This window comes from Vigna angularis, chromosome 11, assembly GCF_016808095.1.
Source record: "Vigna angularis cultivar LongXiaoDou No.4 chromosome 11, ASM1680809v1, whole genome shotgun sequence".
NCBI classification, from domain to species: Eukaryota; Viridiplantae; Streptophyta; class Magnoliopsida; order Fabales; family Fabaceae; genus Vigna; species Vigna angularis.
In genome coordinates this window covers 19,237,149-19,298,096 of record NC_068980.1, presented here as the reverse complement: position 1 = coordinate 19,298,096, position 60,948 = coordinate 19,237,149, and the positions used below count along the sequence as shown (strand labels likewise).

The window sequence follows — 60,948 nt, the reverse complement described above, 5'->3', positions numbered from 1 at the left end:
TTGACGATTTAAATATTATTGTTGATAGACTTATTAAAAATAAAGATTTTAGACAACAATTATGATCATCATCACATGTTTTACTGAGGACAATAATTTTGTAAAGAATCATATGGTTGTATATTGTGAAGAGTAAAAATATTTTGGGAGCTTTGCTCGATCAGAAAATTCTATAACAAAATAAATATAACGATATAATGTATAAGTAATAATTAAACACCAGAATATGTCATCTTACAATTTATTTAGAGACTGGACGTGACTCTTTAGAAGTATATGTACCCGATAATATATGTAAAACTATTATCATACAACATTTACGATCATGATTCCAAACTAAGCAATAATGGTGGCAAAATGGGTAAGCCACCGCACCATTGACTCGTTGATAATCGTAACATGCTTAGCCAACTCTTTTTTATATATTTTTTTTTAGTTTTTCATTCTTTTAATTTTTTCTTAAATCTTTTTTACACATATGCACAAACATACGTACACACCCACACACAAGTATTAATAATTTTAGTTACACGCACAAGTGTTAATAATTTTAGTTATAATATTATCATACATTTGTATCTTTCAAGTAATATAATGCATAAAAAATAAAAATTAAATTATTATTTATTCAAAATAATAATTTCGAGAGATTATTGTTGAACTTGTTTGTGTTGGAGGCAACTGGAGGAGGTGGTGGTTGACATTTAAGAAGGGGAAGTGTGTTTTTAAGATTCTGGCGCCAAATAGATGTATGCATTAACTCTAAAATTCGTATTTCATAATCGGATATGAAAATCTAATGAATAAAAGATCGGATATCAAAATTCAATTACCTTTATTGGATAATAATCGAATTTCGAGATCCGATTTTTACCTCTCGCATTTCCATATTCAAGGCATACTTTTTTTCTCTTTCGCATTTCCTTATCCGACAGAGGATACTTTTTTTCTTAAAGTTTGTTTATTTTTAATGTTTAGATGTATTATATTATTTTAAAATCTAAAAGTTTATTAAATTATTTTAAAATGTTTAATTATATTCTTTATAAATGTTTAATTATATAATTTTAAAATGTTTAATTATATTATTTATAATGTAAAAGTTTGTTTTTTTAAAATGTTATATTATATTTTTTTAAAATTTAAAAGTTTGTTTATTTTGAATGTAAAGTTTATTAGATTATTTTAAAATGTTTTATTATATTATTTCTAAATGTTTAATTAGATAATTTTTCCGAATTTATTTAATTTATTTAAAAGATATTTTTTTAAAAATTGATATGAAAAATTTAAAATATTTTTTAGGTAGTGTTAAGTATTATTATTTTAGTGTTTTTTTTAAGTATATTAGATTATTTATATATTTTTAATTTATTGTATTAGTTTATGATTTTATAATTTAATTATAAATTATTAATTTATTCTATAATATAATATTTGTATATGTTTATTAGAATATTTTTAATTTTTTTTATTATATTATTTCTAAATGTTTAATTAGATAATTTGTATGAGTTTATTTAATTTATTAAAAAAATAAATTTATTTAAAATTATATGAAAATTTCAAAATATTTTTTCGGTAGTCTTAAGTATTATTATTTTGGATTTTTTTAAGTATATTTGATTATTTATAAATATTTAATTTATTGTATTAGTTTGTGATTTTATAATTTAATTATAAATGATTAATTTATTCTATTAGTTTTTATTTAATTTAATTTAATTTTTTTTATAAAATAAATTGTATGACATTTTTTAATTTATTAAAAATAAATTGGTATTTAAAATTGATATGATAAATTTAAATAATATTTTAAGTAGTTTTAAGTTTATTAAAAAACTATAAAAAGTTAAACTATACAACCAAAAGAAACTGGTATGTGGATTTATCTGGAGAAAGATGGAGAAAATGAAAGAGGGGAAAAAGCTAGAGAAAGCAAAGAGAGACTTCCAAGAGATGTTCTCCCTACACCTCTAAGAATTCTTCTTACACCTTTAAATTTACCATATCACCCTTCTGAATGTTGCACAATTTACAAAAAGAATGAAAGAATCTTTTACTGAGATTATTTTTCAAAAATTAAAAGCGAAACCTTACACCCCAAAACCCATTCTTAGTCGTGCCTCAAATTTTTCCCTCCACCTTCAACTCCTACACTCGCTCTCTTGCTTTGTTGCTGCTTTGTGTTTCTCTTCTTCTCTCGCCGCTTTGTGTCTCTCTTCTTGTGTCGTTGCACCTCTTTGTGTCTCAGTCGCGCTCTGCATTGAGGTTGGTGCTTTCGAACTACAACAAAATCATAACTGACATTCGAAATGTGATGGACCCTTAATCGACGTTTGAACTGCGAATAAGGGTCGTCAGCGTTTGAACACCGATTAAGGTTCAGTCGTACTTCGAACTACGATGACCCTTAACCAGCGTTTGAACGCCAATGACCCCTTAACTGCAGTTCGAACGTCGGTTAAGGGTGTTCCAATGTTTTAACCTCAAATATACTCTTGAGATCCGAAACAGAAATAAAAGTACAAGAAAAAATTTCTAAGAAGGAGAAAACTGGATCAAAGAATCTGGTCAAATATTATTTTCGTTTTATTAAAAATTAATGGCATTTTATAGGAGGGCATTATGGATATTTAAGAAAATTTTGGAGGTCAGGATGAAACCCTTAGAGGTGAGTAGGGATGGAAAAAAAATCTGCGGACACGAGTATCTGCGGGTAAAATCCGCGATGCGTAGTTACTATCCACGAATATTTACTATTTGGGGGTAACGTGTAGCGAGTATTTTAACACCCGCTTCTAAATGGGTCAGGTATGGGTAGTATACTACCCGACCCGCGGCTATCCGTTACCCGCAAAAAATAATAAAAAGTTAATTTATATATTTTTTAATTAAATTTAATTAAAAATAAAATAAAATAATCTTTTATTAGGTTAAATTTAATTAAAATTAAATTTTAATTTATATTATATTATATTATATATATTTTTTGTAATTTTATTAAAATTTTATTTTTAAAATGTAGAAAATATTTTTTTTTGCGGCTATCCACGGGTTTTAAAATACCCGCGGGTATTTTCAAAACGGTTACTCACGCGGGTAGCGGGTCGAGTAGCGGATACAATTTTATCTAGCGGGTCGGGTTGCGGGTAGGCACTATCTATGCCCGACCGGACCCGTTGTCATCCTTAGAGGTGAGGGTGAAACACCAAAATTTTGATGAGGTGGTTGACGGGTTTATGATTCTATTTAGTCATCCCTGCTATTTATCGTTGAATAATTGAAAAAAAAATTCAAAACAACTAGTAGTTATGACTTGATGTTGATTTTCCAAAAATCGTGTTTATATTAGTGTTGTTAAAACGGGCCACCTGACCCGACCACGGGTTGGCTCACAGTTGGTCACTTAGTGAGCCAACCCAACTCGGCTCATTTATTTGCGAGCCAGAAAAATTTGAACCTGCCCCACCCATCACAGGTTGGTGGGTAAACGGGTTGGCTCACTGGCTCATTTATTTACAATTCTTTTAAATAAAAAAAAATTACAAACTTTCTGTAATTCAAATCTAAACAAATTTCACTCCCAAAAAATGGTGTTAAACTGAAGAAAATTCAAAATAATAATAAAAAGTACAATACAATGCAAATGTCATTGTCGTAACCAGAATTGCGACGGGACGACGAACCAAAAAAAGACGGGTTTGGAAAAGATATTTTGGAGTCGCCACCACAGTTTATTGTGGAAAACTACGAAAAAACCATAAAGAAAGACACGGTCTATGAAAACGAGATTCTAGGTTCGGGAGTCGTTACGCGTAGGGAAGGTATTAACACCTTACAACGCCTGCCCGAAGGCAATACCCTTAATTAAATACGCGATTGTGATGTAGTTTTCAAAATGTTTAATTATCCCCAAAAAGAGACACTCTAAAGGAACAAAATATATTTTTTAGTTTTTTGGCCCGACAATGATTGACCTTGCTTCTAGGTATTCTCATTTAAAATGAGAAATCAGGGTTACATAGTTCTTTTTAACTCCAGATAATCTTTATTTACCAATCCGGACGAAATTTTGTATTGACAGTCATCCAAAAACAAACACAAAAAACATACAAATAAGTTTCTTATATTCATCATTTTTGTGTTCCTTATCCATTTACAATATTAGAATCTTGAATGGATAAATTCACAATATTTTGCTCTCTTGAATCTTCTTCTTTGTCCCCATCTACAATTCAATAAAAAAAAAGTGTAAATTCGTAGTACTAATAATAATGTTACCTGTTAATTCAAAACCATGTAACCAATTTTGAGTTGAAATGAGCGCCTCAACATTCTATGGAAGAATGGAGGAACAATATTTGGTTAACACACAAGAACCAAGACTAAAGGCATACTTACTAGCAACTATTGTGGTTGGAATGCTAAGAATGTCACAAGCCATCTTAGATAAGTTTGGATATCGATCATGACGATCCCTCCAATAACTTAATACATCCAACTTATCAAAATATTTTGGATTAAGATTCCCTTCATCTAAATAAAGGTTCAATTCAGACCTTCCAATGTCATTAACATGTTGGCTCAAATAATCCACATATTCCTAAAACATCATGAAACATATTTAATATGTCATTCATCATAAGTAAAAAATAAAATAAAATAAGTTGAGAATTAAAAACTTACATCAAAAGCATCCATCACCAGCTCATCATTAGTAAAAGAAGATTGTTGTGTTGGAAGGGAAACTTGAGAACTTGAAGTGTTTGACTCAATTGAATTTAATTTGACATATTCTTGAAACAACTTATACATGTTATCCTTTAAAAATTTAATTTTTTCTTCACAAGTAAAAGGATTAATCTTTCTATTGCTCACTCAAATTTTATGCAACACCTCGTTGGCACTGGCATTGTCTAATGTGATAGAAAAAAATCTTCCTATCTATTTCCCAATCAAGCAACAAAGCAAAATTTTTTTGTGCCAAATCATTACCAGTATGTTGAGATTCCATTTTACAAAAGGAAATAAACCTAGTATTCAAGTTCCAATCAGCGTCAATAAAATGAGCAATCAAACAGATAAACCCTTCTTGATTCATAGAAGTCCAACAATCAGATGTTAAACAAATTTTATGAGATTTACGCATTGCAAGTTTGACCCTCTCTTTGTGTTCATGAAATTTCTTTGAAATATTAGAAACAACTGTATTCCTACTTGGAACTTTTACATTTGGATTTAGATATACAAGTAATTCTTTAATCCACTTATATTCAACAAAATTATATGGAAACCCATGTTGAATAATAGCCATTGAAATAAGGTCATTTACAACTTTATGGTCAATTTCCCTATATCTTAATTTCCCAGCATGATCAATTATCATTTTCCCCACATCACTGTATTTTAATTTCTTTAGGATCAAACACTTTGACAAATGATGCAACATTGATGAGGTCCCTATTTTTTATCCACCAGCAACATACTCTACACCACATCCATTGCACTTTTCCTTTTCTTTACCATCTTTAATACCAATTTTCGTAAAATGATCCCAAACTTTTGAAGTACTTATCCTAGGTCTCTTACTTTCTCTATCCAAATCCTTATGATACGTTGTTGTTGAAGCTATCAAATTAATACTACTTTTCAAGGCAACTTCAATATTGCCAAGTTAGTAGTCAAGAAAGTAGATATGGTTAAAGCAACCGTGAGTCGTCTCCCAACAAATACGGGATTGCTTTTCAATATTTGAATCTTATGAATGCTATGCAATGCTCAAGAATGACAGTAAGAAACTATACTAATGGAATTAATGTTTGAAGAATAAAGAGGAAACTTAGAAACAATTATGATGAAATAGGATAATTCCACTGCTTTTCCAAGATAGATTCATCATTGGTTATCCACAAATAATTCTTCAATTGATTATCGTTCAAGTTTCAAATTAATTAAAGTACATTCTTAATTAATTTGAGGGCGATCAAAGAAAGATGGTACTTGGAGATTTTGTACTGACTACAAGGCATTGAATGCTGTCACAATCAAAGACAGATTTCCTATCCCAACTGTGGAGGAGCTACTCGATGAATTATTTGGTGCTAAATTCTTCTCTAAGTTGGATCTTTGATCAGGCTATCACCAAATCTTGGTCCATCCTGCTGAAAGATTCAAAACTACCTTTAGAACCCATCAAGGTCACTATGAATGGCTTGTCATGCCATTTGGATTAACAAATGCACCAGCAACTTTTCAAGCTCTCATGAATGACATATTCCAAGGCTTTCTAAGGAAATTTGTATTGATTTTTTTTATGACATTCTCGTATATAGCCCTTCTTGGTCTGCTCATCTTGGTCACTTGGAAATAGTTTTGCACATCTTGAAAGAAAACCAATTATATGCCAAATTATCCAAATGCTCTTTTGGTCTCTCTCAAGTGGATTGCTTAGGCCACATTGTCTCGGGGAATGGAGTAGCAATGGATGTTAGCAAGGTTCAAGCTGTTTTACAGTGGCCATGCCCTCAAAACACAAAACAATTAAGAGGATTCCTTGGTCTAACAGGCTATTACAAACGCTTTATAAAAGGATATGCTACAATAGCTCACCCTTTGATAAATCTCCTTAAAAAGGAATTTTTAATGGACATCACTTGCAACTCAAGATTTTGAGGCCTTGAAACAAGCAATCACCACAGCTCCTATACTACCACTACCAGATTTCACCAAACCCTTTGTTTTGGAGACTGATGCATCCGGTTTGGGGATTGGTGCAGTTTTGAGTCAAGGCAAGCATCCTATAGCCTTCTTTTCCAAAAAATTATCTTTCAGGATGCAACACAAAACTGCTTATACCAGGGAGTTTTATGAAGTCACAGAAGCCATTGTCAAATTCAGACATTATTTGCTTGGTCACAAGTTCATCATCTGAATTGATAAAAAAAGCCTCAAAAGTTTAACGGATCAATCCCTCCAAACCCCTGAGCAACAGGCACGCCTACACGAATTTTTGGGATATGATTTCACCATTGAATACAAACCAGGGAAAGATAATTAGGCCGCAGATGCCTTGCCTAGATCCTTCTTTATGGCATGGTCCAATAGAGAGGCTACTTTAATGTCCAAAATTCAGAACACAACACAACTTGATCCTCATCTTCAAGCTGTTATACAAGCTTGTGCAGTAAGGAAACCACCTAATATTAATTACTCATACTCTGATGGACTTTTACAGTGGAAGCACAGAGTGGTAATTCCTAGAGATGAAGAAATCATACAACTGTTGCTCAAGGAATACCATAGTCCAAAATTAGGGGGTCATGCTGGAATAACTAGAACTATGGCTCGACTGTCTTCCCAGTTTTATTGGCCTGACATGCTCAAGGATATTACTCAGTATGTCTAAGAATGCCTTATCTGCCAACAAGCTAAATCTATCATCACCCTTCCAGCAGGGTTACTACACCCACTACCAATTCCGAATCAAGTTTGGGAGGATATATCTATGGACTTCATTACGAGTCTTCCACCTTCCAATGGGTATATAGTAATCATGGTTGTCATTGATCGGTTATCTAAGTATGCTCACCTTGCTCCCTTGAAAGCGGATTATACTAGTAAGATAGTGGCAGAATTGTTCATCCACATGGTTATCAAACTGCATGGGTTCCCTAGAACTATCGTTTCTGACAAAGATAAAATCTTCATTAGTCAATTTTGGCAACATCTCTTCAAGTTGAGTGGCACAACATTGAACATGTCTACGGCTTACCACCCGCAATCTGATGGCCAATTAGAAGCACTAAATAAATGTATAGAGATGTATATAAGGTGCTTTACTTTTGATAATCCTAAGACCTGGACTAGACCTAAAAAAATAAAATTAGGTAGGTGGGTTGGTTGGCCAACTTGGCTCACCACGAGTTCAACCTAGATGAGCCGGATTTAAATGAGTCAGGTTGAAATCTGACCCGCATAAAAAAATTTAAATTTTTCAAACCTAACCCGACCCGAATTCATGGTGGACTAGGTTGGCCTGCGGTTGTGACCCATTTTGACAACTCTAGTTTATATATTTTAAATTTGCACTAACATTGTTATTTATATTAAAAATTTATAATTTATAATTAATTAATGTGGATGAAATATTATAATATTTGTAATTTTTACTTATATTAAATTTTATAATTTTTTAAGTTAATTAACGTACTATATTCATAATTTCTTTCTTATATAAGTTTATAGAAATTCCAATTCCACTATTGTTTTGGGTATAGGGTTGAAGTCCCTTACTCAAAGCACTCCAGGTTTTTGTTGAAGAACGGACGAGCTCCCTTACTCAAAGTACTTGTGAGGCTAGATGGTTGGATGGTTGACGCCAAATTTGGCTAAGTCCCTATGAGGTCGGATGGCCGAGCAGTTGAGGCCAAATTTGGCTAAGTCACTGTGAGGCCGCATGGTCGAGCAGTTGAGACCAGATGACCGGATAATTGATGCCAAATTTGGCTAAGTCCCTATGAGGCTGGATGGCCGGATAGTTGATGCCAAATTTGGCTAAGTCTGTGAGGCTAGATGACCGAGCAGTTGAGGCTGGATGGCCAGATAGTTGATGCCAAATTTGGCTAAGTCACTGTGAGGCCACATGGCTGAGCATTTTTATGGATGGATTGTTGATACCAAATTTGGCTAAGTACCTGAGGTCGGATGGTCGAACGGTTGAATGATCGACTTCCTGAGGCCGAAAGGTTGACGTTCTTTAGAGCACCACTCACTGGTTCCTTATGGCTACAATTGGGGATACTCGCTCGGTCCCATGGTGGTCGCCAAAATGTTTCGGGTATAGGGTTGAAATCCCTTACTCAAAGCACTCTAGGTTTTCTTGAAGACCGGACGGGCTCCCTAGTTGTCCTCTATCCTCCAAGTTACGTTGTTCGCTCTCCCTTTTCCTTGTCCAAGCCGGGTGGACGGGTACCTGTCAAATGCACTCCGACACTCAAGTTAGTAATATAACCAAACGGTTAGCTATGTAAGTGATGCATATAATGTGCATCGTATCGTAAAGTCATACCTGAGACCTTTATTTATACTAATTGTGACGTGTATTTACCTTTCGCTGGCTTAATGACGGTCCAATCAAACCTTAATCTGCATTAAGGGTTTAATGAGTTATTACCAGTAAGCACGGCCTAGATGGACGGCCATGAGAGGACGTTCTGGGAGGACGATGGACCACCTAGGAGGTCGACCTAGGAGGACGACTATGAGAGAACTGTACGGGAAGACTGATGGGTGAAAGACAAAAAAAAAGAACAATTTGGCAAAGAGTAATAACACAGCGGAAATTTAATCCCCCTTCTTGCGAGAATCTGCGAGGAGCACCGAACAAATAGAACAAAAATAGAATCCAAAGCACAAAGAGACACCAACAATTTTTAACGTGGAAAACCCCTCAATGCAAGGGTAAAAAATCACGAGTCGTCCAAACCAAAGAAAAATCCACTATGATCAATAATAGGGTACAAAAGAGTCTCCAATAATAACACCAAACGGTGTGTTCAATAAGCCAATTTAAATAAGCACAAATGCTTACAAATGAGAACCAAGAAGATGAAAAATCTCCAAAACAGGGCTGCAGGTGCGGGACCTATTTCTCCCAATCTAGACCTCCAATTGACGATCCGAACGGTCAGAATGAAGAACCATATGTCTGGAACCTACTGTCCAAAAATCAGCTCGATCCAACAATGAATGACTTCACAGCGACGAAAAAACCAATGCAAGTTTAGGGTTATGCGGGAATAACTTTCTCTCTTTCTTTTTCTCTCACTTGGCTTTTGCCTCTCTTCAAATGACTCTAATGTGCCCTACTAATCTGATCCATCTCTATTTGACCTAGTGAGACATAAAGGTCCACATTATTTGGGCCTATTCTCCACATAGGAAGGGAGCCCAATAACCCAACAAATCTCCCCCTCACGACTATGTGGAGATATCCTCCAAACCGGCAATCTCACAACAAACTTCAAACTTTCCTCTTGGCAATGCCTTTGTCATCATATCAGCACCATTATCATCTATATGAACTTTAGCTAATTCCAACAACATAGCATCCAAAACATCACGTATCCAATGATACCTCACATCAATATGTTTAGATTTATAATGAAAAGTTTGATTCTTACCAAGATGAATAGCACTTTGACTGTCACAAAACAACAAGTATTTCCCTTGCACAAAATCAAGCTCCTACAAGAATTTCTTCACCCATAACAACTTCTTACATGCTTCAGTAAGTGCAATGAATTCTGCCTCAGTAGTAGACAATGCTACACACTTTTGCAACTTTGATTGCCTTGCTAAGGCTCCCCTGCAAAATGAATCAAATAGCTTCAAGTAGACTTTCTGGAATCAATGTCTCCAGCCATATTTGAATCTGAGTAACCCACCAAAGTAGGCTTATCACCTCCAAAACAAGGCCTCAAACCACTAGTACAACGAAGATACCTCAAAATCCATTTCACAGCATTCCAATGCTCTCTACCTGGATTTGACAGAAATCTACTGACTGTACCAACAACATGTGCAATATCAGGCCTTGTACATACCATTGCATACATCAAACTACCCACCGCAGAAGCATAAGGAACTTTGCTCATATCCATCTTCTCACCTTCATTTGAAGGACTTTGTTTAACACTCAACTTAAAATGAGTAGAAAGAGGAGTACTTACAACTTTAGCATTTTCCATTTGGAATTTGCAACACCTTTTGAATGTAGTGCTTCTGTGATAGCCAAAGTTTCTTCTCTTTTCTATCACGAGTGATACTTTTACCAAGAATCTTCTTAGCAACTCATGTGTCTTTCATGGCAAATGACTCGCCCAGTTGCTTCTTCGACCTGTCAATTTTGGATACATCTTTCCCAACAATAAGCATGTCATCAACATATAACAACAGTATAATGAAATCATTCTCATAAAATTTCCTGACAAAAACACAATGGTCAAAAGTAGTCTTCTTGTAGCCTTGCTCACACATAACTGACTCAAATTTCTTATACCACTGTCTTAGAGCCTGCTTCAAACCATATATGCTTTTTCGTAGCCTACACACATAGTCTTCCTTGCCTTCAACAAGAAAACCATCTGGTTGCTTCATGTAAATCTCTTCCTCCAAATCACCATGAAGGAAAGTTGTCTTCACGTCCATCTGCTCAACCTCCAAATCTAGAGTAGCAACTAAACTTAGCACAGTTCTGATGGATGTCATCCTCACCGCAAGTGAGAAAATCTCATTGAAGTCAGCACCCTTTCTTTGTCTGAAGCCTTTCACCACTAATCTGGCTTTATATCTGGTAGATGTAGAATTGCTCTCTTGCTTCACCCTAAAAATCCACCTGTTCTCTAAGGCTTTCTTACCCTTAGGTAACTTCACCAAGTCATAAGTGTGATTATCATGCAGAGATTTCATCTCATCCTGTATTGCATCCAACCACTTTTGCTTTTCTTCACTTTCAATGGCCTCCTCATAACATTCAGGTTCTCCGTCATCAGTCAACATCACATACTCATTGGTAGAGTACTTCTTAGAAGGTTGTTTTGGCATGTCAGATCTTTTGGGTTGAGCTTCTGGTAACTCAAGTACATCACTACGATTCTCATCTAGTGACACATCATGTTCCTCTTCATCAACATTATTAATAGGAACATCCAAGCTATCTCCAACCTGCTGATTATTAATATCACCATGTTGTTCATCATCATGAACATCAATATCCAAATCATTAATAGACAACCGAATTGGATCAACATAGACACATTATCATCTTCCTTAGGTGTAGACTTCTCCACCTTATCAATATCTTCAATGGTTTGATCTTCCATGAATTGCACATCACGACTTCTAATAACTTTCTTTTCAACGGGGTCATACTTGTAGCCAAATTCATCCTGACCAAAACCAATGAAGATGCATTACCTTGTCTTCACATTCAACTTGGATCTTTCATCCTTTGGAACATGAACAAATGCTTTACAATCGAAGACACGCAAATGATCATAAGTAACATTCTTGCCAAACCAAATCTTGTCTGGCACCTCAGAGTTCAAAGCAACTGCAGGACTTAGATTAATAACATGCACTGCTGTAAACAATGCCTCACCCCAAAAATGTTTAGGCAATTTTGCTTCAGAAAGCATACACCTAACTCCTTCAATCAATGTCCTGTTCATCCTCTCTGCTAAACCATTCAACTGAGGAGTTTTGGGAGGAGTCTTCTCATGTGCAATACCATACTGTCTACAATAAGCATCAAATGGTCCACAATATTCACCACCATTGTCAGTACGAATGCGCTTCAGCTTCTTGCTTGACTGCCTCTCAACCAAAGCATGAAATTCTTTAAACTTGTCCAACACTTGGTCCTTTCTCTGTAAAGCATAAACCCAAAGCTTCCTGGAACAATCATCAATAAAATTAACAAAGTAAAGTGCACCAGTAAAATACTTTACCTTCAATGGGCCAAAAACATCATAATGCACCAATTCAAGCGACTTTGACTTCCTGGAAGGAGGATGCTTCTTGAAGGATACTCTGGTTTGTTTACCAGCCATGCAGTGAGAACATTTCTCCAACTCTACACTCTTCAATCCTGAGAGAACATCCTTTTTAACTAAGCAGTTAAGTCCTTTTTCATTGATATGCCCAAGCCTTCTGTGTCACAAAGATGACTCCATATACACGGCATTCACACTATCTTTAGCAACCAAAGCTTTTGTCCAGTAAAGCTTAGAGTTTTTCTCCCCTTTAGCCACAATAGTGTTACCTTTGGTGAGCTTCCACTTTCCAGAACCAAAGTGGTTATCAAATCCACCATCATCAAGTACCTGCACAGAAATCAAGTTAAAGCGAACATCTGGAGCATGTTTAACTCCTCTAAGCAACAACTGCATCCCCATGTTGGTTTGCAAGTGAACATCACCAACACCAATAACCTTAGACACTCCATCATTACCCATCTTCAATACTCCAAATCACCAGGTGTATAAGATGTGAAGAACTCCTTCCTAGATGTAACATGCAGTGTAGCACCACTATCAATTATCCACATGCTCTCATCAGATACAAGATTAATAGTGTCATAATCACGAAGACAAATAAGGTCACCACATGTAGTAGTAGTAACACGATCACCATCATCAATATCTTTTTTTCTTTGCTTACCCTTTTTGTCTTTGCTCTCTTTCTTCAACAAAAAATAGTTCTTCTTTATATGCCCTATTTTGTGACAATAGTGACACTCCACATTCTTGTACCGAGACTTGGACTTGCTCCTGCTTTTATCTCTACCACTATTTTGTTCTTTCTTCTGGCTTCTCCCCCTATTCTCTGTAATAAGCACTTCTGAATGAGATGAAGTACCCTGTGTCTTCCTTCTCATCTCCTCATTAAGAGCACCACTCTTTGCCATTTGTAAAGAAATATCACCATTAGGGGTAGCACTTATCAAGGAAACCCGAAATATCTCCCACGAATCCGGTAAAGAGTTTAATAGGAATAAGCCCAATAGATCATCATCAAATTTTATACACATTCCTGCTAATTGATCATAGCATCCTTTAAATTCACTCAAGTGATTTGAAACAGGATTTCCTTCCTTGTACTTCAACTCCATAAAATTTTTCAGCAAGTACAATTTATTAGTTCCTGACTTAGAGGCATACAAGGACTCAAGCTTATCCCATAGGCTTCTCGCATTATGTCTCATTAGCAACAAAATTATAAACATTATCATCAACAAACTGCCTGATAAATCCACATACCTGTTGATGTTCAAAATCCCATTCTTCATCTTACTTGGATTTCGGCTTATTGGAAGCAAAAACAAGAAGATGCAAATTTTTCACAAATAGCAAATTCTTCATCTTGCCTTTCCATAGGTGATAATTTCTCCATTCAAAGGAATCAATTTTGTATGTGCCTCCATCATTCACGCAAACTAAACAATCCTTTAACCAAAGAGCTCTGATGCCACTCTGATGGGGAAAGACCAAAAAAATATAACAATTTGGCAAAGAGTAATAACGTAGCGGAAATCCAATCCCCCTTCTTGTGAGAATCTGTGAGGAGCACCTAACAAATAGAACAAAAATAAAATCCAAAGCACAAAGAGACACCAACAATTTTTAACGTAGAAAACCCCTCAATGTAAGGGTAAAAAACCACGAGTCGTTCAGACCAAAGAAAAATCCACTATGATCAATAATAGGGTACAAAAGAGTCTCCAATAATAACACCAAATGATGTGTTCAATAAGCCAATTTAAATTAGCACAAATGCTTACAAATGAGAACCAAGAAGATGAAAAATCTCCAAAACAGGGCTGCAGGTGCGGGATCGATTTCTCCCAATCTAGACCTCCGATTGACGATCCGAACAGTCAGAATGAAGAACCATATGTCTGGAACCTACTGTCCAAAACTCAGCTCGATCCAACGGTGAGTGACTTCATAGCGACGAAAACACCAGTTTAGGTTTAGGGTTATGCGGGAATGCTTTTCTCTGTTTTTTTTTCTCTTACTTGGTTTTTGCCTCTCTTCAAATGACTCTAATGTTCCCTACTAATCTGACCCATCTCTATTTGACCTAGTAAGACATAAAGGTCCACATTATTTGAGCATATTCTCCATATAAGAAGAGAGTCTAATAACCCAACAAAAACGACCATATAAGAGGATCATTGGACCAAGTGTACCAAGAGTAAGGACCGTATGTACAACTACAAATAGATTAATTTATTGTATATAAATAAATATAAACATGATCTTATACATTGTTTTGATGAGATTGAATGGAATAAGATTTAAAGTTCACCCTCTAACACAAATCTAAAGGGCTCAAGAAATGTGTAACAGTCTACATTATCTAACTAAAGACAAGAAAAAGAAAATTTGAATTGGTCAACATTTTCATGTCAGTGAATCTGGTGCTGTGCCTCTGATGCTCAATATTTTTGCACGGTAAATGATAAAATTTTAGTTCTATACATTAAATTTTATACTTTATGGAAATGGTTTGAATTCTCTAACGAAATCTGGTAATGTTGCATTTTTTAGCTATCAAGCCTCAAAGTGTTCATCATCTGTCTTCTTTAATTTTTCCTTTCATTGTTTAATTACGTCTGTTCTTCCTCATAATTCTTAAATATAAAAAATATTCTTTAATACACCTATTTTTTATATTTATTTAATATTATCTATTTTTACTTTTTATTCTTTATTCTTTAAAAGATACAAAAAATTATATTTTTATAATTATTTTATCTTTATATTCTATATCAAATAAATGTAAAATGTTAAAGCATCAATACTCTTCTTAAATGATGAGAAATTTACGAAAAAATGAACAATATTTATGTCAAGAGGAAGAAAAAGAAAACAATATAATAGAATTCAGACAAAATTAAATGTGATCATAATAAAGTTTCAGACTTCAAAATAAACAAATACAATAATCCATTTTAGTGATACAATAATAGAGTTGTAAACTTCAAAATAAATAATATCTTATATGTATAATCAATGCTATCTCATCGAACTTGTTAGCTTCGAGATATCAATCCTAAGTCTCTTTACCATTTTAATTTTTGAACTTCTCTTAAAGGTCTTGATCTCAGCTCAAATAAATTTTCTTCTTCAATATTCACAAGGGTAGGGAATGTTGGGGGCCTATGATTTACATACATTGGATGCTGCCATCTTTCAACTTAAGCTTGAATTGGATATCACCTTTCAAATTGCAATACTTGAAAATGTCTTCTTGCAAAATAGGGACAAATTTCCCACAATGGCTTCAAACCCAAAAGAATCTTTCTACTCTTCACATGTCAAATGTTGGAATTTCAGAAGAAAAACCTGGCTGGTTTTGGAATCTTACAAAATTGTGTCTGAACTTGTACAACAATCTTATTTCTGGTGTGTTGCCAAACTTATCATCAAAAGCATATGATCTTCCTCAGTTTGATTTGAGTTCTAATCAATTGTATGGTCCATAATAATGTTGTTGGAGAAATTCCTACTATTTGTTCATCGTTTTTTAGGTATTATAGTTGTTGAAATGAAATTACTTAATAAAAACAACCTTGTTTCTCTCAAAACAAAACAGCACGCCGTTGCCGGGGATCGAACCCGGGTCACCCGCGTGACAGGCGGGAATACTCACCACTATACTACAACGACTTGGTTGATTGTAATTTGTGAACATACAATATTACTAGTAAGAATTAAATTTTGTAATTTTAGGTCAAATTTATTTAAAGTTTTAATCATTCATCAAAATTCTTGCTTAAAAGTAATCCTTTTAGTCCTTACACATACAATTTTTATCCTCTGACTAAAAGAGGCTTATAAAGTGAATATGTATATAATAAATTAATTACAGGGATAAAACAAGCAATTGATCCTTATTTTTTGTTAGTTAAATGAAGAAAATATGTATAAATTACATAATTATATAGCATAATTTTAGTTTCTTGTTTATTAGTTGGAAGGAAAATGATGAATGAAGAATATTGGATATTGGCAAGTTTCTTCCACAAGAGGGAATGACTTTTGTGTTCTCAACCAAGCAATTATTCTCTCAACACCAATAACTTGGTCAAACATATTCCTTAAATATGGTATTAGGGTTTTATCTTGACTATGTCTAGAAAATACTTTATTGGAAGATTGCAATAACCAAGAATGAAATTAAAATTATGACATAAAATATGTGAATATAGACACAAATGTCATTATTGTTATGTACCACATTCACTTTCCTCCTTCAAACATGCTTGACAAAAAGACCTAATTAATCAATAAACTCCAATTGCAAAAAATGAATACTCATGAAAATGGTTTTTAAATTCAGTCATAGAAGATTTGTAAAATGGGTAATTAAACTTTTCATGGTTGAATCTGGATTGAAAGAGAGAGGCTTTCACAATTCTTTGCAAATTTGGTAAATTTGGCAAAATTTTTTGTTTTTGGCAAAATTTGGATTAGAACTAGTAGACACAACAATATATTATATTATCATTATTTTACATTTTATTATCATATTTTTATTTTCATATATCCCACTAATCCATTAAATACATATCGATACTGTATAAAAAAAAGTATACCCAAAAAAGTGATGTGTTGAAAAAGAAGGAAACAATATAAAAAAACACAATTTTACAAGTGGTAACAAAAAAATTGTTTCAATTTTTTGTGCACTTTCTTTGATAAAGAGAGAAAAACAAAGACAAAATCTAGTAACAAACAAAAATTACATACGCACGAAGCTTATGTCTGAAGAATTCTTTTTCCATTTTTTTTATTTAAATACATCTTAACATATTCATAAAATATGTACAAATAAAAATAAAAATATTGTAATTCAAGATGCGAAATAATTTTGAATGATAAAATCTATGAAATAATAGTAGTTGAGTGATAAAATATATAATCATTTTTTTACGTTGACTCTCTTGTGTGGTTAACGCTGTAAGAGCAATTAAGTTATATTAAGACTATGTTTGAATTATTGTTAACTAACATAAGTATGTATGTACCACCTCTCAAACAAATTTCCAAATCTCGTAATAAAGTTTCATAATGAGAAAGATAAATCAACATTTCCAACATTTTTATTATAATAACAAAGAATAAACAAAAAATAAAATGTAAATTCTTAAAAAAAATCCTTAAAATGTTTAATAAAAGTTATAATCTAAAAGAATATTATTTTTCTTGTCTTTATTAATGGGTCAAAATTGATATCTTACTAACACTTAATTTTATTAAAAATCTTATATATATAAATGAATACAAATTTCCTTCTTTTAAGTTAACTTTATAAAATTAAGTTAAATTTAAAATCTCGTATTTAAAAATAATATATGAGTTTATTTTAATAAAATTTATCAAACTTTGGTATTTATTATCAAGTTATTCAAAAATATCTACTTTGTCAGCATGCAAATATACAGCATTAAAATAGACACATAGCTTCTGAATCAATTTTAGTATATTAAGTTAAACTTAAAATTGTTTTTTTTTTCTTTCTTTTTTAAAATTGTTTAAGTAATTAATACTTTAAAAAATATTAGGCATAGCTAAACTCTAAATGCTACGTTGAAATATAACTGAAAGTAATGAATGACTGGTCCCATTTCATTCTAGAACAGTACATGGTAAATGTATTTTCCTTCTACTTTTGTTCAACTCATTCATAGTCAAAGTCTTTTTTCTGTCAAATTATTAGTTATTCAATTCTTAGAAAATAAGAGTGAAGAACGCGTAGAAACAGAGGCAAACTTTAACTTTATATATCTATAAAATCTATGCCAATAAACAGCATTTCAAAATCTAATAATTATTACTTTGTTACATCACACACACGCACACTTGAGAATTGCAATCTTTGGTAGCAAACTGTTTCATCATGAGATATGACAGACACTGGTTTAGTTTCATGTTTGGTTTATTTCTGTCATGTGCTGTGAAGGTTCTGCTTGCTCAAAATTTGCCATACAAAGCTGTGAATCTAGGAAACTGGTTGGTTGCAGAGGGATGGATGCAAGAACCCTCTCTCTTTGATGGAATTATCAACAAAGATCTCTTGGTATAATTTTAATTTATGATCCCACAGAAGAACCCCATCATGTTCTTTCCTAGATCATTCTGCATAAAAAATCTTAAAGTTTGCAAATTAAGAGAAAAAGTTGAATGATATCAGATCATGGTACCCTTTTTCTTTTTCTTTAATCTTTGAGGTAATGGAAGAGTTTTTGATATTTCAGGATGGAACTCAGGTGCAACTGAAGTCCACAAAGTTTAACAAGTATCTGGCTTCTGAAGGTGGAGGTGGAGCTGATGTTGTAGCCAACCGTGATTCAGCTTCTGGTTGGGAAACGTTCAAGGTAGATTTTCGACTTCAACTTCATCAGGATTCATCACAATCTTTTGATGTGCATTAGGAATCACATTCACTTGTTCTATGCAGCTATGGAGGGTGAGTGACTCATCCTTCAACTTGAGAGTGTTCAACAAGAAATTTGTGGGGCTGGAAAATCATGAGGGTGGAAACAAAATTGTAGCAGTTTCAGACTCACCCAGCACACCAGAAACATTTGAGATTGCAAGGGATCTTAATGACCCTTTCAGAATCAGAATCAAAGCATCAAATGGCAAGTTTCTACAGGTACATGTTACTCATTGCAAATACACTGACAAGTAATTCTTAATATTTGGAAACCTTAAAAATTGTGCATTTTTGTATGTTAAGGTTCAATCCGAGACATCAGTGACTGCAGATTATGAAGGCACAAATTGGGATGAAAAAGATCCATCAGTGTTTCGTATGAATATTGTACCAGACACCACTTTACAAGGAGAGTACCAACTCACTAATGGTTATGGTCCTGACAGAGCTCCTCAAGTCATGAGGGTGAGAAATTTTGAATCTTTTGATAACAAATCATCATGAACATGCCTCAATTCATGAACTGTTAGCATTCCAAAAGACTATATTTTCATTCTTACGGAACTCAAGCTGTGTAATCTGGTGTTGTAGAACCACTGGAGCACATACATAACTGAAGATGATTTCAGATTCATGTCAGAAAATGGCTTAAATGCAGTGAGAATACCTGTTGGGTGGTGGATAGCTAAAGATCCAAACCCCCCTAAGCCTTTTGTCGGAGGATCATTAGCAGCATTGGACAATGCTTTCATTTGGGCACAGTAAGTCTGCCAGTTTAACGTTGTAACAGATAAAATATGAAGCATTTAATTCAGCTTCGATCCACACCAGTTTTTCATCACTTACCAATAATCCAGTCTTCATGACTTGCAGAAACCATGGAATGAAAGTGATCATAGACTTACATGCAGCTGAAGGTTCACAGAATGGCAATGACCACAGTGCCTCAAGAGATGGATATACAGAATGGGGAGAATCATACATACCAAACACAGTTCAAGTCATAGAATTCTTAGCAGAAAGGTTCTTTTTTTATACTTTTTAACATTGCCCCATCATAAATACATGATCAAGAAGTTGACTTTAATCTTAATTCAATCCACAAAAACTACAGATATAGTAACAGACCAAACTTAGGAGGGATAGAGTTGATGAACGAACCAGTTGGTGTGAATCTGGAGAGCCTGAAGAAGTATTACAAGGAAGCTTATGATGCTGTGAGGAAGCACAACCCAAGTGCTTATGTGATAATGTCAAACCCTTTGGATGCAGATTCCAAAGTGCTTCTCTCATTTGTGAAAGGATTTGACAGAGTAGTCATTGATGTGCATTACTACAATCTTTTCTCTGACATATTCAACAACATGAGTGTTCAACAAAATATTGATTACGTTAGGAAAGAACGAGCCTCAGATCTCAGTGGGGTCTCTTCCTCAAATGCTTTCAGTTTTGTAGGTAAGAAAATGAAAAACAATCCTATTAATTCTTTGGATATGTTAACTTTTTTTTTTTTTAACAATTTTTTTAAAACACATTACTTATCACTGTTTTATTGGTAAGTGGATTTGAAACGGATCAATTACAAATTATTTGTGTTGTAAAAAAATTGTTAAAAAAATATTTTTCTAATTTTTTTGTGTTAAAATATGCTCCATTTTAGTTTTCTTGAAAGTAAAATAAATAGAAGAAAAATAAATATAATTATTGTTTATTTATTTATTTATGTTGATTGACAGGGGAGTGGAGTGGTGCTTGGAGTGTACAAGGTGCAACTAAGGAAGATTACCAAAAGTATGTCCAAGCACAATTGGATGTGTATTCTAATGCAACTTTTGGATGGGCCTATTGGGCCTACAAGTGCAAGTTCAACCAATGGAGTTTCAAATGGATGATCCAAAACAATTACATAAAACTCTAGATTTTGGGGAAATAATAATAATAATATTATTATAATTATAATATAGATATGTTGTGGATCCAAAGAAGAGGTCTAAATTAAGAAATTTGAGCACACATCAATCACTTGCAATGCATTTTGTTTCATAAAGAATAGCCATATCATTACATAAACATGGAATGAAATAAAAATATTTGTAGCCCATATTATTTTACTTATTCAACTCAATCTTCTAGCCAGTAGATTTTGAAATCTTAGTTATATTTTGAATAATTCTAATATAATGCAACCTCTTATATTATGGAAAAAAATATTATATATTGTTAGTATTTTTTTTATTATAAAATATACTTGATTTAGTGTTTTGGATTCCATTCCACTATCGATTTATATTTTATTAACTTAATATATTTACTATAAAATGAATGTATTATGATTGAGCTAATACAATGTTATTACAGATATTACTTAATTTAATCAAATTAATAATTTAAATCTATCAGAACTTTGAATAAAAAGCTTTAATAATTTTTTCTTTAAAATATACTAATTTTAATATATGAAAAGTTTTTAAATATATTTAAAAATATTAAAATGAATATATTTTAAAAGTAGAATAAAAAAAAGAGCACCCAAAAACTCAACAGAAAATTAAAATTGATAATTAGAGTCGTTATCTGAGAGGAGAATATTGATAATCAAGTGTCATATTCATTGATAAGAATTCTTGTTTTATTTTGTAACGATTGCTATTAAATCATAATCTTTTTTCATTTTTATATGGGGCAGGTTGTAATCAACAGTTCAACATTAAATGTTTGATTTGTTGCCACATTACTTCTATTATTGAGAAATCGAATGTTTTTATTGGTTCTGGAATTTCTCCAAATCAAAATCTCCTTTCATGTCACACTTATTATTTTGCATTTGTAATTACCATATAACACGTGAACCACTAACAAGAGAATGCCACGTACAAATACTTTTAAAATAAATATTATATGGATTATAATTATATTATTCATTTTTAACTAAATTCCACACTTATCACATCACAAACATTGTTTTCGCATAAATTCTTTTCTTCATGCTTATCATCTATCAATGGAAGTATACTACTGTTATTATCACCTCAATAATTTTACGTTGATGTCAAACATAATATAAATATATTTTTTATAATTTAAAGTATTTTTTAAAAATAAAATTATGACAAAACTTCTCTGATAATATTTTAGATATATAATGATTGTCCTTAATAATATCATTCGGTATTAATATAATGACATCCATCAAGAGACCGATAATAAGACATTTTGTCTTTTAAACTTTTTAGTGAAGATGACTACTATTTCTTCTTCCTACTATTTATGAAATTCATTACTTGTCTATCTTATCTTTGGTTTATTCTTACCAATGACTAATTTTTAATTATTAATTTGAATTTACTTAATTTTCACATAGATAATTTTTTAAATCTTTGTTGGCGAAAATCACATATCAATAAATTATATTAGGAGGATGATATTTAGTAGCACTTCATCATGTTTTCCGTAGAAGTTTTAATTATTTTATTTTTACTTGATAAAAATAAATAATTATAAATACTAAGAATATAACAATAAATACATATTTTAAGTGAATCAATATACCAAACCTCAATAAATTTTATGTTATCTATTTTATAATATTTCTCTCTTTCTTGGTCAATTTTCATTTCTTCTCCAGCGTCTACTGCTTATCTTTGATACTGTTTTCGTGTCTATGATTAATCCTTGCATCTTCAATCATATCACTCAAAATTCAATTGTCTTATTTCATCAATTCTATTAATCAATAAATCATTATAATATTTTCTTTATATTAACACCTACTATATTATTTATTAGTTAAACTCGTTTAATTTATTAACATACATTTTTATATATAAAAGATGTGTTTTTAATGAGTTTATTTTAATGAACATATTTGAGGCTGACACAATGTGGTAAATAGCTTTGTCACCAAGGTATGGGTAAGATTGGAAATAAATAATTAGAGAAAAACAAAAATAGATTCTTCAATTTCAATTTGAAGATGAAAATGACATTCGTTGGCATGTTTGTCTTCGCATGCATGCAATGCAACTTGGCACAATGTGTCAACAATTTACAAATTGTATATTATAATAAAACAGTGTAGGAACTGTTATATTTTCCCAACTCTAAAACTTTCCAACCACAAAATTGTTAAAAAAACAAAAACATTAATTAATGATTTGATATTATAAATCAATAGGTTAAATATGTCATGTGAAAGAAGCAGTTAAAAATTCAAATATAAATTAAAAGTATCGTATTGAATGAGTGGAAATTAAAAAAATTGAAAAAATATAAGAAAAATAAAAATCGTAAAATAAATTCATTATATATAAACAGAGTTAACCACAAGATTAAAATTCGACTATTTTATAATTTTAATATATTTAATCTCGACCTTTAACAATGAATTAATATAATTTTTTTAATATAATTACATTAAGTTTTTTCATATATTAAATTATATTTTAATTTGAACTTATTATTGTCAAACTTGGAAATACATTAAATTAAATTTGTTAATTTGGGTGTTAAATTTGGTTAATCAACTCTTTTTACTTGTCTGAAACCATAAACCTTCTTCATGGAAAAGAGTTTTCTCATGTCTTTAGAAAACCATTTTGTACATATTATATTATATATATTATCAATAAATATATAATTATTAGTTATTATGAATAATTGGTGTGTGGTGGGGAATATATTGTTAGAACGGGAAAAGAAAAAAAGGAGAGTGTCCATACTTTTAGGGACAGTTATTAATTGGACATTTCACATCTCATTATACCAACAGGTGTGAACTTGGACCTTTCACACATTCATTTCTTCTTTCCATATTTGTTTTTCATTGCATCATTCAATTATATATACCTTTTGTTTAGGTTTAAGAGTTAAAAGGTTAAGTCTATTTCTCCAAATGGTTTAATTTTAAAATTCATGTAAAGTTATTCTTTCCTGACGAACTACCTTAATACTAAATTTATATTTACAAAATTTTAAAATCTTATTAGTGTTAACTAATTACAAAAGAATAATTTAATTTAATATTAATATAATTATAACTATAACTATAACGTTTTTAGTTAGACCGATTTATGATTCACGTCTTGACTGACCAAACGATGATATTATACATGTTTCCTTTTTTTTTTCATTTGATATTATTTTCTAATCATCACTTTCATTTATTTTGAATTTTCTTTTATTGGGATAGATCAGATTAATCACTTCTCATATATTATATAATATATAAGATCTGATTTTTCACTTACAATTCCTCTATTAAATCATTTAGTTCCTGGACTATTTACAACGAATATTCATTTCCGAAAATAAAATAAAATACATGCACTACAAAAAAGTATATTTTAAGAGGGGTTATTTTCCGGCGGTTTTTGGAACCCCAGATAGTTCCGGCGGTTTATAAGTAAAAACCGCCCCTAAACATTTATTTATTTTTTTAAAATAATTTTTCTGACTAATTATTGTAAACCCCAGTTCCTCTTCATTGCCCTTCGTTTAGTTTGAAGCTCTACTTTTCTTTTTTATCTTCTCCCAAACCCTCCCAATCCTGTAAACCCCTTTTCAGTTCCAAAGTCCTCCTTCACTCTCCGCAAAACCCTAGATTCCACCGATCCCAACTTCTCAGGCTCTGCAACGCATTCGTGCCTGACCCATGGGTCCAAATCCTTCTCATCCTTGTCTACGCGATTAACGCTGTCCACCAGCACCGCTCGAGCCTTCAGCAAAACGACGCACCGCTCGTCGTCACTGTAGAAGTGCAAGCGCAGCACAGCGCGGCGCTTAGAGAGCTCGGACACAGCACCGTCGAAGAAGAGGTTTTTTCGGTGGGTGACGACGTGGAAGGGGGAGAGCAAGCTGGTGACAGGGCGGTGGGCGTTAGCGTCTGCGAGGCGCAACTTCACTTTGACCTCCATTGGGGAAGAAAGGTGGGAGACTGAGGCTAGGGTTTTACGATAAATTTTACAATTATATGTTATTCAGGCACACTTCGTACTTTTGTTATTCCAGTGATGTTGTTTTGTAGGTTTTGAAGCATTATACTTGTGTTAGTGATAATATTTTTTTGTAAATTGGTGTGACATTATTTGTAGGGGATCTTGGTCAGAGTTTTGATTCAAATGTGACTCTTTCTCACTATGAATTGAGTCCAAGAAAAGGAGAAACTGTACTGTTTGTTGGCGACCTCTCTTATGCTGATAACTACCCGAATCATGATAACGTGAGGTGGGATACTTGGGGAAGGTTTACAGAAAGAAGTGTTTCATATCAACCATGGATTTGGACTACAGGGAACCATGAAATTGATTTTTCTCCAGAAATTGTAAGCTTCTCAAACCAATTCACTTTATCTGGTTTCACTTTATCTGAAAAATTTCTTTCTGTTTTTCTCAACGAAAAATTTTAAATTTGGTGTAATGCATTTACCCAGTCCAAATGTTGGTAAGAATAAAGTTTTTAACATAGATGAACACTTTGTTGCAGGGTGAAACCGTACCTTTTCAAATGGTGCCAAATACCATTTTGCATTTGGCATTTGCACTCCTATAAAAGATCAATCAGCCCCTGTTTATATCACCATTGGTGGAGGAAACCTTGAAGGCTTAGCAACCAAGTAAGCTCAACGAACGTAACATGATGATTCTTGTCACATTTCTTCTTACTTTTATATCATTAAGCTTGAACAAATATTTACTTTGAGAAAAGGCATGTGTTTTCATTATTCGTTCTGCTAAATTTTTATTTATTGGATGCAACTACTTGTTGCAGAATTGTGGACTGCTATATTTTCTAAGGATGCACTGCAAACAATTAGATTAGTATCAAGGAAGGTATGCATGCTTCTTCTTGGTTTCAATACATCAAATAAGGATATAAGTATTTTTAGTATATCAATTTTTATTTATTTAGGATTTGGTTTTTCTAAAATGATTAAGTGAGATTCTTAAAAAGTTAACTCTGTAATTGCAAGGGCATTGCGCAATCTCTCCCCTTGCCTTATTTTCTATATGAATATTACTCTTGGATCTGGATCTCACATGAAGATCTCACTGATTAATTGTTTTTGAAGATATTAAAACGTAATAGGTGTATTAAATTATAGGGCTCCACAATACTAACACACTTTATAGTCTTTCTCCTCCCCTAAATATGACTACTATTGCAGGAAAGAAGAACTGTGGCCAACATTGGACCAATTGCTTAGAGATGAGGATGATACAACTGTCTCTACGCCTTATACTGCTACAAACAGTCAGGTACATTAAGATAGTTATTCAGTTGCAAACAAGTTAGGCCTTATAATCTGACTGACATAAATTCATATGCGTGTGCAGGGCAAATGTGAATAAGAACTCAGCATGGTTAGTACTTATTTTTAACAACAATAAATTTATATAAGAAAAACTCAGCATGGTTAGTTACTCTTATTTTTAACAACAATAAAATTATATAAAATTTATATAAGAAAAATTTAATACCTTAAATTATATTATTTATATAGCCATTATATAAGAAAAATTTAATACCTTAAATTATATTATTTATATAGCCAAAACTAGAAGTGTTTAATTCTTGAATGTTATGAAACTAATACTGTATATAAATTGTTTTCCTTTTTCTGTAATACACATATGAACTCTTCTGTTTTATAATTGTATCTCATGCATAATTTCAGTTTATATTTCCAGTTTGGAGGTGTTATTTGGTGGAGACATAAGCACAATCAACAAGCATTCTTCGATATTAAAGGTACTTGCCATTTGCACTATATTGGTTGTATTATTTCCTTGTCACATTCAATAAGTTAGGTATCCAATGTGGTGAAATTATTTATGCACAATAACTTTACTATTGATTTGGCTAAAATGAAGATATTAAGATCAAGATCTATGTTTTTTTTTCTCTTACTTTCCATAAAATGTTTAACCTTTTGTTTTCATCGATATACTTGGATTTAGTTTCTATTATATCATATTTTAATATTTTTCAACCATCAATAGTTCTTAAATTCGTCTAATAATTTTTTTAAAATATTATTAACTAATTATTATTTTATATTGTAGGTATTTGGAAAAGGAAGCATATCAAATGATGGATAAAATGAAGAAGTACCAAATGATGGACGAAATGAAGAAGTATCAAATGATGGATAAAATGAAGAAGTATCAAATGATGAAAATAACGAAGAAGTACGAAACTATAATTATTATTCATAACATGTTAATTTTAATTTTTAAGAAACATTAATTGTATTTCTAATGTTTACAATTTATATAATAATATTTTGGTTTATATTTAATGTTTACATTTAATTTTGGTTTCATATTATTTAATTTTAGTTTATTAATGATAATCAAGTAATTTGAATAATAAAAAAATTAAATTATTTACATTTCCGGCGGTTTTGAAAAACCCTCAAAAGTACCGGCGGTTTTCATAAACCCTCACAAATTACCGGCGGTTTTGCTTAACCTCGGTTATTTCCGGCGGTTTTAGTAAAACCTCCACTACTACCGGCGGTTTTAGTAAAACCCCCACTACTACCGGCGGTTTTTCAAAACCCCGCTAATTGTGGCGGTTTTTTAAAAAACCGCCGGTAATTACTTAACGACGCAGGTTTTCCCAACGGTTATCCTAACCGCTGGTAACATATTTTCCGGGGGTTAAAACCGCCGGAAACGGAAAAAATAACCCCCGGTAAAAATCTAATTTTTTGTAGTGATGGTCCAGCTTTTATAACTAATTTTATTTTCAATTATATACTTAAATTATATAACACATATTTATTTTCTCACAGTCTTATATTTAATAGGCAAATTCATAATAATTACATGACCAAACATTCTAATTTTGTTTTAAGGTAATGCATTTGTTTCATCTTAATATCATGTGTCATATACCATACGTAACCTTATTTAACCTAAAAGCAGTCCGAGCCCAGTAAGCTTAATTCTCTTAAGAGTTGTTTCCATAAACACGTTTTACGAAAATGAAGGAAATATCCCATTGTCATTTTCTTAAACTTAGCTTGAATTTTGTAACAGTTACAGAGGACAATCTCACACCATATTAATTTCTGTTTGTGTCGAGTGACATAAAAAAATCAATTATTATATATTTAAAATAGTATTTGTTTTGAAAATTTATTTATTACAATTTTATTTTTAAAAAATTTAAAAGACTAAATATTTCATTATTAATTATGATGAAAGGTAGTGTTTTAATCTCAAATTTTTTTAATGACATTATTAAAATTAATCATCGTATATTTAAAATATTATCTGTTAATTTTATCTTAAAAGATTATTTAGATGATAAAAAATATATTTAAAATGTCTTAAACTTAAATTACTGTGTCGTAAAAACAATTACTAAAATGAACATTTATATAAAAATGATGTAAGAATGAAAAGATGATAAGAAAAAATAAAATAAAATAAAGAAGATAAGATACGCATCTGGATGAGTCCAAGTTGTAGTAATCAAAGTGTTTGTGTGTCACATGGGTGCAGTTACCGCCACAACGGCGTGTGTGAAAGCTACTTTAAAATAATGTCGACCAGGTAGGACCATTTTCTTCGTTAAGAAACCATTAACCAAATCATTTTTTTAATACACCTATGTAAATATCTCTAAAGTAAATACAAAATCAACTTTATCTATCTAAAACAAATATCATATACTTCATTAACATATATATTTCAGTTTAAGGGATTAAGGTTAATTCTCTTTCTCAAAAATCTATACTGGTATAATTGTATATAACAAGATTTGTGATAGAAATATTAACATATATTGTTTAGAAAATATTAATCATGTTTATAAAATCAACATAAATTATTAACCTATGTTTTACTTAAAATAATACTTAATTGAAAATTTAATAATAATAAAAATTGAATGATAAATAATAAGTAATATACTAAATTACCAAAATTTAATTATAATATATAAATATAATTGAATAGATATAGATTTGAATTTCATATACTTTAAAAAGTTTTATTAAACGGTGTTATTTAATATGCATGTTAAATCAAATAGAACCAATATTAATAAAACATAACATAATTTCAAAGATAATTGACATTATTTAAAAGCAACATTTGAATTTTCTAAACATTAATGTATTAATTAACTATTACAATAGCATCTAACTTTGTCTTTACTCTTTGCAAGAAGAGTTTATTCTTGATCGACATTGAAACACTTGTACATTTCTCATAACTACAAACAAGACTCTTCATTCTACCAAAACCTTAATCAAAGGAAGACATTTCACGTTATTAGAGAGAAAAAAAAAAAACAAAGAGTCCCGTGTGAACGTGAATTTGTAACAGTGTTCACAATGTCGGTAGGAGCAAGTAAACTTTAAAAAACAAAGACACAGTCCCACATGCGAACTTAACAAACAGAGTGTGCATTGGTCTCTTCTTCTGCCACTCCAACTTGATGACACTCATATTTTCATCATTAGCCATTTATTATTGGTAATAAAAATAGAAAAAAAGAGAAGAAATAATAAAGCTAAAATTCCCTAGATTTTGTGTTAACCATACCCCACACGAAAACAGGGTAGAAAGATAAACACGGACACGAGGTTGTGGTGTTTGTGTTGTGTCTCTCTGTGACTCTTCTTCTATATATTCAGATCCAACTTTCCCTTTACTCTCAACTCTCAATTCTCTCAACTCTCAAACCAAAAATGACCAACTTTTCGATTCTCCTTCTCCTTGTTCTCTGCGCCCTCCAGAGTTGCTTCGCCGCCTCCAACCCCTCCAACTTCATAAAATCCTCCTGCAGCACCACCCAGTACCCCGCCCTCTGCGTGGAGTCGCTATCGGTGTACGCCGCCGCCATCCGGCAGGACCCTCACCAGCTCGTCCAGACGGCTCTCTCCCTGGCCCTCAACCGAACTGAGTCTACCAAAACCTTCGTGGCCAAGTGTAACAAGTTCAGGGGTCTCAAGCCACGGGAGTACGCCGCCCTCAAAGACTGCGCGGAGGAAATCAGCGACAGCGTCGATCGGCTGTCACGGTCGCTGAAGGAGCTGAAGCTCTGCAAGGTTAACGGACAGGACTTCGCCTGGCACATCAGCAACGTGGAGACGTGGGTGAGCTCTGCGCTCACCGACGAGAGTACTTGCGGCGACGGCTTCGCCGGAAAGGCGCTCAGCGGCAAGATCAAGGACTCCATCAGGGGCAGAATGGTGAATGTTGCTCAGGTCACCAGCAATGCCCTCTCTCTCATCAACCAGTATGCTGCCAAACACTAAACCAAGTTTTTGTCTTTTTTTTTATGTTCTGAGAAAAAAAACTGTTCTGTATGGTTTGATCGGGTGTTCTTTTTTGTGTTTCGTGTAATGTGTATGTAAAATCAAGTGAGCCAGTTTAAAAGTTTAAATAGATATATGAATTTTGTTATAATGTTGTTAAATAGATTGCTCGAACAGCATTGTAAGATCAAAACTGAGTTTGATCGAACATTAATGTTTTTCTGGTTTTCTCACTTCAAATTCGATCTCGATTCCGATGAAAACGGAATAATAATTATTATTTAAACAATTTTAATTGTAGTTTTATTGATAGTAATAATAATAATAATAATAATTTAATAAGAGGAAATTCCGGACAGAAGGAAATGTTGGTCAGTAACACGCTTTCTCAGCGCGTAAAACTCAGTGGATTATGGAAGAACGGCGTTCCGCGTACATTAGCTGTGAATTTGTGAAAAATTATTATAAAAAAATTCAGAACAAAGAAAGAAGATTGATTGAAGTATAACAGTGAGAAGATTCAAGATTTATGACTTGGGGTTTTAATTTATTTTTGGAGGGAAAATTATAGTTGAGAAGGCACGATGTAAATAAGTAGTGGAAAAACTTATATAATAAAAGTTTAATGTCTCTGTATGCTTTTATTACGGTTTGAAATCTTAAATAGAAATCTTAAATAGGTTTTTTTTTTTGGCGTATTAATTGGATTACATGACAAACCGGTTACAACAAACTTATGCACGAAGATGACGGCATTTTTGATGGCGTTCCCGGCTTTAAGAGCTCCTTCAAGTTCTCCTACGGTGACGTTTTCGTTCTGGTAACGTTCAATGATCTTCTCGGCGGGTTAGGTAAATTGAAGTCTTCGGAGAAGGAAGAGCGATGTGTCGCGGATTTTGATCCACTTGATCTCTCGATTCGGCAGGCAGGGAGGAGTCCTTAAATTTTTTCATTTTTTCCTCTTTACCCTTCCTCAATCACCTCTCTCCATACAAATTTTTAATAAAAAATTCAATTTTAATGTCACGTGATTACTCATTCAATTGACCATGCCATGTTATAATCACTTAAACGGGCCGTTTGTTGAATTTGATGACAAACCTCTAATTGAATCAATTTTACAATAAAAAGGACCCAATTGATACGCCGAAAAGAAAAATGGGCCTATTTAAGATTTCGGACCAAAATAGAGACTTCTAGAGACAATAAACCTATAATAAATAAATAAAAATTGGTTTAATGTCACTTTAGTCCTTATTTTTGGCCTAAAATCTCAAATAGGTCCCCTTCTTTTTTGGCGTCTCAATTGGGTCCTTATTTTTGTAAAATTGAATCAAATAAAGGCTTTCTGTCAAATTGATGAAATGCCGTTAAGGAGGGTGTGACGTGACATGCTGACAGTGTAATTTTTTATTACGTGGCATTAAAAACGTGACTGAATTGTATTTTTTTAATTTTTGAATTAAAAAATGAAGTGTACAGAGTGGAAATATAATTTAAGTAAGGGCAAAATTGGAAAATCAAATTAAATTAAGTGCTGAATTGGAAAATCTTCAACCGATCGGCTCCTGTGCTTCAGCCGTTCGGTGTCCTCCTCCTTCTTTACTGCTCGGCCTCGCTCGGTAGCCTCACTGCCTTCAGTCGTTCGGTTCACTTCTTCTTCTCCCTCACCGCTCGGCCTCTTCCTACATTCCGCCGTTCGGTTGACTAGTAATAATATTCTATAATAGGCTGTCGTCAAACCTTAATTCCCTAACCTAGCCAATGCCGCCATCAGCCACGTTGTGCCGCCAACATCATCCTCGTCGGACCACATGCCAATGTCGCCAACCTCCATGGTGGCCGCACATTCATCTTCATCACCTACAAACCCAGAAATCAGAAAATCCCAATTGCCATGTAATCCTAAAGCGTAGATCCCTTTCTTCTTCCTTGCGAGCTTCGTTGCAACCACCAGTTAGCGACATCATCTCCTCCATCATCGCATCAGAAACCTGCATCAAATCCAAGCTAGAAAACGCAGAGAAACCCAAGCCGCCGCGACAAAACCCCATCGCAAATCGAACTCGAAATTCCTCCGCGAGAGATAGCCTGTCAACGCGAGAACCTGCTCCACCGCGATTCGCGCTTCCACCATCGATCTCCCCTGCGAGATTCAAGTTCGCACTACCTAATCGCATCTTCTACACAAAACTGTGAAGCAACCTTGCTTTATCTTCTCTGAATCACGCCTCCAAAAGCTGCCACGAGACATTCTCAATTAACACCCCCATGTTCTCTCGCGGCGCATGAAACTTTCCCCCTCCCCTTCAATCTGAAACCCTAATTTTAGGTGGGGAAGGGGTGGCATAGGTGATAGCCGTGAAATTAATTTAATTTAATTTTTCATTTTTTCCCTTACTTAAATTATATTTTCACTCTACACACTTCATTTTTTAATTCAAAAATTAAAAAAAATATATAATTAATTCACATTTTTAATTCCATGTAATAAAAAATTACATTGTTAGCATGTCATATCACTCCTCCTTAACGACGTTTCATCAATTTGACGAAAACCTTTATTTGATTCAATTTTACAAAAATAAGAACCCAATTGAGACGTCGAAAAAAAAAAGACCTATTTGAGGTTCTGAAAAAAAATAAGGACCTAAAGAGACATTAAATCATAAAAATTTAATTGAATATCTTAAAATAATGAATTTGAATTTTTTTAATTATATATTATTTGTCTTATTATTTTATTATAGGAAATGTGTTATTTGAAAGTGAGTTTAAATTGTTAAGGTGTGCCCATAAGATTTAAGACGAAAATGTTAGCATGATGAAGCGTAAATTATGGATGAAAAAAATGAAATGGAAGTCTAAAAATGTGAGCAATGAATACGGCAGAAGAAGAGGAAAAAAGAAGTAACATAGTCTGAAATGATGAATTGTTCAAACGGAGCCTATAACGTTCCATCACACTAAATAATCTTACCTACTCACCTACTTTCTCTTCATCTTTATTGTACATTTTGCATTATGGTTATAAAATTTCAAGTTCTTTCTATTAAAATCCATGGTGGAGGACAGGTATGAATTTTAAGCTATTCTAAGATTTTTAGGTCAAGTGTTGTGGTGATAAAACATTACATTAAATGTCTTATTATGTTTATTTTTATATTCACTTGTGTTATGTTATTTAAGATAATTTTGTTCACATGAATCAATATAAGATTGAATGTTTTACAATTTAAAACTTTTTTACAATTTTACTTCTATAACATTCCAATTAAATAATATAAATAATATAAAAAACAATCACATAATCAATAATATATTACAATTAACAAAAGAACATAAAGTCTCATAATAGTCATATAAAATATAACTACAATTAAAACTTTATATACAAGTCAATATTTTCAAAACTATATATACATCCAGTTTTCTAAAATAACAAAAAGAAACATCTACAATAACATCTATGCATTTATACTATATCTACCGAGTATCTATTTCAAGGAAACATTATCTCTTTCTATTCATGCCCACCACATGTCGTCAAAGAAATCAACATATACGAACAACCAACAAAAAATACAAAAGAAGTGTAAGCTAATGATAAAAAAAATTAATGCTACCACATAAGGTTAGTTTATTAAAACACCTTTTGCCAAATGGAGAAAGATCCTTAGAGTAGGATCTCCAACTACTATCACCATATGACTTGCCTCTCTATTTGAGAATAAATGATCATTAGAGTGTCAGAATAACCCCCAAAACTGAGCTTCCTACATTTATGCCAACAACACTTTGATACAACCACTAAGAATTCTCCTTAAAACTCTTACAAACCTCAATTTCATGCCATCATGTATTTCAAACCATATTATTGAGTATTAGGTAAGTTATCACACCATTTAAACCCAAACACAAAAGGAAAGAGCAAGTAAAACCACAAAGAAAACCCAAATCCACTCGCCCAACACCAGAATCACGATGCACAACGATCCAAACCACTCGCTCAATGAGAGCTCAAACAGAGAGCTTTTCCAACCCAACGAGCTGGCTTACCTAGCCTCTAAAACCCGATGTCAAAACACCTCAAATACTCTCCCAACGAGCATTGGTTCGCCCAATCACTCTGTATAATTATGTAGAACATCAATTTTGTAGACTTTGCACCTTTCAACCTCACATGACTTATCTTAGGCACTTCTACCAACTTGTACCACTTCCATTTGGTATTATAAACCTCAATTGACTTATCTAAGAGTATGCACCATAATTCAAACCCTTTTTAAACTCATTTTACCATGAAATCCAAAACTAAATTAAACTAAACATCCATTATACCTCAATCAATTCTATATATTTTAATACCTATCTTAGTAACTTAGGGGTCTGGACAAGTCCAAAATGACTTAAAAACAGACCCCAACCACTCCATTTTGTCTTAGTCCTTTAACTTCAGAAACTCACTACTCAAAACCTCTAAAATGCACTTAAAATCATTCTTAGACACAACCAAAAGACTACTACCTTATTCTAAATCACATATCTACTAATTCACAAGTCAAATAAGTCTCAAATGACCATAAAAAAAATCCTAAATCATCACTTCTCCCCTTAGATCATTATTTCTAAAGCTCACTTATCCAAACTTTCATTTTAGACCAAACATTGACCTATAACTCAGCCTAACCTTCTCTTCTCAATATATCAACAATTTTGACAACGCCAACTTTTACAAACACAAAATTCATAACCATGAATAAGTCCGAATAGAATCATCAAAGTCTACACACGTCATTCACATAATTAAGCATCAATTAGCTAATTACAAACATTTAAAATCACAATTTATATTAAGACATATATTCTCATTTCAACCAAGTCAACATAACCTACTAACAACAATCATACATATCAAACAAAAAAAAATGGAATCATGTTAAGATAAAATCGTCTATACGTCTAAACGCTCTCATGTTTTGAAGTTTAACCAAATAATATTAAACGAAATAAGAATATGAAAATACCATAGGATGAAACATGAGACTTAGGCTCAAAATCCACAACATAGAAAAGTCTTAGGAAAACTCTTAGGACTATAGAAAACATAAGAACACCCAAATCAAAATACCCAAACGCAATTCTAAATGACTCATAAGTCAAAGCATCTAAGAGAGTTATGATAACCGTGTAAACTTATTGTCAACACCCAATTTCGTCTGGGTAAGTAAATAAATAAATTAAAGAATAAAAGGATAATAATTAATGGTGAGTAAAAATGATAAAATAATAAATTTAATACAGGACACAATATTTTTGAAATATTAGTTTAATATGGTAATAATTTGAATCAATATTAGGCCCATAATTATAAGAAGTAATGAAAATAGTATATTAATATAATTTGCTGCGTCAGTTGCTTTTAAAGAGGAAAATATGATTTTAAAAATGAAAAAATATATTTTCTGACATTAATTATAATCAATGTCTTGAATATTATTTGATTTGTTTTCTAGCAACCAAGATCATTTCTTTCCCTATTTTGTTCATTGTCAATTAATTATCAATTAAGGCAAGATTACCATAATATTACAATGTGTGTATATAAATACGCACCCTGTGATAGAAAAAAGGGACAAAAAAAAAAAGATGGAGAGAGACACTCTGAAATAATAGAGATAGAAAGAGTACGGGAGAGTATAGAGAAAAGTAAGTTCTCAAGCTAAAGGGACTCTGCCAACAGAAACTATCAGGGGAGTATTGAAAGCTGAAAATGTATGTCATCCCTGCACCTTTCTTTTTCTCTTTTCGTTGAAGGTCTTTCTAAAGGTATTGTTTTTTACTACACACCAATAATGTTTTTCATAAAAAGAATATCTTCTCTAGTTTCTTTTGGTATTGGTTATATGTCCCGCATCACGTGATATTTATTTTTTATTTAAAAATAAATAATAAATAATAAATAAACAACTTCAAAATAAAAAAAAATATTTCTTATCACGTATTTTTCTATAAAAAAATAATAATAAGTCATAAAATAAATTCTATAAGTACTCGTCGGCCTATGGCCGGTTTCATCTTTTTTTTCCCACCATTTTCAAAATAAAAGAATTTCTTCAAAATAAAAAAACGATGTCAATCCTAATCGAGTTCACTTTTCAAAAATCCAAAATAATCCATAATAATTTTCAAAAGGCTTAAATGTTTTCTTCGTCCTCATGTTAAGAGGTGAATTTCTGTTTAGTGTTTTAAAAATGAAGACATTGGGTCCCTATGTTATGAAAAGTGTATGAATAAGGTCTTGTCCGTAAAGTTGAAAGCAACAACGTTAAGTCCATGCTGATGTGGCCGTACTTTTTCTCTTCTCTCTTCTTCTGTCCAGCTTTTTCTCTATCTTGTTCAGCTTTTTCTTTGATGATTTGTTGAACTTGTTCTTTCTTTGTGGACCTTATTCATATATTTTTCATAACATAGGGACCCAATCTCTTTATTTTTAAAACCAGGTACTAAACAGAAATTCACCTCTTAACATGGGGACGAAGTAAGCATTTAAACCTTTTCAAAACAACTCAGAAACCTTTTTCTAGATAAAGAACTACGTGATCCCTTATTGTCCATCATAAATGGATATACGTAGGAGCAAGGTTAATCCTTGTTGGGTTCATACAACAAAAAAAAATATTTTTTTGTTTCTTAATAGTTTCTTTATATTTTCTTTAGGGAAAATTAAACATTTTGAAAAATCACGTCAACTTTATACATTTAATTAAAGGTACTGCCTTGGGGCAGGCGCAGTAGGGTGCTAACACCTTCCTTACGTGTAACCGATTCCCGAACCTAAAATCTACTTTTCGTAGACCACGTCTTATTTTATGGTTTTCCATAGTTTTTCCATAATATATTATGGTGACGACTCCCAAAATCTTTTCTTAAACCCGTTTGTTTTTCGGCTCGCCGTCCCGTTGCGACACTTACTATACCCAAGGGGTATTCAGTTGAACTCTCGGAAAAACGAAGAAGTGTCAAGATAGTGTCTTTGTAGAAACACTCTAAAAGCCTAAACCTAAAACAGAAAAGAAAACATAACATGCTAAACGATAAATGCTTTGAAAATGCAAAATCACAAAAAATGTTTATATCAGTCTAGAGGATACCATAGGCTAACTTTTTTGTTTTGAGCTAACATTAAATTACACTAAATTCTTAATGTTCATAAACAACAAAAGTGATAAGAGATAAGACATATATGCTTCATACACAATCTACTATATTCTTTGTAGATAACCCACTCTACACGCATCCATATGCTTCATTTAAAAATCAGAATTGGACGTCAGAGACAAAAAGAATATTCATGGAATGTTCTTCACTTGAGAAGCGATGTCTAAAAAGAAGTATAACACTTTAAACAAAGTACTGAAAATGCTAGCTTGCTATAACAAGTTGACTTTAAAGAACGACTATTGTACACGAAGAAAGAGAAGACACAAGAATCAAGGCCAAGAGCTGGCCTATAAATAAAAGATCATTCGGATGAAGTATCCAGAGAATAACATACAACAAAAGTATTCATCCTGAGATAAGCGTTCAAAAGAAAAGTACAGAAAAGATCAAGAAAAAGAAAACATCTCAACAGAAGAAAAGAAAAGAAGTCAAGCAATACTTTCGAGCTTCATTGTAATATTTGCTTACTGTTGTAAGAAAGAGAGAAAGAGAAAAGAGCGAAACACATGCAAGTGTTTAAACTACATTATATTGTAATCACATCCTTTTTTAGAGAGTAATAGTTTGAACGACTTGTAAAAAATCATTGATTGCAATTCTGAAGAGAATTAAAAGAATTGTTGGACTCTGTGAAGTTAAGGAAATCTAAACAAGATTGTCTAGTACCAGGAGTGGTGCGAATACTCATCCAGTCTAGTATAATAGGAGGTTATTTGCTGACTAAGAAGACCAGAAGTGGTGCGAATTCTCATCCAGTATAGGGTAATAGGAGATTATTCGCTGACTGAGAAGATCAAGAGTGCGAATACTCAGTTTTAATCTTGTTGAAGATTATAGTGGAACCCTCTACGGAGGAGACTTGACGTAGCTTAGTTGGAGTGAACCAGTATAAAAATACTTGTGCAATTGGTGTTTACTTTTTTGTTTAAACATTTTTCTTATAAAACCTACAACTGCATTTTTTTCCACACACATGTAACTTCCGCACTAAATGATTCTTATTCAACTGAGGAAGTTCTTATAAACACTCACAGTGTACATTTTGAATAACACGTAAAAAATAATTATCATTCAGAATCATTTACAAAGTCGAGCGTTTTTTAAGTATTTATTTGATAAATCCAAAACTCGACAAACGTGCTATATGAGAAGGGTTGCGAAAATAATTTTTCCATTAACACTATTCAATCCCCTGTAGTGTTTTTTAGGTACTTTAAATCAAAGTAGGATTACTAGCTTCCCTTACCTTAACAAAACTCTACCAAGATTCAAACATGCATGACCTTTGCTTCAAGCTCAAGAAACGTTATAAAGCCTACAAACCATCGAATTGTGATCTAAATGAGTCCTTAGGACCTTAGATTAACAAGGAACTAGGAAAGAGATATGGGTGACACATGCGAGAAACTTTTAGTCGCATATACCTTAAACTACGAATTAAAGAAAAAGAAGCTGAAACTTACTTGCTCTTCATGGAAAACTGATAAGATGATAATGGAGAATACACAATTGTGATCTTCTCTTCCTGATCGTCAAACAGATGATCTAGATGTGAGAAATTGTAGAAAGAAGGAAAAAAGAACTAAGAGAAAGGGTTCTAGAGATGATGAATGTTTTAGATAATAAGACGAGTTTATGAAATTTCATTTATATTATTAAATTATTTTAACTTTTAAATATTCGGTCTCATTATTTTAAAACACCTATAAACTCTAATACTGTATTTTTTAGGTTCTTCTTTAAATAATGTTTTAAAAAAATTGAAAAAGAAGTATTTAAATGTTTTAACTTCAATTTTTTTCAGTAATATATAATTATTAGATTTACCAAATAAGTCTCCAAATTATTTTTTAAATTCATCTTTTTAATTATTTTTTTTCCTCTCTCAAATTATGTTGGAGAAATTATTTTTGTGAAATCTAGTAAATGTTTCTTCATCTCTTATTATCAATATTCTATGATTAGTTAATGTGAATATATGATGTTATTTTATGTTTTAATCTCAGTAATTCACTTTATACGAAAAAATTAATATAATATATATAGCATATATTATAAGTGCATTGATTATTCCGAACGTCAGATGGATCGAGACAATTAAATCTTAATATTTTCAAATAATTTTCTTTGCTAATGCTACAATTTTTTTTTATACGAATCTTATGTAAATTTGTTCTTTTGTTCTCAACTTCGAATTATTTATATTTTACTGATGTATTTATTAATATTTATATCTATTTTAGTTACTTATTTGAAATTTACGTAAAAGTACACATGCTGTACTATTGTTTAAAGCAAGAACGGGACAAATCTAACCAACCCAAATAGACTATAAACCGAAATCAAATTATATATATATATATATATATATATATATATATATATATATATATATATATATATATATATATATATAGCCTCTTCTATTATTTATTGTTAATGTTTTTTAGTTTGATTTTGCTTAAATCAGCAAGATGCTGGTTCAATATTTTATTTTATTTTAAAACTATTTAAAACATCGAGTTTGTTACAGACAAAAAACAAAAAAGAATAAATTATATAACCTAGTTTTTTTCTTCTTCTTTGCATTATACTATCAATATCTCTTAACCAACCATGGTGGTTTTCTTTGGTTTTTCAAAATTCTTTAGTAAACATGTTGAGTTGTTACCAAGTTCTTAAGATTTATTTTTAAATTGATATTCAACAAAGTCTCACATTATTTGAAAGAAAATAAAACCTAATAAATTATTCATAAATAAAAAGTTAATTTGAGTATTATCATCACAAAGTCTATTGAAATATAAGTGATTTATGAAAGGATTTACAATTCTTTTTCAAAGGAATTGTGGTAAAGAATTTGCATTCATAATTAGGAAAATCGTATAGAAAGGTTTGTATATTAAATAATAATGTTTTTCGTTGTTGAATATTTGTAAATATTGGTGAAGCTACATCAAATTAAATTTGTGTATTTTAATTTTAAAGTTATCATTTTATATGTATTGTAACATTTTTATATTTATATTTATTAATTGTAGAATTTGAATAGCAAAGCCAAATGGAGCTGAGGAGACTTCGTGCTTGAAATTGTTTGGGACATTAAAAGCTTAATCAAAATTAAGCCTTGTCAATCCGTGATTTGCGTCAATAAGAAGAGTCAGTAATACATTCTCCAACATTTAATAATTAGTTGAAAATAAATATTTTTGAGATAAAAAGTCATTATTAAAAAAAAAAACCCGATAAAAGAAACATGTTTTAAAAATATCCAATACCAGCATTTCTCTTTACGTTATTAACTATCCAGTAAAAACACTCACACACACGTGTGAGTGTTTTGTGTGTTCACTTATTTTATGTTAATAAAAAATAATAAAATTATTATTATTACTATTTTTTTTTATTATTATAATTATGAAATTAAATATAAATAATAATTTTGTTGTAGATAGGTTTTTTTTTATTTTATAGGTAGTTTTATAATTAAAGGTAACTAAATTTAAAAAATAGTCAAATTTAAAAAAAAATGGTTAAATTTTAAAAGAATGGTAAAATTTATAAAATAATTATTTTAATTTTAAAAAGTTTATTTAAAGGATAAATTTGAGATGTAACATCCCAAAAATATAGTATAAATTATATAGAAGAGTCATCATAGACATGATAAGATAGAATAGTTATTCAGCTATAATATAAAGTATTATCTTTACATTTATCCAAAATAACCATAGAATTTAAAACTTTATATATACAACAGGCTAATAAAAACTATATACAATGTTAAACTAAAACTAACTACTCAGCAACACCTCCTCCGTCCAAAGACACCTCATCTCCCTCTACTCACACTCACAAGATGATCATTGCAAAGAAAAAAACACCAACACATACAAAACACAAGCACACATGGTAAGCTAGTTTAAACAAAGAGAAATCATATGTTCATTGACTATGTTTCATACCATCATACATATTCATTCACATCACAGCAACCCTTTATACATGACACTACACTGACTTTGACCATTCGAACTTAGAATGATTGTCGAACTATGACAGGTTGTGCACTCGTGGTGGCTTCTACTACTTTGCAAAGCCATTGCCAATGGGTTTCACCCTACCACACTCACGAGGTTAGTTTGTACTGGGCCTTAGAGCATACTGGAAGCCCCCAAAACTAAGACCTCCTGTTACTCCTCATGACATAAATCAATCCTCTCTACTTGAGAATAAAAGACCATTGGAGTTTTAGGATAACCCCCAAGACTCAGCTCCTGCATTCATTCTAAACATACTTGAACCTCACCAAGAGGATTCACTTTGGAACTTACTTTCACTTTGAAACACAACATAGGGCACCACCATGTAACCCCTCCACGAGGATCATGAAATTACGTTCATCAACCATACTTTGAAATCACGTCCACCAACCATACTTTGAAATCACATACTTTCACTTTGGAACATAACTCATAACATGATCAATCATATACCTTAATACACATTCATATATACTTCAAAATAATTCTACAATCTTATTTAACTCAAACTAAAACAAGAAATAAAGAGGAAACTAACACATGAACCAGTTGCTCAATGCACGCACTCGCTGAGCGACCACATAAGTTTCTCGCACATCAACCCAGCTCGTTGTGCGAATAAACTTCCAATGGTACCAGACCCCAAATCTCTCGCTCAACGACCCAACTCGCTGTGCGAAAGTCCAGAGAGTGGTCCAGACCCCTAGACACTCGCTAAGCGCACCCATTCACTATTCGAATAAAACTCACAGTGCTCCCAGACCTCAACCAGTCGCTCAACGCACCTTCTCGTTGTGCGAATCACCAAATAGTGAGCCTGCCTGTACAACCACTCGCTGAGCGACTCCACTCGCTGAGCGACTCCACTCGCTCAGTGAGTCTGCATAATCTGCAGCACCAAATCTGTAGAATTACGCAACCTATACCAAGTTTACCAATTCCAAATATTTTTACCAACTTTTAACACTCCTAGATTGTGTTATATACCTGATTATACTTAACCAAGGTGGTTTAAACACTCCTAACCTAAATCTAAACATGTGATTTCAAAATCTCACTTAAAACTCCCAAAAACTCAACTTAGAAACTCAAATTGAATTCTACCATTTGTGGCACAATTCCAACCAACTTAGGGACTCTAGCAAGTCCCAAATAACTTACCAAGACTGCCCAAAATGACCATTTGCACACAGAACCCCAAACTCAAGTTTTCACTACCTCACTTCCTATACATTGAGTTCTAACACAAGTAGAACTCTACCTCATTACCACCACCACCCCACTAACTCAAATCTTTAACATCACTAAGTATTAAACAAGTCCAAATTAGTTCAAAAACAGTCCCAACCTCATCCAATCAATTCACTCACCCCTTTCTCCCATTTCACTACCTTATACCTCCACTTTAGACTTGACAACCACTAACAAGTATTTCTCTTCCACTATAACAGTCTAATTTTCATATAATTCAGCTCAACCACATCAACTAAAACATTATGAACACATATATAACAAATTCCACACATGATTAACATTCATCAAGATATGAAACATGCATTCCATCCAGTTACTACTTACAAGATTACATTTTCTTCAATTTAAACAGCTTAAACATAATCACTATCAAATTCATGCAGCATATTAAAATTTTAAAAGAGCTAACTAGCTTTCCTTACCTCTAGAAACCTTGCAACGTTCTAAAAATACCCCGACCGTGACTTGCACCGCAAGGAATCTCTAAAAACACCTACAAATCACCGAATGGTGATAGAAGAGAACCTTTAGAACCTAATTTGAGTTAGAAATTGAAGGAAATGAACTCTTGATCCATGCAAACATAATCATTTCGCTGGATCAAGAACCCTAGATGCCAGAGAAAAGGGTTAACTGCTTACCCACTCGATTCGCGCAATTGATCGATCAGATTTATAGCCCTTGACGCAATGATCATCTAGGTACCTCCTGATCGTCAAACAGAGGATCCAAGCGTGAGGATTTGTAGAGAGAAGTGAGAGAAAACGAAGAAGAAAGAGTTTAGAGAGATATATAGTGTTTTAGATAATGAGACGAGCTTTATAAAATTCTATTTATATTATATAATGTTAGTTTATAATAAAATACTTGGTCTCATTATTTTAATACACATATCTACTTTAATACTCTATTTTCTAGGTTCTTACCTGAGAAACAAAGATAAAAATTTTCTTTTTTAAGTTTTAAATAGTTAAAATCAAATTTCTTGTTGTCTAGAAGAGAAAAAATCTTATAAAAAAATGTTTTAAGATCTATGAATATAATAATAAGGTATAAAAATAAATGTATGTATTTTTTTGAAAAATATCACATCTATTTATAGGATTTTGAATCTATAAAATCTGTTAAAAATAAAATATATAAAAGTTAATCATACCTTTTTACAAGTGAGAATGATAATATATTAATATATTATTTAATCATAAATTTTATTAATATATAATATAAAAATATTTATGATATAATTATATATATTTGATTAATATTAAAGAACTGCTTCAACAAATATTTTCATGAATATTATTAAGCGATTGGTAGAATAATGTTAAATGAGCACACCCTATTTTTTTAACATATTTATTATACAAAATTAAATGAAATAATGATTATATTTTGAAATTTTGAGTAAGCACTTGAGTTTATTACAGCTGTGTCATGATCAATGGAAAATAGGTCAAAGGTTTTGATGGCCATGAAAGCATGCAAACATGTCGAAGAACCGTCACACACGGAGTTGTTGGTTTTGTTATGAATGATGTTGAAGAATTGTGATGTGTGAGAAAGAAACATATTCATTGAAAGACAAATTCAGCAGATTCATTGAAGTTTATATCAACATCTCACACTTTCAATTCAATGTAGCATCTGTCACCATTCCCACTTCTCAATCAAGAAGGCCTTAACCAGGAATTCATTGAAAAAAAAATATATCTGAAATAAACATACAAATAAATTCAGGTTTAGTTTAGTTTTAATTGAATATAAATTTTAAATTAATTTTTTCAGTTCACTTTTATATTTATGCACTTATTTTATTATTATAACATTATTAAACATTTAGAAAACCTTTTGTCACTTTTTTTTATATAATTCTTATCATATTCATCATTTCAATTGTTTCTCATATTCATAAATACATTATTTAATCTTACGGTTAAACATTACAGTACACTTTTGCTATCATACATTTTGGTAAATGTAAAAACATGTTAGAATACAAAGAGTTTGAAAATTTGATTGTTATTTTTATTTCCAAATTCAAGCAAAAAATGATAGCTAAAAAAGATTATTTAGCTATAAAATTGTTATTTTTATTTGAGATTATTTTTTCACGGGTGAGATTTTTTTTTTCAAACAAAAGATTTTTTTTTTTGCTATAAAGAATTTTTAGTTAATGTATGTAATTAATAGAGTGATATTAATGTAAATACTTTTATGTGTCATGGTTATGAAAGTGGTACTATTGAGATATTGAGTTCTAATATAAGTACCAAGTTAGATGATTTAATGAGATATATATAGAGTCTAATAATTCATTGAGTAAGATATAATGTAGTAATAAGTCAATGAGAGTTTTGAAACTCTAATTTGGGGTGAAAAACAGTAATACAAAAAAAGAGAGGATAAAAATCATTTGTCATGAGAGATGTTTAAATAATATCTATATTGAATTATATATATGTTATTTACATATTTAAGTTTCAAGTCACCTATAAATATGATTATTTTTATTTAATTTTTTTATTAAAAGTTTGTTTTATTTTGTACTGATTTTGTTTTAATATTTATATTTTCAATTTTGTTTTAATTTTTGTCAATTTTATTCGATTACTTTTTTTAATATTGTTTAAATAATTAATGAATAGTGAATTATATCTCATGCTCACTTCATGACTTTTTGTTTTTGTTTGTTTTTTTTTATTTTAAAAAATGTGTACATGTCAATTTATTATTGTGTCAATTAGCATAGGGTCACATATCGTGTCTTATATTAATTTATTTTTATATTTATTATTTTTGTTTAATTAAATTTCCTTTTTATAAATTGAGTAATTTTGTCATTTTCTAAATTGATATCAAATTTAATTTTTATATAAATTTTATATTGATATTTTTATTAAATATTTATAATTTACAGTTTATTTAAAATTATAATGAAAATTTTAAAAGTAAAGACTAACACTATTAATTTAAAATTTTAAAAGGTTAAAAATTACATAATGTATTAAAAATCACATTTACTATTGAATAAAAATGTCATACAACATTATATTAATCAATTATACAAATAAAATTGTCAAATTTAAATATGTATTTTTTATTTTGGTAAAAATAACTACTTTTATATTTTCTTTCTTTTGTATTTTTTAGGTTTAATCATTCACTAAGTCCCTATTTTCGCATGGAATCTCAATTTGGTCCCTTTCTTTCTGGAAATATCAATTGGGTCCCAAATTTATGAAAATTGCAACAAATAGATCCTTTCCGTTAAATAGGGTCCAACGGCGTTACAGTGTGTTTGACGTGGCACGCTGGTTCGAACTTGTTATCTGACGTGGTTGATTCAGATGCTGTCAAGGGCATTTTTGAGATACAACAGTTCCCTCCCGTTTCAGATGCTGTCAAGGGCATTTTTGAGATTCCCTCCAAAATACAACATGAGATCACCGCCGTGGACCCTGCCCTCCGGCAGATTAAAGTCTAGGCCTTTCTGAGCAGTGCTGCAACCTGCGGCTGAGCTGTGACAGTTTCTGTCGTGGTCTGGCTTCTTAGCAGTCAAGAAGTTAGAATAAGATGGTGATTTCATTGAAAGCGGAACTAACACCTCCTTCTGTATGAGGTGTCTTTGTGCTGGAGTTTCCATAGAATCATTGGAGTCAGACACAACACTGACGCTTGAGGAAGAATTGTTCTCAAAACTGCTACAGGCAGTGGAAGCAGCAGCTACAAGACCGCGGAAAAGTCCAGGAGCAATCATGCCCTTGTTCACACTTTCCATCTCCCCAGCTACATCGCTTTCCTCCGCCATGGGCCTTGCAAAAGTTTGTGCTCCCTTGAGCACTTTTCCCACAACCTTCAAACCTGCATCGCTTACCCCCACCATGCCTAACGCAACAGTCGGTACGGCCACGTGCACTCTTGGTGCAACCTGCAACAACACACCTCTTCCCACCACCATGAGCAACACAAAAGTTTGTGCCTCCATGTACACTTTTGGGGCGCATGGAGCAACGGCAAGATGAAGGTCCTAGAAATCGCAATCCCTAATTCGATCTGCACGAAACCTCAGTCCCCAATTTCGTTTAAAACAATTCTTTTCTTTTTACTTAAAAAATTTTCAATATCCACGTGTTTCACTGCTGCTGCTTGAATCAACCACGTCAGATAACAAGTTCGAACCAGCGTGCCACGTCAAACACACTGTAACGCCGTTGGACCCTATTTAACGGAAAGGATCTATTTGTTGCAATTTTCATAAATTTGGGACCCAATTGATATTTCCAGAAAGAAAGGGACCAAATTGAGATTCCATGCGAAAATAGGGACTTAGTGAATGATTAAACCTATTTTTTATCCTAATAATAATTACAATGATTTCTTTTAGTATTGTAAAATGTGTTAATTTTAATTTTATTTAATACATTATATGATTTTAACCTCTTAAAATTGTAAATCATTAGTCTCCACTATTAAAATTTTGGTTCCAATTTTAAACTAATTATAATACTAAATCAAAAACATATAATAAAAATTAGAATTTTAGTAAATAAATTAGGATAAAATTTGTACAAAAATTAAATTTGATTTTAATTTAAAAAATGACAAAATTGATCGATTATTTAAAAAGAATTATATTTAAATTAAACAAAAATAACGAATATGGGAATTACATTGAATACTATATTAACATGAGACACTGTTATTATTAAATGATATTGTTAATGCTATATGACATAATATTAGATTGACATATAAATATTTTTAAAATTAAAAAAATTACAAATAAACAAATGACATATATTATTATTTGTTATTAATTATTTAAATGACATTAGCAAAAAAATTAAATTAAACAAAACTGACGGAATTTGGAATTAGATTGAAAAAAAAAATATTTGAACTAAATTGAAAAAACTCAACCCAAATTAACATTTAAATATTTTATTAATTAACATTATTGTTTGTTTTTGTTATCAATTGCACCGAGGTTGTCATTACTAAAAAAATCTGTTCTATTTAATATGCAATTTTGTTATGACGTGAGCATTTAATTTTCTAGTCTGAGGTTCAATGTTATGAACTTGGACAATAAAAAAAATGATGAAGTTTTGAAACTTCCATTGCCCTTACCAAACAACATTGTTTCCTATTTTCGCATGGATGGTTTGCCTTTTGTTTTGTTATTTAACTTAAAAAAAATGTCTTATTTATATAAAGAAAATTAGAATTATAAAGATTTTAAATAAGATAGTCTTAAACATTATTATAAATTTTAATATATTCAAAGTTCATTTATGATTTATTATTACACAAAAAATTATTAAATTATAAAATATAAAAAAAGAATACAAATCACATAAAATCTATAATAAAAATTATACTACACCAAACATATAAAAATTATATTTATTATGATTTTTCTTAAACAAATATATAAAGATAAAACATTAACTACCTATATTAATCTCTAATTTTGTTTATGTTTATGCTATTATGTTTGAAACTTTAAAATAAAAAATATCATATCTCTTCATTTAACGTTTCTATATTTAACATTAAATTTAAATTTAAATGTTAGGAATTCAATTAAAAAATATAAAAGCTTTAAATATTTAATAAAATAATAAATTTTAATAAAAAATTAATCTAAAATACTTAAATTTATGAGGTACATAAAATTTAATTGTGTTTTTTATTTTTTATGTACCTGTTAGCAATAAAGATGTAAGTTAACATAGACGCCATCCCAATTAAAAAGAAATTCAAATAACATTATTTTGAAAATTTTAAAATTTAATTAAGTGTATATTATTTTCATAATCTATTAAATAAATTTTTTTTCACCCTTTTATTTAATTTTTGTTGTTATTTTGATTATTCTAGTCCTACATGTAATAGAAGTAGGGAAAACCAAGCGAAGTTTATGTATATACACATTACATGTACAAATCATATATATATATATATATATATATATATATATATATATATATATATATATATATATATATATAGGGTTAAATATGTTTTTCGTCCCTTAAGTATCACACGATTTTGTTTTTAGTCCTTATTCAAAACTTTGATGGTTTTTAGTCCTTATAGTTTTGAAACTCTGACTATTAGTCCTTAAAATTGGACGGTGTTAAGTTTTAGTGGATGTGACAAACGGCGATGCCACGTGAAATATCAGCTGCTCTCTTCACTCTCTGCCACGTTGGATGTTTAAGTGTTGAACTGAGATTAAGTATGTTAGTTACGTTCTTGATTGAAATCAGATTTAGGGTCATAATTTGTCAAAGTAAATTTTTCAATTTAGTTTTACTCGAAGCATTGTACTCGTGAGAGATTCAAACAAACCGCATTGGGCTTGGAACAACCAACGATGGGGTTGATCGTGGAGGTCGAGAACGGCGACGACAACGACGCCGTTCTGGTTCCGCCCCTTAACTTCGCCATGGTTGAGGACTGCATTTTTCGATCCAGCTTTCCTACCTCCTCCAATTTCCCCTTTCTCCAAACCCTAAACCTTCATTCCATTGTGTTCGTCTCTCCTTTCCTTCAATTTTCATTCTTCAAGATTCTTTCACGCTTGAAGTCATTTTTTCCCCTTCCGCTCCCCTCAAATAAAGAATTAAATTAAAGAATTCTATAATGTGTCTCATATTTTGATTTTTCCGCATATTTTGTTGTGTTGTTTAATGTTTAAGCGTGAAACTTAAATACGAGGTTGCGAATTGGTGCAGATACCTGTGCCTCGAGCCTTATCCTGAGGAAAATCTAGAGTTCCTTCGGTCGCAGAATATTCGTCTCTTTCAATTTGCAATTGAGGGGAAAACGGTAATTTTTCTTTTCTCCTGTATTGCTACTATAATTATTATTCTTCTTGTTCATATATTACGAGTGAAAGGTTTCGAGTATAATGCTTGGAGTACAATGCTTCAAGTAAAACTACTTTTCCCCCCAATTGAAAAATTTATTTTGACAAATTATGAACCCTAAATCTGATTTTAATCAAGAACGTAATTAACATACTTAATCTCAGTTCAACACTTAAACATCCAACGTGGCGAGAGTGAAGAGAGCAGCTGATATTTCACGTGGCATCGCCGTTTGCCACATCCACCAAAACTTAACACCGTCCAATTTTAAGGACTAATAGTCAGAGTTTCAAACCTATAAGGACTAAAAACCATCAAAGTTTTGAGTAGGGACTAAAAACAAAATCGTGTGATACTTAAGGGACGAAAAACATATTTAACCCATATATATATTATATGTGAAGACCTAGAAAATGATAATTTAGAAGTGGTAGTGTGTTAAAAATAATGAGACTCAATTATTTTAATATTAAAATGTCTAATTTATTATTTTTAAAACACAGTCTTTCTAGAAACTACTTTTGTAGAGTCTTCTGTCTTCTTTCTATGAATTCTTGCACTTTATTCATCTATTTGAAGATCGGAGGCTGCCTGTGTGATCCACACTATGAGATCTTAAAGTCTATCCAATCAGTTTCTCAAAAAGAGTAAGTTAGTTTTCTACTTTTTTATCTAGTTTCACATTTTCCAATGCATGTGATGTTTGGCTTTGTCGCATGTATGGTTCGAGTATTCTTTTAGGCTCTTTACTAATCAGTAGTTCTAATGGTGTACCCTGATTATGATTCTGTGGTCTGTAGGTACAGATAGAGCTCTTTGAGTTGTGAAAGCAGTATAGAGACTTTTAGAACAATTTGGTCTTCTTAAAAGATAAGGGAAGTTAGTGTTCATTCTTAAAATTTCAATTTACAAGTATGATCTGTGATATTTTGGATGATAAGATGATTTCACTATAATTGTGATATCTGTTTAGTATTCATTATGCTTGGATGATGTTAATTGATAGTATGATGCTTGAATGTCTGGTATGATGTGATTTTGATGTTATTGGTATTATGAATAGTATGTTATGAAGTTGTATTGATGATTGGAATTAGATGCCATGTTCAAGGGGTTACAAGTTATAAAATTTATGGGTTTTGTAATTAAAAGTGGAGGTTTTGGTAGGCAAGTTTGTGAGATAAGAGTTTGATTAATAAATTGGGTATTTCAGGTTAATTAAAACTTGTTGGGGGCTTAGATATAGTAAAAATCTGAGTTAGAAATAGGTGTTAGATAATAAGGTGATTTTAGAAGGTTTTTGGTTCAATTTTAGAGGTTTTAATAGATAGAAATCTAAAGGAAGAAAGTTTGGTATAAAACTAAGGTTTAAGGTATGTCTTGTAGTAGTAAACTTGTTTAGATGTAAGTTAAACCAATAATCTGATATGGAACTGTTATTGGTTAATATGTTGTTTTTCTGTCGTGTTTTAGTCTAAATTGGATGTTCTAACTAGTGAAAACTTAAAATATAAAGTCTCTAAGATTAAAATGAGTTTTTGGGGTATGTTATTGAGTCTATTGGGACTTGTTAAGACCTTTAGTTTGCATAATTTGGTGTTAGAAGGTGTAGAATGAGTTTGGGTACTTTTGGAGTTGTCAAATGATCTAATGCACATAGTCTTAGGTCTAATAATAAATGGGTACTTGATTTTACCTATAAACGTGTTTTCACATCAATTCTTAAGACCCAATTTGATAATCCGAAATAAGTCTCAAGTGCATTAACTCATAAATACATTTATGGATAAAAAGTTGTGGAAAAGATTTTCAAGGAGGAACTTCTTAATGGTGGTTTCAAGTGTTGTTAGTATTGTAACATCCCGTAATCTCACATTTGATAATTCATAATTGATATATTATAGCATTACATTTAAGGTAACATCCCTTAATCTCACACTTGATAATTCATAGTTGATATATATATGTTTTAAACTCATATTTCAACTATAAACTCATAAATATAACTCGAATTCTTCTAATTTATTCTTCTATCTCTTTCTTGATTGGCACTGAATCAGACGACATTCCTCCATCTACTCCCGTATAACGAATTATACGATCATCGCACATACACAAACACAAACAAGTAGGGTGAGCTAACATGCAACCAATCATTTATAAAACATGCATAATTACTTTGATACACTAAACAAACCTCATATAATAATTATGTCAGACACCCTCATACCATCATACAATAATCGCATCATATATACTCATCCATTACTTTGATACACTCAACAAACCTCATATAATAATTATGTCAAACACTCCATACCATCCACAAGGTTAGTCCTCAACACTATGTCCAAAACCGGCACATAGACCAGGACCTCCTGCCCCTCTCACCACATAATTCATCCTTCTCTACTTGAGACTGAATGATTATTAGAGTATCAGGATAACCTCCAACTACAGGACCCTCAACATCAACATATACACAAATACCATATCATTACAAAATCTCTCCACGAGACTCATACCATGCTCATATTCCTCAACTCACATTATACCCTTACAAAATCTCCCCATAATTCTCATATCATGTTCAGATGCATAAATTCAAATCTAATAAAATTCAATCATCGTAGAAATCATACAAAATGAATATATCACAAAATAAATTAATAATACTAAAATATCACCATAAATGGTCACCGGAGAAGAATCAAATGTTTGACGAATCAAACTCACCATAAACACCAGTACATATGATTAGTCACAACTTACTGGATTTGACCAGGACTGCTCTATGATCAGGGATGTACCAACTCCGGTTTTTAAGATTCCTCTATCCTACCATCACAATTATAATTCATAATTCCATATCTACCACAATAACATGAATTCATCAGAAATTTTCATTCCAACAAGATATATTGCACAATAATTTAACAGTACATAATCTGTTCAACAAGATTTAAGTTAAAAACTTGTCGAGTAGACTTCCAGGAAAGAGAGGTGCGTCATAATGGACAACTTAAGTACCAAGTCTTTCCTTAGCCAAAGTGTTCCTCAACTAGTTTTAACAAATTTCTTATTTACAGATTCAAAACAACAGCATATAATATTAGCACAAAAATTCACTATAGATAGATATACAGTAAGCACCTATGTTTTTCATTAATAGTATTCACACAGAATTTCAAGACATGAATAGTAATAAAACAATACTAAATTATAATATAAAAGCTTAGGAAGGTTAGCTCCCCTACCTCTATTCCAGACTTAATCTCTTGCTCAGAATTTGTTTCCCCGAAAACCCTCCAGAACCTCTACTCTTCTTGCAACTAAAATTCTTCCTCTCTTTGTGCAGAATAGTCTCCCCTCTCATGGCTATTTATAGTCCAAAAATTTTACTATTCACCAATTTTTTAATATTATTTTATTATATTAATATTTTAATCACCACTTGACATATTGGATCCCTCAATAATACCTCCAAACCTGGAGTGCTTTATCCACTATCAATATTTTATTTATTTTATTTTATTTTATTTTATTTTTTTAATTTTTTTTTTAAAGAAAAAGGTATATAAAAGAGTTTGAACCCATGTTCTTGAAATCCCCATATTTTCTACCATTTAAGCTACCAATATTTCTTATTTAGCTTTCCACATTTTATAAACTTATTATATTTTCTATTCACAAAGAAATTTATTACTGCTAGTAATAAAATTGTTACTATTAAGGTAAATATTTTTCATGGGTCTTACAACTATGAATGTAGGAAACTCAGTCTTGGAGGTCATCCTAACACTCTAATGATAATCCATTCTCAAGTAAAGAAGGGTGAAGCATGTGTTGAGAGTAGTAAGATGTCATAGTATAGAGATTTTACCTAACCTTAGGCGTGGGTTACCAGACTAACTTTGTGAATGTGGTAGGGTGAACCCATGGGTAATGACTCTACAGAGCAATAAAAGCTACAACAAGTGCTCAACCCACCATAGCTACATTCATACTAAATCCGAATAGTCCAATCTAGATCTTGGCATGTTTAAAATGTGTGAATTATTTTATGTGAAATATGATTCCTATATGAAATATTTATGTACATTATGAATTGTTTTGTATCACTAGTTTATCCTTGCTTTTATATTGTTTTGTTGTGTGTTTGTTTTCTCTTTTGCAATGATTACCTTTTGGTGAGTTTAGGGACACGTCCTTCAAGTTTCCAATATGGGGTGAAAAGAGTAACATAGATAAATTTTGTTATCCAAATGTAAAAACTTCTTCAGAAATAAGTAGTGTTTATGATATTTGTAATTCTTATTTTAATGATTTTATACTATTAAAATAAAATAAAGTGTTACAATATGTGTTTTGAGAAAGTACAGTAATTAACTCTTAACATATAACTTTATGTTTAAATATAATAACTAGTTTAGTTTGGTAGTTTGAGTTTCTATTTTTAATTTAAAATCTAAACTAAATCAATCGGTTAAAAAATAGTCTAAAAATAGTCTAAAAATTAAAAAGATAAATATTTTCTAAGATAAGATTGTTGTGATATATCCTGTTTCCAAATTATGTTTTCTGAAATTAAGTTATAAATTTTCTTTACCTGTTTTCTTTTACATTTTCGAACATGTATTTAGAAGAATAAAGTGTTTAGAAATAAAAAGAAGTTACCTAAAATTCAAATTTTAACATACAGAACTATTTCTTTGATATATTTTATATTTTTATTATCAATTAAGCAATTTTATTAGATACTATGACCTGGCATATATCATAACCAGACATTAGAACAGATAAATATAGGAAAATGTCATTGCAAAAAAAAAAAAAAAAATCTTTCTATCTATCTCTTTGATATTTATGGTTTATTAGATGTCACAAACAGAGAGGTTGACACATTAAATAATTCTAGAGAGTGTATCACTTTAAATAATAGTATAGAGTGTCTATTTTTTTAAAAAATATATATATTAGAGTTGGAATTGGTAAAAAGAGGAGGTTTATTGTAATTGAAAAGTAAGATTGTTTGAATGATCAACTTACGTATAGAACTTGGACTCTTGCACTTCAAAGAAAATGATTTTTTGTGATTACTGTGAAAAAAAAGATGAGGGCTTGATAACAAAGCTTGTAAAGAGTTCAATCTATGTATAAACTTAGATTTAAATTTGTAAGAAGATTTCATAAGGTTTAATTAGGTGTCAAATGTGTTTTATAGAGTTGAGTATTTTTATTGAGTTTTAAATATGTTAAAGTTGAATAAATAAAATTCTTATTAAGCATTGAATTAAAATATTAAGATTTAAAATTTAGTTAAGTTTATAACGTGTTGAACTGAAAAGGTATATAGTTAAAAAAATGAAAAAAAGAAAAGGAAGAAAAGTGGTGATGAAAGCTCCATAAGTTAAAAGTTATTGAGGATAAGAATACCGAAATTTCGGACATGTACCATGATTTTGTGGTAGTTTTCCTTGTCGCGGGTCCCAAAACCATGAACAGGTTTTGTTGAAAGTTTGATGAAGTGATTGTGGTCATCCACCAGTTCAGGCCGAAAATATGGTACCATTTTGCTTTGAGAAGGAAGAAAATAAAAAAGGGCCAAATATTCAAAGTTTGTTAATGAGAAACTAAAGATATTCAATAATGTGAATATGACCTTATTCATTATAATGGCCACTTTAGGTTAGGGATAAGTCCAAATTTCCACCTTTACAGATTAAAACCAAACTTGGGATCTTTGTTTCTTTGTCCCATTCTGCATTCTTCTTTCATTATTACTATTGTCGAAAACTCAGTTACATTATCATTATGCTTTCTTTTACTGTGCTCGTGATAAAGATGTTTTCTTTAGGGACAAAATAATTTATTATAAGAATAATTTGGAGTGCCAAATATGTTTTACATAAAGAAATCTATTTTTTTTCATTCATCAATCCATTAATATAAATACATATTATATTATAGCATTTTCTTAGCTAAATTAAGATAAAACTACACTCATTACAAATTTCTATCAAATAAATAATATCTATAAATATTATTATAATTATACCCAATATATCTCTTAATTAATAATAAAATAAAATAAATAGTCATCATGAAAATATTTTAATATTATCTTAAGTTGAAGGTCTTTAATACCCCCAACTTATGAAAAAAATACTTAAATATTATTTTATACGATATCTTTATAAAAATGTCTTATAATTGTATTATGATAGAAACATATAAGAGACGAACGTCAACTATTACTTCATTTCAAACAAAGTGAGAATTAACTTCAATATATTATGGTTTTTTTTAGAAAATTGATTTTCCAATTTTAAGATATATATATATATATATATATATATATATATATATATATATATATATATATATATATATATATATATAAAAGGGTGATTAAGTATCATAATACAATCAATCTCTTTATATTAGTAATCTTAAATCATCAAATATTTGTATTAGTCATTTTAACTCACATGCAATTATTGTCATAGAACGATATTGAGCCTTTGCATAAGAGAGATATTCAGCCTTTGCAAAGAACGATAGACAATTGATTATTTCTTAGTTTTCCAAGATATTAAAGAAGAACCAAGAAGCATCACTCAACTCCAAAATTTATTGTACGTGGACAAATTGCAAAATTTGAATCACACTATGCTTGTAATTCTAGTTTATTATTAGAAGAAGTAGAATATCCTGTCCTAAATGTTTGTTCAAATATTTAATAACTTTTAAGGTTGTCTCTCACTATTCAAAACAAGCACTTAAGTAAGCTTTAAAATTTTCATGGTTGAAAATCATTTTTCGCATTAATTAAGTCATCCACGTAGACTAACACATAGAGATGTGTTTCTCTCCCTTTCAATATAAACAATGAGTAATCTGAATTGTATTGGACAAAGCCATAATGTTTAACTTGATGTAACCAACTTAGCAAATCAACAATGCATAACTTCCTACTTTTTCAACTTGCACATGAAATTTGAGTAATTGTTTGGAGGAACTTCGATGTCTCATTCTCTTCTGAGGCCCATATCTCATCGATCATTGTAGCACAATAACTAGAATTCTTTACTATTTCCTTAAAAATTTTAGGTTCTTTCCTTGTTGTCACAACTACAAAAAAATTTGAATGTTAAACAAAATATCATTCATTATTTACAAAATGAGTATTAGGATAAGGAGTACTAATTAGATGAGTTTTTTTAATGATTTTTCCTTTCTAACAATATAAATGACAAAATTATTATAAATTGTCAATGAAATTTTGTTTCTAACTTATTCTTTTTTTTATTATCAAGTTATTCATATAAATACATATCACAAAATTTTATTACACAAATTAAGATAAAATTCTAACCATTAATAAATGTCCATTGAATAATGTTTATATTAACAACAAATACTTTTACAGAAAAATTAATATTTCTTCACACAACAAAAATGTTACGATAAATTATAAAATTGAGAGTTTTTATAATTTTTTTAAAACTAAAGAAAATTAATATCTAAAAGACATATTAACAAGTAAACAAACTAAGTCTATCAAATATTACATTTTTATAAAGGAGGGACAAATATTATTTAGATCCTTTTGATAATTTGTTTTATGTTAAATGACCAAATTGATAATCACCATATTAAAAAAGGTAGTGATACAATTTCTCAAGCAAAATTCATATAGTAACATCAAATCTAAGAACTCTTATGACAAGTTCATAATTATTCTACAAATGGTTCTCATAATATACATGGACTACTATAATGACATGTATGTCATGAAACATTCACAATAATTCTTCAAATTAGTCTCAAGTGTAGTTGTCAACATTGACAATAATGCTTCATGTTAGTCTTAAGGTATTATTGTTGTCAATATTGACAATAATACTTGGAAGAGCATTGCCCTACTTCTACTTTTATAATTTAACAAAGTGATAATTTTTTTATATATAAACTTAATTTACTTTCTATGTGTTTTTTTAATTAGGTGTCGCCCATTATTTTTGTGAAATTCTTAAATTAACCACAAAGATCTACCTAAGTACAAATAAAAGTATCAAATTCTAATTGAAAAAGGAAAACAGTTCAAGAGTTGAATTAGAAATTGTGAAATAGTTCAAGAACTTGTACATTATTTAACGTAAACAATCTATAAATAAACATGAATTTCTTATAGAATTTATTTTTACAGAAACACTATAATGTTGTGGATAACCAAAACTTTAAATTTTTGTTTACGGTCATCTAGATATTTTTAAATCTTTTGTAAAAGTATAAATTTGTGTTTTAAAATTATGAATGAGTTTTACCACCACACTACACTCATACTTTGTTATAAATTCAAGAATTGCAATAATATCTTACCATTATACTTTATTTAATTTTTATCTATTATTGCTGATTATTCGGTGAAAATTTATATCTCATGCAAATGGATTAGATGTTTAGGTATGAACATTGATTAAGGTATATACAATATGTGCTATTTTTTATTGATATGATAGAACCATTGTAACCTATTTTGGAATTTTAAAAACATGTATCCGATAATGAGAAATAAAAACAAAAAAAAATAATGAACAGAGAACTTAGCTCGTGGGTTGTCTTGTCCTTAGTCGACCAATTAATGAATTATTTAATGAATTAGTTAGACGCAATTTTCTTATTTGTATCATTAAGGAGATTTTTTTTTATTTATGTAAGAAAAGGGACAATTTTTAGACTGTAGTCCACGTCAATTTTTTCTGGGAAGAGCTTTCAATATAGGTTATTTTTATTTATGATTCCTTTTTTTTTTCAAAATTTGACAAAAAATAATTTGTTCGTGTTTGTCTGTGGTCTTTGAAAAGTATCTTTTTCTTTTTAAAACTGAGCACTTTTTTCATATTTTAAAAACTTCTCTTCTGGGAGTAAATCTTGCTAAAAAAAATTAAGGAATCTAATTCAAAAGCATATGAGAAAAATTTGTATTCTTTTATATGAGAGAAAAACATTCAAAAGATTTGACGTGTGTGAATTGCTTGTCATTAGTATCTACAACATTAATATACTTATATTCAATTTCTTTAACTAGTGTTAATATATATAGTTTTTTATATGAGTTCGGATTTTAATTTATCTAGTTTTTAACTCGTTATCATGTATGTGAGTTCGGATTTTTTTTATTTATTTACTTTTTAGTGTTATTTTTCTATCGACCCTTTAAAATATATTAATATTAGTATATTAAAAAAGTTTAATGTATTTCAAAATATCAGAATTAATATATTAATATATTTTGAAGACACAGTAAAAAAATAATACTCAAACAGATAACGCAAATTCATTAAAATTTCATTATGTTATATTGTCTTAGTGAGTTTTCCTTCACTTCCTTGTTTCAATCATGAAAAAGATGTAAGCAATTCATATTAAAAGATTCGATAAATCTAAATATCTCAAACAAGCATATTTAATCATATTCAGATTTATAAGAAAGAAAGCGGAAGTAGAAAGACCAACCTCCAGCCATTGTTGTATGCTTGTTTAAATTCTGGTTTCTGAACCCTTGCTCTTAAAACACGATGGTGATGTATATGAAGTAAAGAGTAGGCTCAGTGATCTGATATGAAATTTTGTGTAGTGCTCCAAAAACCATCACAGAGTATTTTTATAACGTTAGAAGAGATTGTTGCGGGAATCATGGCACACCCACACGTTTGAAAACGGTTTTTATTTAAAATGGACCACTTTCAGAATATTAACTACTTTTAAAATATTAACTGAAAAGGAAATAAAATAAATGGGATATGATATATTATTAAAATGTAACCTCTTTTCTGTATAAGGCTAACATTCTCCCACTTGGTCCATTTAATTCAACCATCAAACGTAATAAGAGACCAAATATATGAATCATGGTGACAGTTCCTCTAATAATGAGTATTATCTCCCATGTATTACGATGTATTTAGTCTCACATCACAAGCTCTTAACTCTAATGAATAAACCATATGTCTATTCTAGGTCACAATTAAATGAGTTTTCTCAAAGTAACTAATTATGTGCACAAATAATTGAGAAAACATTAAATTGAATAAGAGTTTTATCAAAATGAAAGTACTTACAATGATTGTCATATCATGGAACCAAGTCCCATTCGCGTTACATAATCCTTAAAATTCTTTGGTGGCATGCCTTTAGTTAAAGGATCAGCAATCATCAACTCGGTGCTAACGTGCTCAATGACCACTTTCTTTTCTTTAACACGTTCTCTTATGGCTAGATATTTAATATCGATGTGTTTTCTTCGACTTCCACTTTTATTATTCTTAGCCATAAAAACAGCAGCAAAGTTATCACAATACAACTTCAGTCGCCTAGCAATTGAGTCCACAACTCTAAGCCCAAATATAAAACTCTTCAACCATACACCATGTGAAGTAGCCTCAAAACAAGAAACGAACTCAGCCTCCATAATAGAAGTAGCAGTCAAGGTCTGCTTTTTGCTACTCCAAGATACAGCTCCACAAGCTAGCATGAAAAGATAGCCATATGTAGATTTTCTGGTATCAACACAACCAGCAAAGTCTGAATCAGAGTAGCCTACCACTTCCAAATTATCAGTTCGTCTATACATGAGCATGAAATCTTTTGTTCCTTGAAGATATCTCATTATTTTCTTTGCAGCTTTCCAGTGGTCAACACCTGGATTACTCTGATATCTTCCTAAAACTCCAACTGCAAATGCAATGTCAGGTCTAGTACAAACTTGAGCATACATAAGACTTCCGACAGTTGAAGCATATGGAATATTTTTCATCTGTTCCCGCTCAAGATCATTTTTCGGGCATTGACTTAATTCAAGTTTGTCACCCTTTACAATGGGAGCTACACTTGGTGAAAAATTCTTCATGTTAAACCTCTCTAAAACTTTGTTGATATAGGTCTCTTGAGACAAACCCAAAATGCCTCGAGATCTTTCTCTATGGATCTTAATGCCAATGACATAAGATGCCTCTCCCATATCCTTCATGTCAAAGTTCTTTGAGAGAAATTGTTTCACTTCATATAGCAAACCCTTATCGTTGGTTGCAAGCAAAATATCATCCACGTATAATACAAGGAAACAAATCTTACTCCCACTGACCTTTTGGTATATACATTGATCCATGACGTTTTCTTCAAAACCGAATGAAGTGATAACATCATGAAATTTTAGATACCATTGGCGGGAGGCTTGTTTTAATCCTTAGATGGATTTATT

At 31.0% G+C, this 60,948-nt stretch overlaps 3 protein-coding genes, 1 non-coding gene and 1 pseudogene across 4 annotated transcripts; 2 read left to right on the top strand and 3 right to left on the bottom strand.

Annotated features, from left to right (window-relative positions):
- Positions 1 to 16,166: 16,166 nt before the first annotated feature.
- On the bottom strand, positions 16,167 to 16,238 carry TRNAD-GUC (transfer RNA aspartic acid (anticodon GUC)). Its single transcript has one exon. It is a non-coding gene; the product is annotated as a tRNA-Asp (tRNA).
- Positions 16,239 to 18,403: 2,165 nt separating this feature from the next.
- LOC108333555 (probable glucan 1,3-beta-glucosidase A) lies at positions 18,404 to 21,024 on the top strand. Its single transcript, XM_017569019.2, has 8 exons — positions 18,404 to 18,651; positions 18,830 to 18,949; positions 19,033 to 19,230; positions 19,315 to 19,476; positions 19,603 to 19,772; positions 19,885 to 20,034; positions 20,126 to 20,466; positions 20,748 to 21,024. Exons 1-8 carry the CDS (start codon positions 18,472 to 18,474, stop codon positions 20,927 to 20,929), a joined length of 1,503 nt encoding a protein of 500 aa, XP_017424508.1. The 5' UTR covers positions 18,404 to 18,471; the 3' UTR covers positions 20,930 to 21,024.
- A 3,506-nt stretch (positions 21,025 to 24,530) lies between these two features.
- LOC108332661 (triphosphate tunnel metalloenzyme 3) lies at positions 24,531 to 24,923 on the bottom strand. Its single transcript, XM_017567978.1, has one exon. The coding sequence runs from the start codon at positions 24,921 to 24,923 to the stop codon at positions 24,531 to 24,533; it is 393 nt and encodes a 130-aa protein (XP_017423467.1).
- A 4,613-nt stretch (positions 24,924 to 29,536) lies between these two features.
- On the top strand, positions 29,537 to 30,431 carry LOC108333194 (21 kDa protein). The gene has a single exon (XM_017568566.2). The coding sequence runs from the start codon at positions 29,714 to 29,716 to the stop codon at positions 30,281 to 30,283; it is 570 nt and encodes a 189-aa protein (XP_017424055.1). The 5' UTR covers positions 29,537 to 29,713; the 3' UTR covers positions 30,284 to 30,431.
- Positions 30,432 to 46,178: 15,747 nt separating this feature from the next.
- Positions 46,179 to 46,808, bottom strand: LOC128194661 (uncharacterized; annotated as a pseudogene).
- Between the last annotated feature and the right edge of the window lie 14,140 nt (positions 46,809 to 60,948).

Coding starts and splice junctions, on each gene's coding strand:
- LOC108333194 (XM_017568566.2), top strand. CDS start 29,714: ATGACCAACTTTTCGATTCTCCTTCTCCTTGTTCTCTGCGCCCTCCAG.
- LOC108332661 (XM_017567978.1), bottom strand. CDS start 24,923: ATGGAGGTCAAAGTGAAGTTGCGCCTCGCAGACGCTAACGCCCACCGC.
- LOC108333555 (XM_017569019.2), top strand. CDS start 18,472: ATGAGATATGACAGACACTGGTTTAGTTTCATGTTTGGTTTATTTCTG. Junction 18,652..18,829: donor TTATCAACAAAGATCTCTTG/GTATAATTTTAA, acceptor TTGATATTTCAG/GATGGAACTCAGGTGCAACT. Junction 19,231..19,314: donor CAAATGGCAAGTTTCTACAG/GTACATGTTACT, acceptor TTGTATGTTAAG/GTTCAATCCGAGACATCAGT.